This window comes from Sorex fumeus, unplaced genomic scaffold (genome assembly GCF_029834395.1).
Source record: "Sorex fumeus unplaced genomic scaffold, SorFum_2.1 ptg000122l, whole genome shotgun sequence".
NCBI lineage: Eukaryota > Metazoa > Chordata > Mammalia > Eulipotyphla > Soricidae > Sorex > Sorex fumeus.
In genome coordinates, this window is record NW_026606179.1 from 20075433 (window position 1) to 20147521 (window position 72089).

The 72089-nt window shown below is 43.3% G+C and overlaps 1 protein-coding gene across 1 annotated transcript; it reads left to right on the forward strand.

Annotated features, from left to right (window-relative positions):
• The first annotated feature begins 11924 nt into the window (after nucleotides 1-11924).
• WDR87 (WD repeat domain 87) lies at nucleotides 11925-34424 on the forward strand. Its single transcript, XM_056136083.1, has 8 exons — nucleotides 11925-11996; nucleotides 13444-13614; nucleotides 16213-19076; nucleotides 19742-20001; nucleotides 20719-22106; nucleotides 30309-32339; nucleotides 32454-32645; nucleotides 32685-34424. The coding sequence occupies exons 1-8, from the start codon at nucleotides 11925-11927 to the stop codon at nucleotides 34422-34424; spliced, it is 8718 nt and encodes a 2905-aa protein (XP_055992058.1).
• The last annotated feature ends 37665 nt before the right edge of the window (nucleotides 34425-72089 follow it).

Sequence of the window (72089 nt, forward strand, 5' to 3'; positions counted from 1 at the left end):
CTCGCGCACGCGCGCTCGCCGGCCAACTCCGGCCTAAATTGCCTCGGGCCCCCGCGGGGGAGGACCTTTTTTTTTTTTTTTTTCTTTCTCGTTTCGAACGCGCGCGCGCTCGCTCGGATTTCCTCCTCCCCACCCCCTCGCCCCCGCGCCGCCCCACTACGGCCGCGCGCCAGTGCGCACGCGCGCTCGCTTCGCCTCGCCGGAGTTCAGTCCGCGCTGCGCGGGCTTGGAGGACTGACTAACCGCCTTGTCGGTTGAATCCTCTCGCCGCATCCCCAAGGTCGACGTTGAGACGCCCCTTCTAGGTCGGATCCTAGAGTAGGAGCACCTGAGTGACACCGTACCCGCCCCCTTTCGGGATCCAGTCATTGCAGGTATATAGGCACGCCCCCTAATCCCCCCTCGCACCGCGCGCGCGCGCGCACACACACACACACACACTCTCGTATCCGTACCTCGTGTACACACACACACACACACACACACACACTACCTCAGAGGCGGTCACGCCCTCGTTCTTCCCACACGGAGACTGCACACACACACCCTCGTACCCATACACACACAAACACACACACCCTCGTACCCGTACCTCAGAGGCGGTCACGCCCTCGTTCTTCCCATACGGAGACTGCACACACCCACCCTCGTACCCATACCTAAGAGGCGGTCACTCCTTCATTCCCACGTGGAGAACACACACACACACACACACACCCTCTCCTAACCATACCTCGTACCCGTCCTAAGAGGCGGTCTCTCACACACACACACACACACACACACACACACACACTCGTACCCGTACCTAAGAGGAGGTCACGCCCTCATTCTACCCACACGAAGACCACACACACACACACACACACATACACCCTTACATTCTTACCCTCGTACCCGTACCTCGTACCTGTACTTAAGAGACTGTCAGGCCCTCATTCTTCCCAGAGGACACCAGGACACCCAGACTTGAGGGGCCTGGGGCTGATGGCCGATGGCCCCTTCCCAGCCTGACTAGGCAGCTCTAGATTTCTTCTCTAGGATTTTCCTGACCACCACCCAGGGCTGCCCAGGATGATCAGTTCTCTTCCATTCATTCGTTGATCACATTCCCAGAGTAGCAGTTGTCAAATGCCTACAGCCAGGAAACTTTGTCCAGGTTTTCTTCACCAGCTGACATTATCAGGGATCCAACCGCGGTGGTTTTTGTTTTTATCCTATCATGTTTAAAAAAAAACTACACTGCGCTCCCACACCATAGATTACCACAGTGTTCAGTCATACACCTGTGACCTCCCACTTGTCCTATATACCTGTCCAATGACAGGCAATACCAAAGCTGCCAAGGAAGGGGGTTTCAACCTTTACACCTGCTGAGCACCGGCATCAGTTTGTCGGCCTGAGATTGAGGATCACTGGATCATGGAATACCAATGTCCTCTGGTCTTTCTGGGGTAGCAGAAAGAGTACAGGCCTGCATATGGACAACCCAGGTTCAATTTCTGGTACCTAATCTGTTCACTCAAGACCTACCAGGAGTGATCCCTAAGCACAGAGACAATAGGCCCTGGGCACAGCCTGGTGTGACCCAACAACAACAAATTAAGGCCCCTCCTGTGTCCTTCCACGAAGATACACAGACTAGAAGCTAGGAAGCGAATTTCGTCTTATGGAGAAGGACAGAAGATTGTTCACTTGCTAATTCCTTCAACAAAAATGTATAAACTGGGCTGGAGCAGTATTACAGTAGATGGGGTGCTTGCCATTCACCAGGCTGACCCAGGTTCAATTTCCAGCAAATATATGGTCCCATATGGTCCCCTGAGCACTGCCAGAAGTAATTTCTGAGTGCAGAGCCAGGAGTGACCCCTAAGCACCTCTGAGTGTGACCCTGGCCCCCAGATATGTATAAAGCACCTACTTCATGCCTGGCCAAGAGACATCAAAATGGAGTTAAGACCAGGGTCTTCTTTATGTTGAATGAGTGGGAGGTCCCTTGAAGGACACCACCTGGTGCCCGCAGCACTCGTCAGAGTCAAGAGTAGCCCTGAGAACTGCTGGCTGTGGCCCAAAACAAATCAAAAACAAAACATAAGAAATGAAGAACAGCAAGAGTATCATCAGACTACTGGAATGTTACACTCTAAAGCATTACTATGGTAATGGGGTGTGGGGGCACCCTGAGAATATGCTGTGCACAGAAACACACCCAGCTTCCTGCATGCAATGTGCTCTAGCCCTCTGAGCAATCTCCCCAATCCCAAAGAGGTACTGACTGATAGAACTATGCTGCAAGCCACATAGAAATGCTCAAATTTTCATGAAAGTGAAAAAGAAAAGAATAGTTTTAATTAATCTGCTATACCCCAAATGAGTTTGATCGAATGAAAAAGATTGATCTTAAAGGTCAAGAACAAGACTCAGAGGTGTAGCATTTGCCTCGCATGTGCGAGCGAGTTCCTAGGTTCACTCCCCCACACTGCAAAAAAAGATTTTATATATATATATATATTTGCTTCCATTTGTGGAGAGGTTGGGAGTGCCATCCTGATTGATTGCCCTCTCTGATTCAGCGAATGGGACTTTTGTAGGATCTTGTTTGTTTGGGGGCCATATCCAGCTGTGCTCAGGGATTACTCCTGGTTCTGCACTCAGGTATTACTCCTAGTGTTCCGGGGAACATATGGGGTATAGGGGATTGAACCCAGGTGGTCCACATGCAAGGTAAATACCCTACCCATTGTATTTCCACTCCTGCCTATTTGTAGGATCTTCACCTCACACTCCACCCTTTTTTGCTTCAAGGTTGAGCCATTCCCTATAATGATGAAGGTCCATGTTGTGCCAGGAATTGAACCCAGGTCCTGGACTCTCCACTTGAGTCACATCCCTGGCCCATGTAGTGATAGTTTCTCACCACCACTTCTCCTGAAGTTCCTTGCTATGGTTATGCTTGGCCTTTATTCTCTCAGCAAGCCGGACAACAAGATAATGTGTTGGGGGTTCCTTCAGACACTGAGATAAGCACTTGCTTCAATCTCAAATGTGAAGCTAAATGGGTCTTGGAATGTGGCTTAGTGGCATTGCACATGTCTTGCACACAGAGGACTTGGGTTCAATTCCTGGGACCAAAAAAAAAAAAAATCCCAGCAAGCTACCGAGAGTATCTCACCTGCACGGCAAAGCTACTCGTGATGTATTCAATATGCCAAACACAGTAACAAGTCTCACAACGGAGACGTTACTGGGCCCGCTCGAGCAAATTGATGAACAACGGGAGGACAGTGCTACAGTGCTACTGAAATTAAAGCTGAAGCATTAACAAAGGTGTCCATTTGTAGTACACGTTGCAGCAAAAGTTTGGAAATTTCTCAATACTTATTAATATTTTCAGACAAATTAAGAAGCCAGAGATATAGCTCAGTGGCAAGGCACATGAAGTCCCATGTTGCAACAGTGTGTGCAATCTCTGGCACCCCTCAAACAAGTGGGTCTGCAAGTATCACAATTGTGTGGCCCTCAGCAAACACAACAAACAAGTGTACAAATGCTACATACAGCTGTGGTCAATCACCATCATCAATGATAACAAAAAGGGAAGGAAAGGTGATGATTTTTTTTTAATTAAAAATAGAACCCTGGTGGCTAGAGTACAGCAGGTAGGGTGTTCGCCTTGCACGCGACCGACCTGGGTTCCATCCCTGGCATCCCATATAGTCCGCCAGCACTGCCAGGGGTAATTCCTGACTGAAGAGACAGGAGTAACCCCTGAGCATTGCTGGGTGTGACCCAAAAAAAAAAAAAGGACCCTGGGGTCGGAGCAATAGTACCGCAGGGATGGCGTTTGCCTTGCACATGGCGAACATGGATTCGATCCCTGGAATCCCATATGGTCCCCCGAGCATCACCACAAGTAATTCCTGAGTGCAGAGTCAGAAGTAAACGCTGAACATTGCCGGGTGTGACCCAAAAAGTCAAAAAAAACTTTTAAAAATATGACCAAAGTGGGGGGAGGGAAAGGATCAAAGAGAATACAGAGGTTAAGGTGCTTGCCTTGCATGTGGTCAGGCCTGGTTTGATCCTGGCATCATATATGATCCCCTGAGCACCACCAGGGGACTTCGAACATGGCCAGGTATGGCTGAAAAATAAGAGATGGGGCAGGAGCAATAGTACATCAGGGAGGGTATTTGCTTTTATGGGGCTGACCCAGGTTTGATCCCTGGCACCTTAAATGGGAGAGGGAGAGGAAGAGGAAGAGAAGGAGAAGGAGGGACAAGGAGAGAGAGAGAGAGAGAGAGAAGAGAAGAGCAAATGACAGTTCAACTGCATAGTGGAACATGAGCTGTCAATTGGTGACAAATGAAGCAAGGACTAAGATGATGGCTAAAAGGGTTGTAGTTATTTGCTTTGCAATGCAGAAGGTCAAGTATATTCCTAGTACTACCTGGTTCCCCTAAGCACTGCCAGTCAAAAAATAATAGTTGTTTTTCAAATGAGAGAGGTATCACTGTATCACTGTCATCCTGTTTGTCGATTTCCTCAAGCAGGCACTAGTAACGTCTCCTTTGTCCTAGCCCTGGAATTTTAGAAAGTGCCACATTCGAGGCTCTTTCAGGGTCAGGGGAATGAGACCCATCATTGTTACTGGGTTTTGGCATATCGAATATGCCACGGGGATTTTGCCAGACTCTGCCGTGCGAGCAGGATACTCTCGGTAGCCTGCCGGGTTCTCCAAGAGTAAGAACTAGATAAGATGTCACGCTGCCACATTCACTGCTTCGGGGAGCTGGGTTTTATAGTTTCTGGGTCTTGGTCATTGATGGAATAACACGGCGTCAGGGGCAGTTGGTGGGTGTAATGCCTACATACTAGAAGAAGGGGGATCTGAGTGGAGGAGGCCCAGTCCCGATCCGAGCAGGCTTGGAGATCTCAGCCCCGGGTCCTGCATGCCTGGGTTCCTCTGCCGGTTCCTTCATGTGCGAGGCTCGTCCGAACATGTGGAGAGTGGTCTTAAGCATGGCTGTGGCTGATTCCGGAGGTCTTCAGCTGCCGGGGCTCTCTCTGCTTGGAGCGGGGAGGGCAACTCAACCTACCCCCCTCCAAGGAGCCCCGGTGAGGACAGCTAGGTATATGTATTAGTGAGCTAATCTCTAAGATACATTAAGTGAAAAGTACAGAGTAATGAATAGCAAACTACCATTTTATACGAGGAAAAGAACTGCTGGTGAGATAGTACAGTGGGTGGAACAATTGTCTTGCATGTGATCAAGCCAGGTTCAGATCCCTGATGTCTGATATGGTTCCCTGAACTCTGCCAGAAGTGATTCCTGAGTGCAGAGCCATAAGTAAGCCCTAAGCACTACAGGGAATGGCCAAAAACAAGGAAAAAAAAATTACAAATATACAGAACAACTGTAAAAAAGACACAACCAGGTTTGCCCCATGGAGGGGAACCAAAAGTCAGGTATAAAAATTTAATTATATGCTCACTGTGTTTTGAACACACACACACATATTGAATATATATATACATGTATTCACTGAACTAAATACTCAGTCCTATTTTAAATATTACTGTGTCCATTAAAAATTTATTTTGGGGGGGCTGGAGTGATAGCCCAACAGGTAGGGCATTTGCCTTGCACGTGGCCGACCTGGGTTCGATTCCCAGCATCCCATACGGTCCCCTGAGCACCGCCAGAAGTAATTCCTGAGTGCATGAGTCAGGAGTAACCTCTGTGTAGAACCAGGTATGACCTCAAAAGAAAAAAAATTATTTTTTGTTTTTGGGGATTTTGTTTGTTTGTTTGGGGGCCACACCTGGCAGTGCTCAGGGGTTACTCCTGGTTCTGCCCCCAGGAATTATTCCTGGCAGGCTTGAAGGACCATATGGGGTGCCGGGGATCTAACCTGAGCCGATGGCGTGCAAGACAAGTGCCTTACTTGTGGTACTATCCTCTGACCTCAAGGATATTGCTTTTAAAGGGCTGGAGTGCGTGTCTTGCGTGCATAAGGCCCCAAGTCCCATCCTTGGGCCACATGTTAGAGAACTGCTGGGTGTGGCCCTGGAGGCCCCTAGCAGGAAGGCCAAGCAGCACTGTTTCAGTAGAGCAAATCATTACAAGCTGGCACGGCCAATCTAAGTATTGCCAGGAGGGACCCATAGGCCCCCAACACTGCTTAAGAGCACCCACCTCCCCCTAAAAAGCTAGAAGACTCAAAGTGACTTAGTACATTTGACTGGAGAGTCAACTAATTCTGCGTTCTGATGCTTCCTGCACCTGTCCTCTGAGGGGAGATCTATCCAAAAGGCTATATGCAGGGACCCCAACATCAGTTCTCTTTCTTTATTCCAAAAGTAAGGTTCCTGGACTGCTGGCTGTACATCCCTCAACACTGACATGGGAAGTGCACTGCAGCGAGAAAAAGGACAAGAGGCCAGGGTCAAGGCCCAATTACAGGCTGGTTGATTTCCAGAGCCTCAGATAGATTATTTTTGGGTTATCAAGACAGTAACAATAAGTCTCACAATGGAGATGTTACTGATGCCCGCTCGAGCAAATCAAAGAACAAGGGAGGACAGTGCTACAGTGCTATCAAGATATCAAGTCAAGGGGGCTGGAGTGACAGTACAGTGGGTAAGGAGTTTGCCTTGCATGTGGCCAACCCGGGTTCGATTCCCAGCATCCCAAATGATCCCCTGAGCACTGCCAGGAGTAATTTCCTGAGTGCAGAGCCAGGAGTAACCCTTGAGCATCTCTGGGTGTGACCCAGAAACCAAAAAAAAAATTTTTTTTTAATTAAAAAATAAAAAGACCTTGAGTATTAAGGAACTCACTCTGAAAAGCTAGGTAGGTAATGGTTTTAGAGAACCACAGGGAAGCTTTCAGGAGAGAAACTTCCTCCAGGGATAGCCCGAGGAAGCTTGTGTAAAGGGATGGAAGAGAGCTGCAAACAAATAAGCAAGAGATTTCTATCTTGTATACCCCTTAGGTGTACTGTATCCCCTTAGGGATGTGCCCAGAATGGTCCTATCCATTCTCTTTTGTAGGCTAGTCAAGAGAGGCCTGACCCAGGGGAGAGATTAGGAACAATGGGAACTGATGACAGTGAAGGTAAATTTGCTACAAATGACTGTTTCTCTGTAGCTCTGGGACCTTAGAAGGAAGCCAGCTGGGGTACACTGGAGATCTGGAGCTGAGGGGCATCCATTGATGTGCTGGGTCTGAAGCTAATTCTACTGACTCTTGAAAGAGGGTCCGAAAGCATCAAGTACAGTGTGGCAGAATAGAAAGAAATAAGTGAGGAGGGCAGCATGCAGCCTTGGAGAGAGACAAGAACCGCTAATTTCTGACAACCAATCCCAGTCTTCTTTAGCGCAGGGTTTCTTAATCTTTTTTCACTTTTTGCCTGAGAAATTTTTCTGGTTTTGGTTTTAGTTTTGTTTGGAACCCACATCTATATGTATTGCCAAGGATCAAACCAGGGTTGGCTACAGTCAAGGCAAACATTTTAACCCCTCTACTTTCTGCCCACCCCTGTCTCAGAAATTTTTCTATGACCATGTGTAAGTAGCATTGTAGCACCGTTCTCCCGTTGTTCATCGAGTTGCTTGAGCGGGCCCAGTAACGTTTCCATTGTGAGACTTGTTATTGTGTTTGACCATGTGTAAGTAGGCATACAAAATAGTCAAACATTTGTGTGTAAAATAGACAAACATTTGCTGTGTTAGTCAATAAATCATAGATTTATTCTAAAAGAAAATTTCTATAATATCTATATTGTTTCATAACTCATATGGGGCCATGACCCACAATTTAAGCAGCATTACAGGGGCTGGAGAGATGGTACAGTGGTTAAGGCACTTGCCTTTTATGCTCCTGGCCCAAGTTCAAGCATATATGGTCCCCCAAGCACTGCCCAGAGTAATTCCTGAATGCAAAATGAGGACTAACCACTGAGGTCATTGGGTGTGATCAAAAGCCAAATGCCAAAAACCAAAAAAATATTGCATTGATGTGTCTGAGACCTGCTGTTGCTGGCAGAACCTCCTCCTCTGGCTCTTAAACTGTGGGTTGAAATTTGGACTTGAATTCGATGTAGAATCTTTGAACGTATCAACTTTTCTCTCTAAATTCATGTTCATATATATGAAATGGAAATTCTCTTTCTCTCACACACACACATTCTCTCTCTCTCTCTCTCTCTCTCTCTCTCTCTCTCTCTCTCTCTCTCTCTCTCTCTGCTTTTCGGCCACATCCAGTGGTTACTCCTAGCTTTGTTCTGAGGAATCATTCCTGGTGGTGCTCGGGATGATACATGGTGCCAGAGATTGAACCTGGGTCAGCCATATGTATGCACGGCAAGCACCTTACCTGCTATATTACCCTTCTGGCCCCGCTCTCATTTTCTGTTTTGTTTTATTGTACATCTGGTGATGCTCTGGGCTTACTCCTGGGTCTGTACTCAGGGATTACTCCTGGTTGAGCTCAGGGTACCATATGGAGTGCCAGGGAACAAACCCCAGGTTGACCTCATGCAAGGGAAGCACCCTACCACCATACTATCACTTTGGCCCCAACCCCTCTCTCTTTTTTGACCACAGCTGGTAGTGCTTGGAGACTCCTTCTGGCTTGGTACTTTGGGGTCACTTCCAGAAGGACTCAGGAAACCATGAAGTGCCCTGAATCTAGGGTTTCATACATCAAGGCAATGCACTACTACTGAGCCACACCCCTGGCCCCTACATCTTAATTCCTTTGAGAACTAATGATATGATTGGTGTGAAAACCTTGGTTTTTTTTTTGTTGGGTCTACCCATTTTACATACATAAGATGATACATTTTGCCTGCTGCTTCGGATCATCACATTTCTGTGGCAATATAGGCCGTAGGCTTAGCCATGTCAGAAGTAGTTCTGCTAATTTTTTCTTAGGATTCCCTGACAAACTGATCAGGGACCCCCATTGTTCTCTGAAGCAGTGGTTCTTAAACTTTATTGTTCATAAGATTAGTTGGAGAAATTGTTAAAATTCCGATTTGGAAGGCTTCAGTGGTATACCACATACTTTACATGTATAAAGCCTTGGCACCAAAAAATAAATTTTTTAAAAAACTGAGATTTATAGAGAGTGGTGCTGGATTGTATTATGCATAAAACCCTATCAACAGTATTGTAATCCACAGTGCCTAAAATTTTAAAAATTAAAAAAAACCCTCAGGTTTTTGGGATCTTGCCTCAGAATTTCCAATTACAAAGTCTGGGGGGGTGGGGTCAGTGATTTACATTTCTAACAAGTTCTCAGATTAAGCTGATGCTGCTGGCCTGAAGATGGCATTTTGGGGAACTACTCATTTAATGGAAAATTCTAGCAGGCAGAAAGACGGCCTTTATTGCCCTCTGCTGGCAGAACTGTAAGTTTAACTCACATTTCCAGAGTAATTGATACTAAGTATGGGTTGGAAAGAAATGAATGGCCACTTGTTTGAGAACCAGGCCAGGCTAAAAAAGAATCATCATTGTTACTTCAAGTCTTACCTTAAGGGTAATTCATATGACTCAAATTCAGTTTTCTTTTCTTTTTGGGTTTTGGACCATACCTCACAGTGCTCAGGGCTTACTCCCGGCTCTATGCTCAAGGATCACTCCTGGCTGGCTCTGGGAACCATATGGAGTGCCAGGGATCAAACCCAGGTCTGAGAGGTACAAGACAAGCACCCTACATGCTGTTCTATATCTCTGGTCTCTTTTACCTAGTCTTTACATTAAAAAGTTTCATGTTCAATAAACAAGAGTTTATGGATCTCACCTTCTAAATCCTAGCTCCTCAACAAATTGCAGTGGCTCAACAGAACTCTGTTAAATTCCCACAGGTTATTATTTATTTATTGTTTAGATAATATGGTTATAATATTGTTAAATTATATGGGTTCGGTCTCAGAGAGTTAGTACAGGGATTAAGGTGCTTGATTTGCCTGCAGTCAACTTCAGTTTCATCCCCAGTATCATAAATGGTCCCCTAAGAAACACCAGGACTGATCCCTGTACATGACCAAAAAGTAGCATCTGTGCACCACTGGGTGTGGCACCAAACCTCCCCCCCTCCACGTTCAACAAAACCTATAATTTGGGGGGGTTTGTTGTTGTTCATTTGGGTTTTTTTCCCCTGGGAGTTAGGAGGCACACCAGGTTGTGCTCTCAAGGTTTACTCCTGCTCTGTGCTCAGGAATCACTCCTACTGGGGCTTGTAGGATTGAACCTGCACTCAAGGCAAGCACCCTATCCACTATACTATCACTCTGGCCCTCCAAACTTGTATGACTTTAATGTACATAGTTACTGCACCTCCACCACCACCAAGTGCTCAAGACTCTCCAACACTGACTGTCCTCATGTAACTTCTAGTTTTTTGTTTGTTTTGTTTTGTTTTGTTTGCTTTTAGGGTCAAACCCAGCAATACTTGGGAGTTACTTCTGGTTCTACACTCAGGAATTACTTCTGGCAATGCTTGGGGCACTATTCAGGATGCCAGGGATTGAACCCAGTTTGGACTCATGCAAAGCAAATGCCCTACCCGATGAGCTATTGCTCCTCCCTCCCCCATTTCACTTCTAATCCATCTCTTTTTTTCCCCATCACCCTCCAATGTTAGCATGAAAGTGGATTTTTTCCTGGTATCGTGGATTCTTGAGCTTTATGAAAATATTGCATACAAAATTCAGAAGTTTAAGAAATTAAAGTTTATTGCACAGTTTAAGTAAACGAGTCTGGGGTCGGAGTGATAGTACAGCAAGTAGGGTGGTTGCCTTGTATTGGACTGACCTGAATTTGATCCCCAGCATCCCATACGATCTGCTGAGCCTTGCCAGGAGTAATTTCTGAGTGCAGAGCCAGAAGCATCCTCTGAACATGGTTGGGTATGGCCCCCAAAATAAAACGAACCAAAAAATGTACAATAAGTAGAAAGGTCTGGGTCCCTTTCCTAAGTACTGTCCCTCGCTCTCTGCTCATCTCCAGTGTTTGATGGTCTGGTCTTGTCCTGATGCCATCCTCTATTGAGTGTATTCTCTCCTAGTCTGAAATCCTGTCCCTGGGTCTCTCTAGGACTGTATCCCAATGGTTCCCTTTAGTACCAACTTTCCTTAGTCTTTAGCCATGGCCATGTGTGTTGGTGAGATGCTGGCTGTCTTGCCAGCTTTCTGGTATAAGAGGGAGGGAGAGAAAGGGGGAAGGAGAGAGAGTGGAGGGGGAGAGGTGGTGGGGAGGTATAGAAAGAGAGTGGGGGAGGGGAGGGATGTGGAGGGAGCAGGAGAGGAGAGGGGGAGATAGAGAAAGAGTAGAGAGAGAGGGAGTGAGAGAGAGTGGAGAGAGAGATTGTCTGCCTGGGGCCTTCCTCTATTTGCCATGGTCCTTGATCTCCAGTCATTCCATTATCTATTTTAATAGGAGATCTTTTATTGCTTTTATTGATTTAAAATAATCAATTAGATTAACTATTTCAGCTTATTTAGAGCCAAGTGTGGCTCCAAAGCCAAAACAACAATAGCAACAAAAATAACCAGTCCACCTGATGCTCTAACCTTTCATTCCTGCTGTATCACCGTGACATGATAATGTCAGTTCAACAATTGAAGTCCAAGGGTTGCCAATATTCAATATGATCAATCCCATCGTGTTTTTCTTTTTGCAGGGCTGGTGGTGGGGCAGGTGGAGGGCTCTGCAGGGAGGTTAAGCAGGTAGGGAGCTATTCCTAGCTCTGTGCTCAAGAATTATCCCTGGTGGTGTTTGGGGGACCAAATACTGGTGATCAAACTAGGACGACTGTGCAAGGCAAGCCCCTTACCTTCTGTACTATCTCTCTGGCCCCTATCTCACAGGTTCTTAAGCAGTAGTCCTGAGAAGGACCACAGGACAATCAGTGATGACTGCCTCCAGACTCATTCCCCTGTGGAAGGATTTTAAATATCAAATAAGTGACATAATAGAAAATCAGGTAATTTTTATATAGATATAAGTCACTGCTCTCCATCTATGGTTATGAGCACTTCAGAGGAGCCAGAGATTTTTTTTCATGAAAGCAGTTAAGTAGGAAAGGTAAATCCCAGAAACAGCTGTCACCTTAGTAGGAAGTGAGTTGTCAAATTTCAAATGAGTCCAGGACTGTCTTGTAAGGATACTGGAAAGTAAACATGGTGGAACATAGTCCTCTAGGAAAAGCGATTATTTTATGAAATAGAACGGAGGCAGGAGAGAAAATACTTGCTATGGTTGTGTCTGTAGAAAAGGATCCCAAGTGCAGTTTCCAAGCACGTGTTTTAACTATGGGATAATATCCACACAATATCTGTCTATCTAATCATTCTTTGACAAATTTAAAGGTCAGGTAGAGGAGTGATCTAAAAGTCTTTAGTGCAGCTTCATGTTATTTATTGGTTTTAGGCCACACTGGGAGGTGTGCAGGACTTATTCCTAGCTCTGTGCTTAAGGATCACTTTGATGAATCATATGCAGTGTCATGTTGGCCAAATGCAAGGCAAGTGCCTTAGCTGCTGTACTATCTCTTCAGCCTATTTAGTGCAGTTTTAAGCTAAAGAAACTTAAAACTGCATCGACTCTTAGAATACTACATAAGATATGTGTGAAGCAGTACACTTGCCTTGGATTAAATGTGTTTTTCATTAGATATCCATTTTCAGCTTGCTGGGCTTTCCAAAAGGGGTGGAAGAATCGAACCTGGCTCAGCCGGGCTGGCTGTGTGCAAGGCAAATGCCCTACCGCTGTGCTATCACTCCAGCTCCTGAGAGTATCTTGCCGCACAGCAAAGCCTGGCACGCTACCCATGATGTATTCAATATGCCAAACACAGTAACAACAAGTCTCAAAATGGAGACATTACTGGGCCCGCTTGAGCAAATCGATGAACAACGGGAGGACTGTGCTACAGTGCTATCCATTTTTATTTTCTTTCTTTCTTTATTTTGGCTACACCTGGCTGTGATCAGGGATTACTCCTGACTCTACATTCAGGTATTCCTGGTGGTGCTCAGGGATCTATATGGGTTGCCAGGGTCAAATCCTGCAAGGCAAATGCCCTACCTGCTGCACTATCATTTAGGCCCCTTCATACCCACTTTTAGATATAAAGGAGAATATTGGAAGACAGGTGTAGCCAACTTTATATTGTGTTGGACATTGGTTTTTTCCTGTACTCATACTGTCACATTTGTCCATTGAGGCCCTAGAGAGGTTAGATTTCCTGTTGTGTTGAGGATATTCTTATATACTTTTGAAATATAGGCATCCCACCAATATAAATTGTACACTTGTGGGTATGATAGAAATGTTTTTTGGGGTTGAGGCATAACTTTGGGAAATATTTTCATTGTGGCATGACTTAGAATGTGACCTGGCCTCTTATTTTATGCCATACTTCTTCCCAGGAACTCAGCGAAGAACAAAGGAGTGAGTTAATTGTCCTCAGTGACCGTACAGAAATACTGTACAAAGATTCTCGCCATCCTCAAAACATGCCACTTGTATGTCATTATGTCAGTGATGCTGACTATTTTGCTTCCCTCTCTTGGACTACAACAGGCATGAAAGAAATACAGGTGAATTTATTTGGAATTTAAAAAAAATACCAGTAAAACTGGTCTCTTTTTTGGGGGGGAGAAAGGGTAAGGGGAGGCACACTTGGTGATGTTCAAGGGTTACTCCTGGCTCTGGACTCAGAAATCACCCCTGGTGGGACTTGAGGGATCATATATGGTGCTGGGGTTCAACTTGGGTCAGCCACATTGCAAGACAAGCGCCCTACCCACTGTACTATCTCTCCGACCCAGACAAACTTTATAGTCTCTCTTTTCCTTGATCTTAGCCCATTCTACAGGGGCTTCGCCAATATAAGCCCTCACCCCAAATTGGCAAAAAAAAAAAATACAACATCACGGTCCTCTCGTTATTCATAGATTTGCTCGAGCGGGTCCAGTAACATCTCCATCGTGAGACTTGTTGTTACTGTGTTTGGCATATTGAATATATATGTTACTGTGTTTGGCATATTGAATACGTCATGGGGAGCTTGCCAGGCTTTGCCGAGTGAGTGAGATACTCTCAGTAGCTTGCCGGGTTCTCCAAGAGGGGCAGAGGAATCGAACTCGGGTTGGCCATATTGGCCGATTGCAAGGCAAACGCCTTACCCACTGTGCTATCGCTTCAGCCCTAAAATATGTGAGGGCAATCTGGCTGTGACATCTGTCACCCCATTGATCGCCAGGGTTGATTCGGCTGATCTGGCTGGCTAGGCAGGTGTCCCCTTCCTCCCTCACCGCTCCATGTGCGGCCCTCCCAAAGCTGTGTGCTCCGTCGAAGAGGAAGGCCTTCTCCGAATAGAGATGGACCAGTCTTCAGTGGAGGGTATACGAGTAGATGCACTCCCCTGCTAGAACCTCCAAACAAAAAAAATACATCTTTGAAAAAAAATCTGGGTCCAGTATTCCCTCCATTGGCTATTCTCCAATGACAGACTCCCTGATCAATAGATTTTATGACTCCTGATGAAAGATACAGTTAAGGAGGGGTCCTAGGCTTTCTCCTCCTACAGTACTTCCAACCACCATAGCCAGGGAGCAAAATCACTCTAGTACTCCAATTTTTCCTTAGCACAAGAACAGGGGAAAAGGCTGTATAGCCTGCCTATTCCCCTACTATCTTTTTTTTCTTTTTTTTTTTAATGTAGGAGTATTACTATGTATTCAGCTATTGATTAGGCTGATTGAATTGGGCATGAACTCCATCTTAGTTTTTTTTTTTTCCTATTTTACAATTCTATTTATTGAATCACTGTGAGAGCAGTTACAAAGCTTTCGGGTTTAAGTCTTGGTCATACAATGGAACACCCGGCCCTTCACCAGTGCCCATTTTCCGCCACCAAAAACCCCAGTATACCCCCCCATCCACACCCTCCCCCTACCTATGGGGCAGATGATTTCCACATTACTCTCTCTCTACTTTGATTACATTAAATATTTTGACACCAGGTTCACCATTACTATTTGGGATTTTACCCCAACAGTCAGATCTGCCAAAAAGGCAAAGGTAGACAATTTGTTTTCTACTGCTGGTTATGAATAACATATGATGTTGTGCAGCCACAGTAGTGGCCTCGCAATTTTGGAATTCCAAAATTTTAACAATTAAATCTGGAGGGATTTCTGCCAAAACCTGCTGGGTTCCAAGATTTGTTCCTGAGTCTCTTGGATTATGGCCGTTAAGCAGCTTGATCAGGAGCCAGAGAGGCCATTCATTCGTTGTGACTGGGATCTCATTGGGGCAGGGAGGAAAGGGCCGGCTCCACCCCCATCCCACGAGGTACCATGTGTCTCATCACTGCGGGCCCAATCCTGACTATCCAATGGCCTGTGGAGGATGGGGGCCACCAAGCCATCTACGGGGAGCAGGCGGAGGGACAACATCCTTTACCCCCTGGGGTGGCCCAGTACCGGTATCCTACTGTGGGGACTGGATATATTTCTGCCAAAAGCTGTTGGGTTCCAAGATTTGTTTCTTAGTCTATGGGATCATGGCCATTAAGCAGCTTGATCAGGAGCCAGAGAGGCCGTTCGTGGGCGGCGACTCGGGGTCTCACTGGGGCGGGGAGGAAAGGGCCGGCTCCACCCCCATCCCATAGGCCCCAAGTATCTCATCACTGTGGGCCCAAACCTAACTGTCCAATGGCTTCTGGAAGATGGCGGTCACTGAACCACCAAGGGGGGGCAGGCAGACAAACAACACCCTTTCCCCCCTGGGGTGGTCCGGCACCTGTAACCCATTGTGGGGACCGGATGCATCTCTGCCAAAAGTCACTGGGTTCCACAATTTGTCTCTGAGTCTCTGAGATAATGGCCATTAAGCAGTTCAATCAGGAGCCAGAGAGGCCTTGCCTCCAATTATATAGCTGAGCTGGAGGTGGCTTGTGGGTGTGTCTCCCATATATCTAACTTTTGGCCACTTACTTTCTTGGTAAACTTTGCCCCAAGTTTTTGGGGTCTGGCCAAAGGCACAGCAGCAATTTTGGGGTATCTGGAAGTCTGAAGGTGCCATCAGGCTGCTGATGCACTTGCCTCACAGGTACAGAATGACCTGCTGGTGGCACCATACCCCTCCCCCCCTCATCTTTTCTAGGCAGTTTTCCTTTTATTTTCTTTTAGGCTGTGTTATGGACAAAGAGCAAAGATGAAGACATGGTTGATAAAAGAACATTCGCTATGACGGAACGATTGCCTCCAATTCAATCCATGGTTCATACTGGTTCCTTTCATATAATTGTGGCCTACTGCGGTGACCTGAATCTACGGCTCTTTGGGGACCATTTTCGTTCATTCAAATCCCTGAGTATGGTTCCCTGCCGCTTCAACATCAGCTGTCTCTGCTATGACCCAGAAACAAAGATGCTTATGTCAGGTGTCACAGGGGCAGTCATCACTTGGACCATAGAGCAGAGTGGCAAGGGCCTCCAAATGGTCTCCACGATCTCCATGCCTGGTGATGAACTTGTCCAAGACATCATGTTGAATGGCCCAAGTGGCACCCTCCTAGCCCTCTGTGAATCAGTGGTGAGGGTTCTTGAGCGCCAGGCCCATGGAAGGCTGGCAGAAGTGAAGAGGTACACATCCATCATCAGTGGCTCTTCTATCACTTGCTGCTATATCTGTTTTGGTCAGGGCTTCCTCTATGCTGGAAATAAGACTGGGGCAGTCCAAGTATGGAACCTTCAACGAGGTCATTCTCTTCACAGTTTCACAGCCCATTCCATGTCTGTGATATATATCCGTAGTCAGCCAGAATCCCACACCTTGCTAACAGCTGGCATGGAAGGTATAATCAAGGAGTGGAATCTGACTTCAGGGAACCTGCTACGGCGGCTAGATCTTGGTGAGGAATTGTGTGCACTCCAGTTTATTGATACAAATACTTTCTTCTGTCAGACTACCCATACTTTCTCGTTGCGCAGTATGCCCTGCTTCTATAGTCTCTTCAATGTCTGTGGCTCTCCTCCACAGCAGCTGCGTCGTGTCCACTGTGGTGGTAATTGTTTCCGGATCCTATGCCTTACTGAGGATGGCTTGATGCACTTTATATCTCCGCTCACAGGCGAACTTCTGGTTATCACCTGGCCCTTCTCATTATTGGACAAGGCTGTGGATTGGGCCTATAACCCAGAAAACCAGGAGCTCTTTGTGGCAACAGGTATCTCTGATATACTGGTATTTGACACAACTCGCTGCCCTTGCCCAGTTAAGTATATCATATGCACCTCACCAGACTCTCAAGACAAAGTAGAAAGCCTAGCTTATGGGACTTTCTACTTAGGTTATGGTATAGGACTGATATTCGTTGGGCACCGGAGTGGTATGATAAAAGTGCTTTCCCATCAGAACTTTGCTCGAACAGAGAAATTCATGCATGCTGGGGCTGTATTGGCACTCTGTACACTTCCTGGGGGACTTCAGAGTGCCAGAAATTACACTCTGCTCTGTTCCTATGGAATGGATGACTATATACATCTATCAGAAGTTAGTTTTCAGGCTTCCAAAGTAAGTATTTATCTCCTCACAAGCATTCTCAGCAGCTGTCATCTGAGACACCTGATGCTCTTGCCCAACTCTGTTGGTGCCATCACACAGTCTAACTGCCTACGTATCTGGAAGTTCAGTGATTTTCTATCTTCTCAAATACAGAGAGATGCAACAGTCATGGAGACATTGCCTCTGCACCAGTGTCCAATCACATCTTTTGATGTCTGCCTGTCTTTGAAACTTCTTGTCACTCGTAGCATTGATGGCAGTGTCCGGGTATGGAACTTGCATGGTAAACTCCTAGCCTTGCTGGACTCGTCACTGCACTTTGGCCCAGTTTGTTTTGCAAATGATCGAGGAGATCTGCTTGTGACTTTCAACCAGAGTCTTTATCTAGTGTCTTGTTTAAAACTTCTTCCTCCCACTCTGTTGACTAATCTTTCCTTAATGAACATTAGAGATGAGGTGTTAGAATATGCAAAACCTTTTATGCCAAGCTTCTTCTTATCTTTTGAGAATATACTTGCACCCAAATATAATTACCGGGGATGCGGGAAACAGGATTTAGTGGGGCTACATAGCCTTGTCAATAAACGGGCCATTGCTTTTGATCAAACTGTGCCTCATGTCATAGAAGAAGGTGAGAAAGGAAACACCGTGTTTGTGCATAGAACCAGCTCTGAATTCCCAAGCCAGGAGAAAACTGATCAGACGGACAGTGAACCTCTTTATTATGAGGATACTCCTCAACTAAAGCTGATGACCTGGGATGGACTTAACCTTTATCAGATACTGAGGTCCTACTTTGGTCATGGACAGAAATGGCCCATTGCTCCTGATTGTTACATCCCCAACTCAGTGATTCGTGCCCGACTTTGGCCAGAGGGAAGCCCTGTATTTTTAAAGTGTACTCTGCACTCACCCACACGGAATTTATCAAATTGGGACAAATCTGAACAATTCTTTTTCTGGAATAAAGAGTCAGCTCCGTGGGAACATTATCCAAAACAAAAGGAGGAAAGAGACCTAATAGAAAAAAGAATATCCACAGATCCAACCTTCTCAATCCTTACATATGCAGGAAATCGCAATTGGTTGGGAAGAAGAATGAGTGAAATGGCTATAAATAACCTGATTGAGACAATCCTCAACATTAAAGCTCATGCAACTCCATTAAAGTACCAAAACTGTATTGGTGTACTAGGGCAAATCTTTGCCTCTTACCAGGTATCTCCAGCCCTGCGCTCTGAAGTAGCTCATCGTCTACTGGATGATACCACCAATTCCAATCCATACATCCGAGAGTTGTCCTGGGAAGGATTTAAACGTTTAGGAATGATTACTCATCTCTTTGCTTTGCCTCTGGCCAGAGGATTAATGGACAAGGATAAAAAAGTGAGGGATAAGGCCCTAAACCTCATTCCTGAAACTGGTATCCATTCTAAGACTTCACTTTTAAACTTAATCCAGCACCGAGATACATTCCGAGAAATGCAGTAAGTTTTTTTGGCTTAATTCTTTACCACCTTCTTTCATTATATATTTTGTGGTTGTGTATGGGGGGGCATTTTGGGCCACATCTGGCAGTGATGCTCAGGTTATTCCTGGCTCTACACTCAGCAATCAGTCTTGGTGGGCTTTGGGGGACCATATGGGATGCCAGGGATCAAACCCATGTTGGCTGTGTGTAAAGCAAGAGCTCTACGTGCAGTATTATCTCTTGGACTTTAATTCTTTACCAGTTTCTAATTTTCTTAGACCCTTTCCCAGACCCTTCCCTTGCTTTGTTCATGAGTTTTTCCTGGTCCTTTATCTCATTCTTAGTCTTTTTTTCATTCCTAGACTATCCTGACAATTCACTGACAGTAGTTAGCATCTTTATTCATTACAATAAATAATACACCTTATTCAATATCTTTCCTATTCCTGTCAGTTCCTATCTTTTCAAGTTCCCCCTTTCATCCTTCTCTCCTATTTTCACAGTCTCCATATAATCACTCCAGTCTGTTTGCTGGTTTGTTTCCTTTTTCCTTGTTCATCCTTTATGCTGTCTCTGCTGGCTACTTTACTAAGCACCCTGCTGGTTCCACAGAACTTCTTTCCTTATTCTCCTTCTCTTCCCTGATTCAGCATTATTTTTCCTATTCTTTGACTTTCACAGGCAGGAAATAGTTGGGGAGGAAAGTTTGGATCAGCTGCTGGGAATGCGACTCCCAGATCTTCAAATCCTTCACACTCAAGTAAAGCAGCGACTAAATGAAGACCTGACCTTGAAAGAGGATATGGTTTCTTTTTCTTTTGAAGTTTCAAAGCCTTTTGAATTTGAATCACAGAAATCTGAGATGGTTGACGATATGGAAATGGCCATTAAAATTAGCAAAAGCCATAGACGGCACCGAGCAGGGATGAAAAGACAACCATGTATGTATAGGGTGATCTGTTTTAGTCTTGGGATTCCTAAAGTAGGTGCTATAGAGTTGAAGGGGGTCAAAAGATAGGCAAGAATAGAAATAAAGTAGAAAGAACTTTTCAAGAAAAAAAATTTAGGAAGATCTACCCAAACTCACTGTCACTGTCCTCCCGTTGTTCACTGATTTGCTTGAGTGGGCCCAGTAACATTGTGAGACTTGTTACTGTGTTTGGCATATCGAATATGTCACGGGTAGCTTACCAGGCTTTGCCGTGCGGGCGAGATACTATTGGTAGCTTGACATGATTCTTCATGAGGGGTGTGTGTGTGTGTGTGTGTGTGTGTGTGTTTGTGTGTGTGTAGGAGTGTAGAACTGGGAATAAAACAAGGAGAATGTCTTTGGGGTAGGGTTGAGTCCCTCCCAGCTGTGCTTAGGATTGCTCCTGACTTTTTGCTCAGGAATCACCCAGGTGATGCTCTGGGAACCATATATGTGGTGACTGGGATTAAACTGTAGTTGGCTACATGCAAGGAAAATATCCTAAACCGTGTACCAGTTCTCTAGCCAAGAATGTATTTTTTATTTTGAAAATATTTCACCCACTCCTTAAAGGCCCCTGTATAGCTATTACTTTTATGAAAGTTTCTTTTAGCACGAGATATTGGAGAGGGTTTCATTTAAGCCACCCATGCTTTCCTTAGCTCTATCTTCTGATTTTTCACAACAGCTCGAAAGTTGTTGCGGGGAAGCAAGAAGACAAAGGAGACTGAACCAGAGGATGGAGTTGATCAGCATGAACCAGGTCCATTAGACAGTGGAGTTGATCAGAGTGAAGCTATTGAGGAAGAAGATATAGTCATCCCTTCAAAAATATCCTCAACTCAGAGTCCAAAAGATGAACAAGATCTTTCAGAAAAAGAACTCTCAAGGGATCATATTGCAGTGGCCTTGAAGATGTTGCGGAAAATACGTGAAAAAAAAAGCAAGAAAAAAAAGAGTTTTTTTAAACCCATAAAAAGACAAAAGAAGAAGACAGAAGAATCTCATGCTCCAATCCCAGAACTACAGAAAGAAAAAGATATTAAGAGTGACAGTAGGCGAGGGATCTCTGGAAGGCCTGGCCATAAAGGTGAGGGCTTAACATGGCGGGATGATCTGTGTCGTCTTATGACCTTCAGGTTATCTGGTTCTCAAACAGAAATTTCAGAAGCTTTAAGTGCTGAAGTGGTGAGCAGAGCTCGGGCAGTACTAGCTGATCAGCGTCCCAGCTGGGAACTCTTTCAGAAGATCTGTCCTTTGTTGCAGGAAGAAACAGAAACAGACAAAACTGACTGGGATATAGATTTGCCAGAGTTGAAATCATCTTTTATTTATGAAGGAGCAATTAGTAAGGACAGGGTGATTGAACACAGGGAAAAGATATTAGTGGAAGAACAAAAGAAAGCAAGAGACATGAAAGACTTGAAGGAAACTCAGGAAATTCCCAAAGAAACGAAGAAAAAGAGCATTATTCTTTTAAAAGCAGACCCAACTCAGCTAGGGGAGAAATTGAAAAAAGATAAGATGTCTAAGAGGGGTTCTAGGAAAATTATGAAAAAAGCCCCAAAGGATGTAAAATCGGATATTAAGGAGGTCAAAGGAAAAGAGAAGGATGAAAGAGAAATAGAAATGGCCGCACTAAAGGAGAAAGTGGTTGAGATAGAAAAAAGACCAGTTAAAGATGAGAGAAGAAAGACTTGGAAGGAGCGGGATAAGTGGCAAAAGCTTGAAAAAGATAAAAGCATACTATATCTTAAGGATAAGCAGAAACCAAGTGAGGACAAAGAACAGCTCGAAAGAGAGAAAAGCATACCACTGGTTGAGAGTCATCTTGAAGAAGAGCAGAAACCTCATGAGGTCAAAGAGAAGTTATTTCCATATCAGAAAAGGATGGATGAGGATGAAAGTAAAGGGATATGGGATGAATGGGAACAGCTCTGGGAAGAGGGAGTGTCAGAAGGCTCCAGGGAGAAACTGCCCAAAGATGAGGAAAAAGTGACTCTTGAAGAAAAAGAGGAGGAGAGAGAGGAGGAGGAGGAGGAAGAGGAGGAGGAGGAGGAGGAGGAGGAGGAGGAAGTAACAACAATATTCCTAGAAAAAGAAGCAGAAGTAGAAGCAGAAGAAAAAGAGGAAGAACAAGAAGAAAAAAAAGAGGAAAAGGATAAAGAAGAAGAGAAAGAGGAGGAAGAAAAGAAAATAGAAATAGTAGAAAAACAAAAAGAACGGAAACAACAAAAAAAACAAAAACAAGAAGGGAAACGACTTAAACCAAATCTAGAGCTACTAAAACAACTGCAAAAACGACGAGAAGAACGGAAACAAAGACAATCAGAACAACTTAAACAAAAACAACCAGAGGAACAAGTAATACAAAAACAAGAGCAACTAGAACAGGAACAACTAAAACAAAAGCAACTGGCACAACAGCAACTAGAATACCTAGAAGATAAACAAGTAGCACAGCAACTAGAACAGCTAGAACAACAAAAACAACTAGAAAAGCAAAAGCACTTAGAACAAAAACGAGAACAGCAACTAGAACAACAGAAACTAGAACAGCTAGAACAACAAAAACAATTAGAACAGCAACTAGAACAGCTAAAGCAAGTAAGGCAAAAACAAACAGCACAACTAGAACAGCAGCAACAAGAGCAACTGATACAGCTAGAACAAAATCAACTAGAACAGCAACTAGAACAACAAAGGCAACTAGAACAAAAACAATTAGAACAGAAACTAGAACAGCTAGAACAACAAAACCAACTAGAACAACTAGAAAAACAAAAGCAGCTAGAACAACAAAAACAACTAGCACAATTACTAGAACAACAGCAAAAAGAGCAACTACAACAGCTAGACCAACAAATACAACTAGCACAGCAGCAACTAGAACAGCTAGAAAAACAAAAACAACTGACACAACAACTAGAACAGGAACAAGAACAACCAAAACAGCTAGAACAACAAAAACAACTAGCACAGAAACTAGAACAGCAACCAGAACAACAAAAGCAACTGAGACGAAAACAATTAGCTCAGCCACTAGAACAACAGCAACTAGAACAGCTAGAACAACAAAGACAAGTAGAACAGCAACTAGAACAACAAAAGCAACTAGAACAAAAACAACTAGAACAGCTAGAACAACAAAGACAACTAGAACAGCAACTAGAACAACAAAAGCAACTAGAACAAAAACAACTAGAACAGCTAGAACAACAAAAACAACTAGAACAGCAACTAGAACAACAAAAGCAACTAGAACAAAAACAAATAGAACAGCTAGAACAACAAGAACAGCAACTAGAACAACAAAAGGAGCTAGAACAAAAACAACTAGAACAGCTAGAACAGCAAAAACAACTAGAACAGCTAGAACAACAAAAACAACTAGAACAGCTAGAACAACAAAAACAACTAGAACAGCTAGAACAACAAAAACAACTAGCACAGCTACTAGAACAACAGCAACTAGAACAACTAGAAAAACAAAAACAATTAGAACGACAATTAGAACACCAAAAACAACTAGAACAGCTACTAGAACAGCTACAAGAGCAATTAAAATGGATAGAACAAAAAAAACAACTAGCACAGGAACCACTAATACAGCGTCTAGAACAACAGCAACTAGAACTGCTAGAACGACAAAAACAACTAGCACAGGAATTAGAACAACAAAAGCAACTAGAACAGCTGGAAAAACAAAAACAGCTAGCACAACAACTAGAACAGCAACAAGAACAATTAAAACAGCTAGAACAACAAAAACAGCTAGAACAGCAACTGGAACAACAAAAACAACTAGAACAGCTAGAAAAACAGAAACAGCTAGCAGAACTACTAGAACAACAGCAACTCAAACAGCTAGAAGAGCAAAAACAACTAGCACAACTAGAACAACAACAAGAGCAATTAAAACAGCTAGAACAGCAAAAAATATTAGAACTGCAACAAGGAGAACAAAAACAACTAGCACAGCAACTAGAACAGCAGCAACTAGAAGCACAAAAACAATTAGCACAGCAATTAGAACAACAGCGACTACAAGAACAAAAACAACCAGCACAGCAATTGGAACAACAAAAGCAACTAGATCAGCTAGAACAACAAAAACAACTAGCACAAGTAGACAAACAGCAAGAGCCATTGAAACAGCTAGAACAACAAAAACAGCTAGAACAGCAACTAGAACAACAACAACTAGAACAGCTAGAACAAAAACAACTAGCACAGCAATTAGAGCAACAAAAGCAACTAGAACAGCTAGAAAAACAAAAACAACTAGCACAAGTAGATGAACAGCAAGAAGAGAAACTAAAACAGCTAGAACAACAAAAGCAACTAGAACAGCTAGAACAACAAAAACAACTAGCACAGCAATTAGAACAACAAAAGCAACTAGAACAGCTAGAACAACAAAAACAACTAGAACAGCAATTAGAACAAGAAAAATTAGAACAACTAACACAACAACTGCACAAACAACAAGAGCAACTAAAACAACAGCAACTAGAACAACAAAAGCAACTAGAACAACAAAAAGAACTAGAAAAACAAGAACAACTAAAACAGCTAGAACAGCAAAAACAACTAGAACAGGAACTAGAACAACAAAAGCAACTAGAACAAAAACAGCTAGAACAGGAAAAACAACTAGAGCAGCAACTAGAACAACAAAGGAAACTAGAACAATGGCAACTAGAAAAGTTAGAACAAAAAAATCTAGAACAGCAACTGGAACAACAAAAGCAACTAGAACAGCTAGAACAACAGAAACAACGAACACAACAACTAGAAGAACAGAAGCAATTGAAACAAGAGCAACTAAAACAGCTAGATCAACAAAAACAACTAGCACAACAGAAACTAGAACAACTACAACAAAAACAACTAGAACAGCAACTAAAACAAAAACAACTAGAACAGCAAAAACAACAGCAACTAGAACAGCTAGAACAACAAAAACAATTGAAGCAAAAACATCTGGAAAAGAAGCAACTAGAACAACGAAGACAGAAAAAAACAGAACAAGAACAATTAAAACAGAAACAACTGGAACAACAAAAACAACTAGATCAAGAACAACTAGAACAAAAACTATCAGAACAAGAACAAGTAGAACAACAAAAACAGCTAGAACATGATCAGTTGGAACAAGAGCAAGCCCAACAAGAAGAAAAACTAGAAAAACAAAAACTAGAACAAAAACATCTGGCAGAAAGAAAACAACTAGAACATAAGCAACTACAGGAACAAAAAGAACTGGAACAAAAACATGTAGAACAACAAAAACAACTCGAACAGCAAAAACAACTAGAACAAAATCAACTAGAACAAGAAGGAAAACAAATAGATCTAGAGCAAAAGCAACTAGAACAAGAACAACTAGAAAAACAAAAACAGCTAGAGAAAAAGCAACTAGAACAACAAAAACGACTAGAATACAATCAGTTAGAACAGCAAAAACAACTAGAACAAAAACCACTAGACCCAGAACAAAAGCAACTAGAACAAAAGCAACTAGAACAAAAGCATCTGGAAGAACAAAAACAACTAGAACAAAAACAATTACACCAACAAAAACATCTACAACAAAAGCAATGGGAACAACAAAGACAACTAGAGCAAAAGCAGCTAGAACAAAAAACACAACTACAACAAAAGGCTTTAGAATTTGAAAAAAAACAACTGGAGCAACAAACACAATTAGATCAAAAACAAATAGAAGAACAGAAACAACTAGGGCAAGAGCAACTGGAAGAACGAAAGCAACTAGGACAAAAGCAACTAGAAGAACAAAAGGGACTAGAGCAAAAACTACTAGAACAAAATCATCTGAAAGAAAGAAAACAACTAAAACAAAAGCAATTACAGGAACAAAAAGAACTAGAACAAAAACATCTAGAAAAACAAAATCAACTTAGACAACAAAAACAGCTAGAACAAAGGCAACTAGACCAAGAACAGAAACAGATAGATCAAGAGCAAAAGCAACTAGAACAAGAACAACTAGAACAACTAAAACAACTAGAAAAAAAACAACTAGAACAACATAAACAACTAGAATACAATCAGTTAGAAGAGCGAAAACAATTGGAACAAAAACCACTTGAACCAGAACAAAAGCAACTAGAGAAAAAGCAACTAGAACAAAAGCAACTGGAAGAACAAAAACAACTAGAACAAAAACAATTACACCAACAAGAACATCTACAGAGAAAACAATGGGAACAACAAAGACAACTAGAGCAAAAGCAACAAGAACAAAAAACTCAACTAGAACAAAAATCACTAGAACAAGAGAAAAAACAACTAGAACAACAAATACAACTAGACCAGAAACAACTAGAAGATCAGAAACAACTAGAGCACAAGCACCTGAAAGAAGAAGAACAACTAGAACAAAAGCAACTAGAAGAACAAGAAGGATTAGAGCAAAAATTACTGGGACAAAAGCATCTGGAAGAACAAAATCAACTGAAAGAAAAGCAACTACAAGAACAAAAAGAACTGGAACAAAAACATCTAGAACAGCAAAATAAACTCAGACAGCAAAAACAACTAGAACAAAGGCAACTAGACCAAGAACGAAAACAAATAGATCAAGAGCAAAAGCAATCAGAACAAGAACAACTAGAACAACTAAAACAACTAGAGAAAAAACAACTAGAACAACGAAAACAACTAGAATACAATCAGTTAGAAGAGCGAAAACAACTGGAACAAAAACCACTAGACCCAGAACAAAAGCAACTAGAACAAAAGCAACTAGAACAAAAGCAACAAGAAGAACAAAAGCAACTAGAACAAAAACAATTACACCAACAAGAACATCTACAGAGAAAACAATGGGAACAACAAAAACAACTGGAGCAAAAGCAACTAGAACATAGAACACTACTAGAACAAAAATCCCTAGAACTTGAAAAAAACAAACTAGAAAAACAAAATCAACTAGACCAAAACCAACTAGAAGAACAGAAACAACTATGGCAAGAGCAACTAGAAGAACAAAAACACCTAGAACAAAAGCAACTAGAAGAACAAGAAGGATTAGAGCAAAAAGTACTAGAACAAAAGCATGTGGAAGAACGAAAACAACTAAATAAAAAGCAACTACAAGAACAAAAAGAACTGGAACAAAAACACCTAGAACAGAAAAATGAGTTCAGACAGCAAAAACAACTAGAACAAAGGGAACTAGACCAAGAACGAAAACAAACAGATCAGGAGCAAAAGCAATTAGAACAAGAACAACTAGAACAACTAAAACAACTAGAGAAAAAACAACTAGAACAACGAAAACAACTAGAATACAATCAGTTAGAAGAGCGAAAACAACTGGAACAAAAACCACTAGACCCAGAACAAAAGCAACTAGAACAAAAGCAACTAGAACAAAAGCAACAAGAAGAACAAAAGCAACTAGAACAAAAACAATTACACCAACAAGAACATCTACAGAGAAAACAATGGGAACAACAAAAACAACTGGAGCAAAAGCAACTAGAACATAGAACACTACTAGAACAAAAATCCCTAGAACTTAAAAAAAACCAACTAGAAAAACAAAAACAGCTAGACCAAAAACAACTAGAAGAACAGAAACAACTATGGCAAGAGCAACTAGAAGAACAAAAACAACTAGAACAAAAGCAAATGAAAGAACAAAAACAACTGGAACAAAAACAACTAGAAAAACATAAAGAACTAGAGCAAAAACTACTGTATCTGGAAGAAGGAAAACAACTAAAACAAAAGCAACTACAAGAACAAAAAGAACTGGAACAAAAACATCTAGATCAACAAAATCAACTTAGACAGCAAAAACAACTAGAACAAAAGCAACTAGAACAAGAACAAAAACAAATAGATCTAGAGCAAAAGCAACTAGAACAAGAACAACTAGAAAAACAAAAACAGCTAGAGAAAGAGCAACTAGAACAACAAAAACGACTAGAATACAATCAGTTAGAACAGCAAAAACAACTGGAAAAAAAGCCACTAGAACCAGAACAAAAGCAATTAGAATTAAAGCAATTAGAACTAAAGCAACTGGAAGAACAAAAACAACTAGAACAAAAACAATTACACCAACAAGAACATCTACAGCAAAAACAATGGGAACAACAAAGACAACTGGAGGAAAAGCAACTAGAACAAAAAAAACAACTACAAGAAAAATCAGTAGAACAAGAACAAAGACAACTAGAGCAACAAACACAACTAGACCAAACGCAACTAGAAGAGCAAACACAACTAAAGCACAAGCACCTAGAAGAACAAAAACAACTAGAACAAAGGCCACTGGAAGAACAAAAAGGACTTGAGCAAAATGTACTAGAACAAAAGCATCTGAAAGAAGGAAAAGAACTAAAACAAAAGCAACTACAGGAACAAAAAAAACTAGAACAAAAACATTTAGAGCAACAAAATCAGTTCCAGGAGCAAAAAAACCTACAACTAAAGCAACTAGAACAAGAACGAAAACAAATAGATCAAGAGCAAAAGCAATTAGAACAAGAACAACTAGAAAAAAAGAGACAACTAGAGAAAGAACAACTAGAACAACAGAAACAACTAGAATACAACCAGCTAGAAGAGCAAAAACAACTAGAACAAAAACCACTAGACCCAGAACAAAAGCAACTAGAACAAAAGCAACTAGAACAAAAACAACTAGAAGAACAAAAACAACTAGAACAAAAACAATTACACCAGCAAGAACAACTACAACAAAAACAACGGGAACAACAAAGACAATTGGAGCAAAAGCAGCTAGAACATAAAACACAACTAGAACAAAAATCCCTAGAATTTGGAAAAAAACAACTGGAACAACAAACACAACTAGAGCAAGAGCAACTGGAAGAACAAAAACAATTAGAAAAAAAGCAAATGGGAGAACAAAAAGAACTAGAACAAATGCAATTAGAAGAAGAAAAAGGATTAGAGCAAAAACTACTAGGACAAAGACATCTGGAAGAAGGAAAACAACTAAAACAAAGGCAACTACAGGAACAAAAAGAACTGGAACAAAAACATCTAGAACAACAAAATCAACTTAGACAGCAAAAACAACTAGAACAAAGGCAACTAGAACAAGAACGAAAACAAATAGACCAAAAGCAAAATCAACTAGAACAAGAACAACTAGAACAACTAAAACAACTAGAGAAAAAACAACTAGAACAACAAAAACAACTAGAATACAATCAGTTAAAAGAGCGAAAACAACTGGAACAAAAACCACTAGAACCAGAACAAAAGCAATTAGAACTAAAACAATTAGAACAAAAGCAACTGGAAGAACAAAGACAACTAAAACAAAAACAATTATACCAGCAAGAACAACTACAACAAAAACAACGGGAAGAACAGAGACAACTAGAGCAAAAACAAGGAGAACAAAAAGCACAGCTAGAACAAAAATCGCTAGAACAAGAACAAAAACAACTAGAACAACAAACACAACTAGACCATAAACAACTAGAAGAACAAAAACAACTAGAGCACAAGCACCTGGAAGAACAAAAACAACTAGAACAAAGGCAACTGGAAGAACAAAATCGACTAGGGCAAAAACTACTACAATTAAAGGAACTGGAACAACAAAAACAGTTAGAACAGAACCAACTAGAAGAACAGAAAGAACTAGAACAGTATAAAGAACTGGAACAGAAACAAGAACAAAAAGAACTTGAACAACAAAAAGAATTAAAACAAAAACAGTTAGAGCAACAAAAAGAACTAGAAGAAAAACAAATAGAACAACAAAACCAACTAGAAAGAAAACAAGTAGAGGAACTAAAACAACTAGAACAACAAAAACAATTGGAACAAACACTAGAAGAACACATGCAACCAGAAGAACAAAAACAACAGAAATTACAAGAACCAAAACAACTGAAAGAACAAAAACAACTAGAAAAAGAAGACCGAGGGGGAAAAATAGAGCAACAAAAACAACTAGAAGAACAAAAGGAACTAGAACGAACTCAATTAGAACAAAAACGAGAACAAAAGCAACTAAAAGGACAAAAACCTCTAGAGAGAAAACGAAAAAAATTTAAAAAGCTAGAAGAAAAACAGAAACAACTAGAACAACAAAAACAACAGGAAGAAATACAAAAGGAAGATATACAAGAGCATAAAATAAAAGAAACACAAGAAGACCTAGAAAAAGATAAAAAACTAGAAAGGAAAAAAGGAAGAGAAGAACAACAATTTCAAAAACCAGAAGAACCAGAACAAGAAGAGGTGGTGGGAAAAGAGAGATGGATCAAGAAAGATTATAAACAGATTCAGGAGGAGAGGATAATGAACAAATCTCTAAAGAAACAAGCCCAAGAAAAAAGGAAACTTGCACAACAGGAGGAGAAACTAGCAAGAGAAGAAAGAAAACTTGCTGAAGAAGAGAGAAAATTGGCTGAAGAAGAGTGGAAATTGGCTCAAAGAGATAAGACAATTACTCAGTCAAAGACCATTCTTTTTCAGGAAGGGGGAAAGCTTGCCCATGAAGAGGAAAACTTAAGTCAGGAAGCAGAGAATTTGGCTCAGAAAAGGAAGGAATTGGCTACAAATTTGGAGGCACTAACTGAAGAAAAAGTAAACATAGTAAATAAGGAAGCAAAATTGGCTAAAGTAGAACTTTTACTATTTGATAAAGTGGAAAAACTTGACCAGTGGGAGCAACAACTGAATGATAAAGAAAAGGAACTAACAGAGGAGTTGGAAGAACTAGTGTGGGAGGATGAGGAACTTGTTTGTAAAGAAGAGGAACTGAACCAGAAAATGTATAAACTAGATGTTGAAGAACAGGAATTGGCTCAAGAAGAGAAGACATTGATCCTACAAGAGAAGAAGTTGACTGAGGAAGAAAAAAAGCTGAACTTGGAGGAAGAGCTGCTGATCCAGGAAGAGCTTGCCAACAGAAAGGAAAAACTACCTGAGAAAGAGAAAATACTGGTGCAGAAAAGGGAGAAACTGATATATGAAAAGCAAAAACTGGACAAGGAAATGGAAAAACTGAACCAAAACAAGGATATAATCACACAGAAAAAGAATATACTATCTCAGAAAATTAACACTATAGTTCTTGAAAAAGAGAAACTCGTTCAGGAGAAGGAGGTACTGACTAAGAGGGAAGAGAACTTGTTTCATTACAAACTAAACTACAGCAACCAAAGAAATATACTGGACCAAGTAAGAGAGAAAACTGATACCTGGAAGGATAAAATAGATGAACTGCAAGTGAAGCTGATGAAGGAAGAGGGGACAGTTTTACAGAAGGTAGTGGAACTGGCTGTTGCTGAGAAAAAATTGTGTCAAGATGAGCAGAACCTAGCTGAGAACCAGCGGAAATTAGCCCTGGATAAAATTAAACTAGCTATAGAGAAAAGAGTAAGGTTTCAAGGGTGGAAATTGCTCAAAGGAAAGTGGGATATAGCCAAAGAAGAAAATACACTGGCTACAGAGATTAAGAGATTGTCCCTGGAGAAGGTGAGAATGGCTTACAAGAAACAAGTGCTATCCCAGGGAGAGATAGAAACAACCTCAATGCATAGAAAATCAATTGAGAATGAATTAGAACTAGTTAAGAGGAAATTGTCACTAGAGGAAAAGATACTGTTATTTGAAGATAGGATGCTGGCCACAGAGAAAAAGGACCTTCTCAAAGAAGAAATGGAATGTACTAGGGAAAATAGAATTCATGTCCAGGAAGAAAGGAAGCTAGCCAAACTAACGACAATGCTTACCAAAGGCAAAAGCATTTACGAGGACCCAGAGATAAGCAACAAAATCTTAAAAGCACTTCAAAATCTTGTCAAACAAGAAACAAAAATAACCAAGGAAAAAAGACAGTTAACAAAGAGAGTGAGATCACTCTTATTAAAGGAAAGCAAACTGGATGAAAACCAGAATATTCTTGATAGTAAAGAGTGGGATACTTCAGAGGAACAATTAGAAATAATAGAAGGTGAGAAGAAACTGGCTAAAAATCAGAGAAAATTGGCTGATGAAGTGGAAAAAATAATACAAACAGAGGAAAGACTATGTGAGGAAGAAAGTGAAATAGCCAAAAGGAGGAGATCCATCCTTGAAGAGGAGGAACTGGAAGAAGAAGAGGAGGAAGAAGAGGAGGATAAAGAAGATATTCAATTCCTTAAACAGATGTTGAAAAAAAGCAAAAAGCTAAAGAGAGTTGATATGTCACAGGAAGAGATTCCCAGTCAAGTGGGCGAACTGGAGAAAGAAGAGATATTTTCTAAGGAATTGGAAAGTCTGTTAGATAGAATGGAACAAGTAACTGTGATGGAGAAAGAAGTGGGGAAGGAGATAGAAAGGGGAGAAAAGAAGATAAAGGAGGAAGAAGAGGATAGGAGAATGGATAAGGAAGAAGGAAAGGATATGAGAGAGAAGAGAAAGGTAGAGGAGGAGGAAACAGAGGGAGAGACAAGGAAGAGAAAGGAGGGGGAAGAGAAAAAAGAGAGAAAAGAAAAGAGAGAGAAAAAGGGGAGAGAGAAGGAAGAGGATATAGAAAAGAGAAAAAAAGACTTGGAGGAAGACGAGAAGAAAGAAGGGAAGGTAAAGAGAAAGAAGGAAAAAAAGGTTGAGGGGGAAGAGACAAAAGAGGTAAAGGAAGGAAAGAAGGTCGAGGTGGAGGAAGAAAAGAGGGAGGAGAAGGAAGAAAAAGAGGGAGAGAGGGAGGAGAAAGGAGAAGAGGAGGAGGAAGAGGAAAGAAGGAGTGAGAAAGAGAGGACTTCACTGGAAGAAGTGATGGTAGACAAGGAGGAAAAAATAAAAGAAAAACTATTTAAGTTACCAAAAAGAAAGGATCTAAGAAGAAGAGAAAGAGTCCCTTCAATGGGACAAATAATCCCTGAGGTCAAAGATGTAAAAACAGGTATTCTGAAAAGCCCTATCAAGACACCATCCTCAGAATCTTTGGGGAGATCAGAGATGTTAGAGCTAGAGTCACTGAAACATATATCCCAGAAAGATAAGGTACATGAAATACTCAGGATACTCCCATGGAAAAGACCAATGGATAAACAAGAACTGTTAGAGGTCTATACACCCATACCTTTATCAGGTTTAGATACAATTTTGGAATCCCAAGAACTAGATAAAAAGACCCCATTTGTAACCCATATATTAAGGAAGACCATGAAAGCCCAGACACTTCAAGGCAAATCGCTAGGGACCAAATGGCAGTGGATTTTGCAGCATCGTCCATCTCTGAGAGAAAAATTACCTAAGGCTAAGGGAAAATTACCTGTGCCCCAAATTCTGCCGGAGAAAATAGTTACAGAGGAACTAAGCCTGTCAGATAAAGAGTGGATACACCATATTCTGGAACAGATGAAAGCAGGAGAGCAACTTTCCAGGGATAATTTCCACAGACTGTGTCAGCTTCTCAAAAATTTCACAACAAAGGAAAGTTTAGAGGGGATGAATCTGTCTCTACTTGAAGCTATTGTGCACCGTCACAAGCAGGTCCTGGAACCACAGAGCACAAGCATTTCAAAACCCAGTAAGGAGATCATGGGTCTCAAATACCTGAGAGTGATCCCTCCTATAAAAAGAAAAGAAAAGGAAAGCTGGCCCAAACCTTCAGCTGATTCTACATTAACGTCCCAATTAGTTCCCAAGAGGATTCTGCACACAAGGGCTGAAAATTGGCACATTTTAGAAGAGCCCTCCAGGAGTGCACGGAAAAAACAGATATTCAACACTCTCAGGGAGATGAAGATGCAACATTTTTTTCCTTCTCCAAGCAATATTACTGCAGATGTCCGTGACTCCGTGGCCCAGCAAACTCTGGCACTAATATTTCAAAAGGACTTCTGGACTTCTGAGGACAGACGAGGATATACCAAATTACCTAAATTGGAGAAGAAAGCACAGCGCATCTCTGAAAGAAAAGAAGAGGTGCCACAATGGGAGACATTTGTGGCACTGTACTATGTTTTGCGGAAGTTGCAGATGCGAAATGCAAAAGATAGAGCTGCTTGGATGGAACAGTTCTACCATATCATGGAACTGTACCAACTTAAGTCCCCACAAATCCAGGGGCTTCTACAGGATTTGTTGCTGAGGGAGGAACCCCAATCTCAAGAGATTATAGACGAAGAGTTCCTAAAGGCCATGGAGTTAGCTCCTGGGGAGCGTTTGCTTTATCACTTGTCTTTTGGTACCTATCAAGCCTGTCAGGGTCATCTGAAGTTCCAGGAGGTGGTATCACTCCCAGATCAGAATAATGTGCATCCCATCCTTCCTATGGGCATTGCCCGGTATGGGATCTTAGAACTTGCCTGGAAAAGCCTGCCCCAAGCTGACACTCACTTCACCAAGAAAATGTCCCACGTTACTGTTCATATTCTCTAACTGGAACTGACAGGAGGTCAGGATTTTTTCTTTTCTTTTTTTAAAATTAATATATTTTAATTAAGAATTTACAGATTATAATTGGTTTACAACACTTTATAAATTTTTGGAGCACAGCTTCATACTTCTATATGTGTCTCTCCTCACATCATTATCTTTCCGATTACATTTACTTTTAAATGACTGATACACTTTTAGTAAACTTTTCTCTTAGCACACATCATTTTCACCGATAGAAGGCTAGCATTGTTATAAGTAGCATGCAAATCATTTTTATAAAAATGAATCTAGAACTATAGGATATGGGTTCAGGAATTAAAAGAACTTAGCAGAGTTAATGGAGTAAAAGACATTTATTAAGAGATATTTATGCCTCTGAGGATTTTTTATTTTCACTAGAGAAATGCCTGCTCACCAGATTCTAGACCTTTATCCTTATGGTCAACAGTGAAGTGGGACCAGGTCAAAGTAATTTTTCTGTCTACTCCAGAAACGAGTTTCTATCTGTGGAATAAAGAGGAGATTCTCCCAAGCATTATGATGTGTTCCTTTTCCTCAAGTATTGATTCTTCAGGAAAGGTAGAGAGAGATACCAGACACTAACATATGCCTAAAAGTAGAAAAACATCCCAACAACCACTGGTGTTCACTCTCTGGAGGCCATGAGACAGAATAGTCTGTCTTTATCCACTTCCTTCCCTAAAGGCTATCTGAAGGAAATTACCTGAATACAAAAATAATTTCTTTGATATTAACTTTTGCGTTTTTTGGGAGAGTGTGGGGAGTTACACTTGGTGGTTGCTCAGGGCTTATTCCTGGCTCTGCAGTCAGAGATCACAACTGGCAGGGCTGGTGGACCATATGAGGAGCTAGGGATCAAACCTGAGTCCACCACATGCAAGGCAAGTGCCCCACCCCCCACTCTGGTCCCTGATAGGACATTAATAAAAAGACACTGACACTAAGGAAAGAAAATGGATTAAAGCATCAGAAAAACAAGCATTTTGCCCTTCAGTTTTGGGGGACACAGAGTGAGATTTTTCTGATAATAGCTCTGCATATTGATATTTGAGTCCCAAACAGCAAGGCTGATGATGGGTGTGGAGTAGACCCAGAATAAAGGAAAAAAAAGATTCAACACATTCTAGCTAATACCACCCACCAACTTCATTATGGGTAGCACTAAGAAATGAGGACTTTTGAGGTTCAAGAAGAAAGGAAGGAAATTTGTCTTTCATGTCCTTCAATACCTAGAATTTACGGAGATGACAGAATAAGAATTTGGAAGACCTGGGGACTGAGGGACAATTCAAAGAACTGAGTGTGTGCTTTGCTTGCCGGAGGCCTGGGTTTGGTCCCTGGCCCTGCCCCTAGTACCTCTGAGAGCTACCCCAAACATAGACTAGGAGTAGCCTGAGCACTGCCAGCAGCACCCCCAAACCAAAATAATAAAACTTTAGAAGATTAAGTTCAAGTCTGTCTCCCAGCTGTACAAGGATTGATGGTTAGTCTAGCATTACAGAGATACAATTTTCTCTTTGACTTTTTGGATCATTCCCGACAGTGCTCAGGTGCTCCCCCATCCTTCCCCCACCAAAAACTACCTTTCTCCATAATTTCCCTGGTTACTCCTAGTTCTGCATTCAGGAATCATTCATGCTCAGGGTACCATGAGACTAAGCCAACTAACTAGTCCAACATCTCTTATTCTGCATCACTGATATACCAGGAGTAGCACACCACATCGGAGAGGATGTAAAGTAAAAGGCAACCAATACCGAGAGTATCTCGCCCGCACGGCAGAGCCTGGCAAGCTCCCTGTGACGTATTCAATATGCCAAACACAGTAACAACAAAGTTTCCAATGGAGACGTTACTGGGCCCGCTCGAGCAAATCGACGATCAACGGGAGGGCTTTTACCTTACCTTACCTTAACACACAAGGCTTGTCCTGTAACCACCCTGAACGCGCCCAATCTCGTCCTGTAACAATAGGTTAGTAATCTCTTATATAAGAGCCTTATGTCTCTAGGGTGGTGAGATACAACAATTTTCACACACTTACTTCTAAGGAAATCTTTTTTTGATCATTTTTAGCCAATTAATCATAACAAGCACTGTAGCATTGTCCTTCAGTTGTTCATCGATTTGCTCGAGAGGGCACCAGTAACATCTCCATAGTGAGACTTGTTTTTACTGTTTTTGGCATATCTAATACACCACAGGGAGCTTGGCAGACTCTGCCCTGCGGGCGGGATACTCTTGGTAGCTTGCCGGGCTCTCTGAGAGGGGCTGAGGGATCGAACACGGGTTGACCACATGCAAGCAAATACCCTACCCGCTGTGCTATCGCTCCAGTCCAGAGCAACAGTACAGCAGGTAGGGCGTTTGCCTTGCATGTGGCTGACCCAGGTTCGATTCCCAGCATCCCATATGGTCCCCCAAGCACAACCAGGAGTAATACCTGAGTGCAAAACCAGAAGTAACCCCTGTGTACCACTGGGTATGACCCCCCCCCCCAAAAAAAGAGATACAGATACTGTCTAAATCATAACAAACAATACAAATATATCATTTCGGGCCTGCTATTGGGGCAGGCTTGGGTGGTGGTTGGGAAAACAGGAAATGGTGGTGGTGGAAAGGTATAATGGTGGTGGGATTGGGTTTCCAGTTCGCAGAGAGACAATTCCACACGTGAGAACGCAATAGAAAAGGAACCTTTATTTCTAGCTTGTTAGGATCCAAGTCTCATCCAAGCACTGGAGTCTTGACAAGGACCCTGACTCTAGTTTCAGAGGACATTATATAACACATGGTTACATAAGAAAAGTTGGCACAGTTATTGGTTACAGTTTGCAGTTTTTCCAAGAATTACAACAAAGCAGAGTCTTGAAAACTGATTGGTCAAGTCCACCTGCTGTGCCCAGAGATATCCTGCCTATCATATGATCGGTTAGTGGCATCTAGGGGATTTCCAGCTTCAGGCAAGGAGAGTCTCAGGAGCTCAAAAACTATACTTTAAAAACAGAAACTTAGGCCTGGATAACTAAGCTGGAGCCTGTCATGGTGCATATGAGTTTCTTTCTTTGCCTCACAGTTGGGATACTGAATGTAATACATTACTGAACAATTTAAGAAAATTAAAATTTAAAAGTGAAGAGCCAGATAGATAATAAAGGAGTTAAGTCACTTGTTTCGCATGCTCTTCAGTTCCCGCTACCACATACGGTCTGCTGAGGAGTGATTCTTTTTTTTTTTTTTTGCTTTTTGGGTCACACCCAGCGATGCTCAGGGGTTACTCCCGGCTCATGCACTCAGGAATTGCTCCTGGCGGTGCTCGGGGGACCATATGAGATGCTGGGAATCGAACCTGTGTCGGCCATGTTGGCTGCGTGCAAGGCAAATGCCTTACCCGCTGTGCTATCGCTCCAGCCCTGAGCAGTGATTCTTGAGCAAAGATCCATCCAGGAGTAAAGCTCTGAGTACCACTGTACAGTGTGCCTGTGACAGCACCCCCAAAAGACATTAGAAGTAGAATTCCCATATGGTCCAGCAGCTCCACTTCTGGGTATGTACCCAAACAATTAAAAGTAGAATCCTGAAGAGATATTTACAAATTCACCTTTATACTAACATTATTCACAACACCAAAAATGTAGAAATATGAATACGTAACGATTGATAAATGGAGTAAAGATTTCAAAAAGTAATACTGATCATTTGAAAGGAAGGAAATTCTGCAATATGTTACAAAGTGAAACTTGAGGGCTTTATGCTAAGTAGTTATAGTGAAAACACACACCTGAGTTGTTTACTTTTGAAGTGGTGGGATTGGTGGGTGGAGTTCAGAACTTCATAAAACAAAGGGTATGAAAATCCGCACTCAATAATGTAGTCAGTTCATTTGTAGGAGAGTGAAAAAGTAGTGTATATGGGCATGTGACTGCAGAGATTCTCTTCTGTAGTTTCAATTTCCTTATTGAAGCAAGAGGCAGGATTATTATTTGAAAGAAAGGCAATGGAAACACTATGGCAGGATAAAACCTACATGCTAGTGAATAGAACTAAAAATAAAACCAAAAACAGTATGCTTGGCAGGAAGCATGCCGTAATTGACGTTTGTGGTTAAAAACTGGAATTGGGGGGCTGGAGAGAGAGTACAGCAGACAGGGCGCTGCACAAGGTTGATCCAGGTTTGACACTCGGCATCCCATCCCCGAACACCACCAGGAATAATTCTGAGCATTGCTAGGTGTGCTTCCCCAACCCTTCCCACACAAGCCCCTTCCCAACCAAATTTACAATTGTTCCCAAAGTGGGCGTTGCCCTTTCTTTTTAAAGGCTAGGCTATTTAAGAGATAAATGACTGTGGCTGCTGGTGAAAAAACACCCTTTCTCTACGATTTCCTGTGGCCTCCATAATAATCAATAATAATAATAATCAATAAAAATATAATATATAATAATAAAGGTAAAGGCCCTCCCGTTGATCATCGATTTGCTCGAACGGGCCCAGTAACGTCTCATTGGAGACTTTGTTGTTACTGTGTTTGGCATATCGAATATGTCACAGGTAGCTTGCCAGGCTCTGCCCTGCGGGCGAGATACTCTTGGTAGCTTGCTGGGTTCTCCGAGAGGGGCGGAGGAATCGAACTCGGGTCGGCCATGTTGGCTGCATGCAAGGCAAATGCCCTACCGCTGTGCTATCGCTCCAGCCCATATAATAATAATCAATAAAAATAATCCCTTAGGATTATTGTGGAAGTGTGAGAGAAGAAACCTAAGGAGCTATGACCAAAGCATTCACTCAAGCAAGGAACTGAAATCTCCCAAGACCACGTTTGTTAGACTCTATTGTCCCAGCATTCCCTAAATACCGCCTGCCTACCTCTCATGGCCAGTGACACCGGGATGGGCCTGAGAGGGAGTTAGATACGGGATACCGAAATCTGAAGTCAGCCAGGAGCTGCCAACTCCCATCATCGATGGCCAGGGGTCACTGGGGCCCATGCCAGACTGAAGGAAAAGGTTAAACTCACAGAACCCGGGAAGGTCAGAAACTGCAGTCAATCCAGTCTCTTGAGAAGCTTAGGAAGGCCACAACTGGGGTTGCTCCTGCTGTGTGGTGAGTGGACATCTGTGTCCACTGGCCTGGTGACCAGAATCTTGCATCCCAAAAGAGCCCTGGCACTAGTCCTGCCTGGCCATTTTTTCCCGCAATTCTCCTTGTCCCTTCCGGTTTCTGACTCCAGACTAGAGCGGAAAAATCTGAAGACCCTGAGGGATAGAATGTCCCTGAGCACCTGAAGACCAAGGAAAAGGGGCAACCTACAGCAGAAGGTGGCAGCGGTTGGCAGGGCGGGAATGGTGTGGTCCACAGGACCTGGGGTTAAGCAAGGGTGACATCCACATCCTCTCGCATCTCCCTTGTGCATGTGTAATCTTCCCGTGTGCCCCGTAAATTTGCCTGATCTGTACCGCTAGCTTCCTGTCAAAACACGGTGGCATTTTCGGGGGTCCAGTAAGGCTGCAGTGTGGTGAGGCTCTCGCAGAGAGTTGGGTGAGCAGAGATGAGCATGACTGCTTCAGTTCAGATGATTCTTGGTTCTAACCAACCCAGTACAGAAGTTGCCTCTAGAGAGCCAGAGGAAGTGATGTAGGGGCAGGCAGGCAGATAGGGAAGGACCCCTCCCCAGGCAATGGCAGTAAATTTCCTAGGAAGTAATTAGCTCTGAAGTTGTGAAAGCCAACCTTGCAGAAAAACAGGAACTAAAGCCCTCACCTGGCACCTACAACAGATGCGGAGAAGCTCCTGCAGAAACAAATGGCCAGGACAGGAATTTCAAAGAAGACCATCACCACTCCCAATCCCCTGGTAACCTCCTTAGCAATGGATTTTGACCTAGGTAGAAGCCCCACGTGGGGGAAGCGTGGAGAAACCTAGAAAGGCCACCTTGGACAAAGGAAGGACAGGAATATGCTGCCTGAGCCCGTGTGCTGCTTGCACCCACGTGGCCAAGCACATGTGGTGCTTGAGCAAGTGTCACCTGCATCTCCCCTCTTGAGATGCTTTCGTGTCTAATGCTGGGATGTGTCTAGGGGCTCTCTCTTTCTGCCCTTGGAAAAGCCCATGTTCTCTCTTGAGCGCATTACATTCTCTCTCACTCTCACCCCCTCCACTCCTTCAAAAACCCTCCAAATAGGGGCTGGAGCGATAGCCCTCCAAATAAAATCTATTTACTTCACTGCTTGTCTACTCCGGAAATTCCTTTCTGTGAGACAAGAACCCAGTAACCCTGAGTCCCAGGTGACAGAGGTGGATGGGGAGAAAGTGATCGTCTTTCTCCTCCCCACTTCACATAAGTCACCCGTGGGTGACATCAGAAGGTATCATTGTGGCGCTGCCTTCCAGTGGCCCCCAGCTCTGCCTCTTGGCCTTGGGAAAGCAGGGTGGTGCAGAACGCAGTCATATTTGGAGACTGTCATATTGTTCCTTTGATATGAGATTCAAATTTGTGACTTCGGGTGTTGTCATTGTCCTACGGTGACCACTGGGGTCCCCTGGTACATTCAGGGCTCATGACCATTCGCCTCCCCAAGCCCCTGCCAATGGTTGAAGGAATGAGGTCACAGGATGGTAACTAGTGGCTGGTAATCAATGGTGGTTTATTCAAATTAATCAGGATTATTATTATTTTTTGGGGGTCACACCTGGCAATGCACAGGGGTTACTCCTGGCTCTCCACTCAGGAATTACCCCTGGCGGTGCTCAGGGGACCATATGGGATGCTAGGAATCAAACCCGGGTTGGCCACGTGCAAGGCAAATGCCCTACCCACTGTGCTATTGCTCCAGCCCCTAATCAGGATTATTATAGAGAAATCATGAAGGGTTGGGGGATTGGCAATGACACATAGGTGTGGTCAGTCTAGATTGATCATAGGTATGGTAGGACTCTAGATTCTTTCTAAGAGATCCACCTAAGGACAGAATTCCATCTAAGGGCATATTGCTTTCTCCTTTCCCTTTCTGATAATACATTTAAACAATCATATTAAATTTACTCCTTAGTATTTCTAGTCATTTTGTATAAACACTGTAAGAGATACAGGCTTTTAGCTAAAAACAAGATTATGCTTAAAGGGTGGCTTTTTCTGGGAACATCTTACTTTATTTTCCAGACTACAGTCTTCAGTCCAGGTTAGCATTTCCTAACCCCAACAGGGTTAGTTACTTCTTTTTGGGTCATATCAGAGTTCGTTCCATGACCGTATGTACTCTTAACTTATATTTCTTATCGCGCTTAGGCTGTCCCATGTAGAAGCCAGGGTAGCTATGGCTTACCCTGGGCCCATCCAAGTCCCTTGGCATGACCAACCTTTTGAGGTGTAAGGAACTAAGGTCAACCAAAGGGCAAATGAGGCTTAAGTCAAGTAAATATATAGTTGTGCAGGATATATATATATTACATATATACACACATATATATTTATATATTAGTCGATTAATTCCCATTAATAAGAGCAAAGCATTGACTTGTCTTCCTTTGTCTATTCAAAAAAGACATTGCTCTAAAATAAAAGGACATAAATAAAGAGAAAATCAATATTTCACTTACATATACAAAATCATGAACCATCAGAAAGTTTGGCTTTACAAGTTACCATGTCTGATTTGGAGATATTTGTTACGAACAAATAGGGGGTAGGGGTAGAAGATAGGGGAAGAAGAGCACAAAGGAGAGGTTAAAGATAACATTAAGGATTAAGGATTAAGAGCCCCAAGATGGAACTGGGTGTGCCTTGAGAGCATGTGGTGGGTGTAATTCAATTAATTTAAGCTCCCTGCAGGAGGAGAAAGGACAATCCAATGTTAAACCTAAAATTTGAACTTCATTTCAGGATACAAGAAGGATCTTTATAACCATCAAGCCCCTGTGCAAGGGGCCACTGGTGCAGTGCCGTGGCCCTAAAGACCAGTGTAGCATACACAACTTCCCACAAGTTTGGTGACAATTCTAAGACTAGAATTGGACCTGGTGCTGCCACGTTCAGAGAACAAAAATTTATGACACTAGTGCTGGAGAAATAGCATAGTGAATAGGGCGTTTGCCTTGCATGCGGCCGACCCAGGTTCGATTCCTTTGCCCCTCTCGGAGAGCCCGGCAAGGTACCGAGAGTATCCCACCTGCATGGAAAAGCCTGGCAAGCTCCCCATGGCGTATTCAATATGCCAAAAACAGTAACAACAAGTCTCACAATGAAGATGTTACTGGTACCCGCTCGAGCGAATCAATGAACAACAGGATAACAGTGCAGAGCAGTGATGTTTGCATTTCAGTGAAAAAGCAGATAAATCTTTAGCCTCCATATGTCCCACATGTAACTAATCTGGCAACTGATTGGAAGTATTACTGGAGACAGTGTATGAACAGTTCTTGAAACAGTAAATAGCAGAAAGTTCATTTTTATTAAAAAAAATGAATAAACCCCTCCTAGTGCACTCACCTTCCGTCAGTCCCCAGTGTCTCCAGTACCCTGTCTGTGTAGTCTCAGATGTTTTGCTTTGGATCACACCTATTGATGCTAAGGGGTTAGTCCTGGTTCTGTACTCAGGAATTACTCCTGGCAATGCTCTGGGGATATCATGGAATGCCAGGAATGGAACCAGGTTGGCCACATGCAAGGCAAATGCCCCAAGACATGTGCTGAAAGTAGACTAAAAACCAAACACGATGGCCTCTCAGTATTTGTATTGCAAACCATAATGCCCAAAGATAGAGGGAGAGTAAGAAGGAAGGTGCCTGCCACAGAGGCAGAGGGTGGTATGGGGTGGGGGTGGCAGGAAGGTAACTGGGAACATTGGTGGTGGAAAATGTGCACTGGTGGAGGGATGGGTGTTCCATCACTGTATGACTGAAAATCATGAAAGCTTTGTAACTTATCTCATGGTGATAGTTACAAATTAAAAAAAATTTTTTTAAAGGCAAGTATCCTATCTGCTGTACACTCCAGCCCCATGTGCAGTTTCAGATGGCTAGTCCTCAGAAAGCCACACCCACTCCATTAACACAAAAGGCCAGATTCCTGCTACCTCCAAGCACTTGGCATATACTCATTTGGAATTTTCAGATTCTTAATGTATTACTGGAATGCAATATAATACCATAATACTGAACAATGTGCATGGGGAGAGCTTATAGCAGTCTGAACCATTATGATGCTGAAGTCAGTGACATTCCATGTGAAACTGCACTAGCTATCTCTTCTAGAATGTTATTTTCTCTTCTGTGGAGGATAATACTGAGTGCACCAAGGAGGTTTAGGAAGTGGAATAGGAAATCCCGTCACAGTTATGCAAAGGACAAGTTTTACTACCCTGGAGAATGTACATTGAGTGAATGGTCACTTAATCACTTAATCACTTACCTTCCCGTTAGTCGTCGATTTGCTCGAGTGGGCACCAGTAACGTCTCCATTTGTCCTGTCGCGTGCTAGTGTAGCCCAATGGCATCTGTTCGCTCTGGGAACATGAAGAGCCTCAAACCGATCGTTCATGATCTTGACGAAGAAGTCTGACTATCTGGTAGGTGGGCGGCCACGTGGTCTTTTGACATCCCGTGGAATCCAGTCGGTAACAGCTCTAGTCCAACAGTCGTCTTTAAATCTCATTACGTGACCAGCCCATCTGATTTTTGACACCTTGGCAAATGAGACAGCGTTCCTGATTCTTGATCGTCGACGGATGTCGGAACTCCGGATTCTTTCTCTCATTTGAGTGAAACGTGATATTCCAAGCATAGCTCTTTCTATTCTTCTTTGGGAGACCTGAATAGCGTTCTCATCTAGTTTGCATAGGGCCCAGGTCTCTGAGGCATATGTTAATGCAGGAAGAACAGTGGAATCAAAGAGATGTGCCTGGAGCCGGAGGTTCTTCGTCCTCTTAGCTATTTCTTTTACGTTCTTGAAGGCGTTCCAAGCCGCTCTCTTCCTCCTGCGCAGCTCGGGTGCCAGGTCATTTGTCATGTTGACTTCTTGACCTAGGTACACATAGCTGTTGCATTCGGAGATGGTTGTTCCGTTGAGAGCGAATGGGGCATCAGGAACGAGGCTGTTTCTCATAAACATTGTCTTCGTAAGATTCAGCTGTAGTCCTACCTTTCCACACTCACGGCCAAAGTTGGCCAGCATTTGTGCCGCTTGGCTGATGTTTGGTGTTATTAAAACAATGTCATCAACAAAGCGGAGGTGGTGTAGTTGCCGACCATCTATCTTCACTCCCATTCCTTCCCATTCCAGTCGTCGCATGATGTTCTCGAGGGTGGCACTGAAGAGTTTCGGTGAAATGGTATCACCCTGCCGCACCCCTCTCTTGACATCAACGATCACTTCTTTGTAGAATGGTGAGATCCAGGTAGTGAATCCGCAATACAGCTCATGGAGGATCTTGATGTATTGGGCTTGAATGCCCTGATTGGCTAGGGCTTCAATGACCGCTTCTGTCTCAACAGAATCAAAGGCCTGAGTGAATGGTCATGTTGAGTTTATTAGGATATCTGCTAAATGTAAGATAAGCCTGTTCAGTCTGAGAAGTCTAAAGGAAGAGAGAAAACATTGCAGTGCAGGACCTTGAGTATTAATGTAAGTCTATTTTAACTTTCTTTTTTTTTTCCTTTTTGGGTCACACCCGGCGATGCACAGGGGTTACTCCTGGCTCATGCACTCAGGAATTACTCCTCGCAGTGCTCAGGGGACCATATGGGATGCTGGGAATCGAATCCAGGTTGGCCAAATGCAAGGCAAACACCCTGCCCGATGTGCTATCACGCCAGCCCCATTAATTCTTTAATTCCTTAATCTGTCCTATTCTCCTGCAATTTCAGCAGATCCTTCACTTCTCTGGCAATAACAGCACCCTGAACTTATATTGTTCTTTTCACTGTAACATCTTTAGAATTTCATGACCTTAGCATATTTTTTTAAAGAACAAGTAGGGGAAAAGGGTATTCCTTCCCAAAGCCAAGAGGAATGAAATGCCAACATCTCCCTGCAAACCTGGTGAATGACTTAGCCTTGGATTCTGAACAAAGAATTAGGCATTTTCTCATTTTTCTAATCAGAGCACTTAGTAATAAGTCACACAGGCAACTTTAGGGAAGCTTGGAGATTGTGATTGCAACACTCGTTTCTCTTCACATCAGCTTGGTGATGCAGCCTATTCTATTGCACTTCCACTCTTTCCTTAATGATTTCTTCCTTACAATTTTTAAGCATATTTAATGAACTCATTTTTAAAAACCCTACTCTCCAGGGATCAATCGTTTGAGTTTTCCATGCCTACCCCTGAGGGTCACAAGCAAGATTTGGGAAAGTTTAAATTTTATTCATAGTAGAAATTGAGGAGAGGTATTAACTTGATAGAAGCAATAAATAAATAAGTAAATAAAAAATTGGAATTGTTGGTGAGGGATAAGAAGTCCAGAGGGTCTCCATAGCACTTTGGGGTAAGTCCATTTTACTTTTTGTAAAATCCCACCCAAATACAGAGATTCTGAGTAAGCATTTGCAATCAATGGAGTCTATTATGTCTGCTGAATTTAATAATGAAAAATATGGGGTTAAATATTTTTTCTTAAGTCTTGTAAATATATCTTTTGCCCTCTTGTAAATATATCTTTTGCCTATCTTGCCCTCTCCCTTAACTTCCTCACCCCATCTCCCCTTCATTTTCAAATTTTTGAAATGCTGTGCTTATATGGTCATGAATTTCTCACCTTTCATTTCCTCCTGAGCTCCCAGCTCAAGGGATCTTGAAGGCAGACCAAGGCTTCAAGAATCTACTTTTAGAGTCTGAAGCCAGTGGGTAGGGCATTTGCCTTGCACACAGCCGAGGTAGGTTCAATCCCTGGCATCCCATATGGTCCCCAAGCACTGCCAGGAGTAATTCCTGAGTGCAGAGCCAGAAGTAACCCCTGAGCATCGCCGGGTGTGACCCCCCCCACCGCCCCCCAAAAAAGAAAGAAAAAGAATCTTCTAAGAGCAAGAAATGTTTATAAAGGGCTGCAGTGCATGCTTTGTATGCAGGAGCCCAGGTTTCAAGAGCACAGTATGGCAGGGGGGGGGGGGGGATATGGTGCCACCAACTGATCAATCTGTACCTGTGAGGCGAGTGCATCAGCAGCCTGACGGCACCTTCAGACTTCTAGATACCCCAAAATTGCTGCTGTGCCTTTGGCCAGAACCCAAAAACTTGGGGAAAAGTTTACCAAGAAAGTAAACAGTCAAAAGTTAGGTATGTGGGAGACACACCCACAAACCACCTCTGGCTCAGCTATATAATTGGAGGCATGGCCTCTCTGGTTCCTGATCAAACTGCTTAACGGCCATGATCCCAGAGACTCAGAAAGAAATCTCGAAACCCAACGGCTTTTGGCAGAAATGCGTCCAGTCCCTGCGTAGATTATAGGCGCTAGGCCACTCCAGGTGGGAATAGGTTTTGTGCCTTGAAGTGTTCTCCCTGGCGGCCCAGTGGCCGCCATCCTCCAGAGGCCACTGGACAGTCAGGTTTGGGCCCTCAGTGATGAGACACGTGGGACCTCACAGGATGGGGGTAGACCTGGCCCTTTCCTCCCCGCTCCAACGAGATCCTGAGTTGCCACCCACGAATGGCCTTTCTGGCTCCTGATCAAGCTGCTTAATGGTCATGATCCCAGAGATTCAGAAACAAATCTCGGAACCCAGCAGGTTTTGGCAGAAATCCCTCCAGATTTAATTGTTAAAATTTTGGAATTTCAAAATTGCACGGCCACTACTGCAGCCACGCAACATCATATGTTATCCATAACCAGCAATAAAAAACAAATTGTCTAGTGTTGCCTTTTCAGCAGATCTGAGTGTTGGGGTAAAATCCCAAATAATAATGGTGGGTATGGTGTCAAAATATTGAATGTAATCATAATAGACACAGAGTAATGTGGAAATCGTCTGCCTCTTAGGTAGGGAGAGGGTGTGGGATGGGGATATACTGGTGTTTTGGGGGGTGGAAAATGGGCACTGGTGAAGGTACGGGTGTTTCATTGTATGATCGTGACTTAAACCCGAAAGCTTTGTAACTGCTCTCACAGTGATTCAATAAATAAAATTATAAAAAATGAAAAAATAAAGTAAGGTGGAGTTCATGTTCAATTCAATCAGCTAATCAGTGGCTGAATGAATAGCAGTACTCCTACTTATAAAAAAAAAAGAACACAGTATGGTCTCTGAGGCACCACCCAGAATGACCCCTGAGTCTGGCTGGGAGTAGCCCTTGAGCACTCTCAGGTTGTGGTCCCCAAACAAAACAAACAACCCAAGAATCACTACCCAAACAGGGCTTCTTAACCATTTCCCACAGTACATGATCCCAGGCATACATGTATATAAAACAACACACATCATAAGACACTTAATATCCATCTTACCACACCATATTTGATGGGATTCAAAGTATGGGAACACCTATAAGGGCGATTAGAGGCCGCCCTAAAAGCCTCCATCCCTCTTGGAGAGCCCAGCAAGCTACCAAGAATATCCCGCCCGCATGGCAGAGCCTGGCAAGCTACCCATGGCATATTCGATATGCCAGAACAGTAAAATCAATGGGCCTCATTCCCCTGACCCTGAAAGAGCCCCCAATATGGCAGCATTAAGAAGGATGAGCAAGGAGAGGCTGATAAAAATCTCAGGGCCGAACTAGGCTGCCCAAACAAAGAAGGACTAAAATGACTGTCTGTACTTTCAACACACATATGCTGGCATTGGAAGCATCCACTGTCGACCTACCGGTGCAAGTGCAGAAGATCAAGTACGACATTATTGTTCTGACTGAGACGAGAAGGCATCAACCACATCACGCCACTTTTGACACTGGAGAAGAACTGTTCCTCGGAACATGTGACAAAAGAGGCATTGGCAGTGTTGGTGTCCTCGTCAACACAAACTTGGCCATGAGCATTGATTCATTCAAATGCCTAACATCCCGAAATGAATGCTTATGCTTGAATAGATGTGGCTTACTGCTGGCAGTTTCTATCTTCTTTGTCTACGCACGAACATCTAACTACGATGAAGAAGAAATTGAGAAATTCTACATGGAGCTGGAGAAGTTCTATAAAGAAGACCATACTTTCTTTTTTTTTTTTTATAGTTTATTTCTTTATTGAATCACTGTGGGAAAAGTTACAGAGCTTTCGGGTTTAGGTCTCAGTCATGTAAGTATCAAACACATTTCCCTTTACCAATACTTATTTTTAACTGTGAACCCCAATAGAACCCCACCTCCCACCCCTCGCAATTCCTGTGAGGCAGATGAGTTCTAGTTAATACCCTATCTATTTTGACTAGATACATTGTTTTGATAGAAGATACACAATTATTGTTTAGAGTTTACGACCCCCCCCCAATCAGATATGCTGAAACAGTGTTGTGAAATGATTTGCTTTCCACAGCTGGGTTTAAGAATAAAATGACGGTTTTGGATTTCTGCTGTTTCACTTATTAACCCTGGAAGTATTTCTATTAAAAGTTAGATAGTTAAGAGATTGGTTTCTGTGCTCTGGAGTCGGTCGGGCGTGAAGGACGGCCCAGAACGGCCCCCTTCCCATGAGGCCCCTGCTGCCCCCCGGCCCCGGCTCAGACCTGCTGTCCACAAGGCACCCTTGCGGCCGCCATCTTTCTTTCCAGAGAGGAGCAGGCGAGCGGGACAACACCCTTTCCCCTCCGGGCAGGCTTGGTGGCGCGGTTTAACACATAGTCCATTTGCTTTTCTGCTCCAAGCGGCTGGTTCTCTGTGCTAAGTCCTTGTGCCTCCGGGGCCATGGCCGTGCCGGAGAGCCGCTCGTGGGGGGCAGCTGGTGACCTCGGTCGGGCGTGAAGGACGGCCCAGAACGCCCCCCTTCCCATGAGGCCCCTGCTGCCCCCCGGCCCCGGCTGAAGACCATACTTTCTACAAGATCAATGTCTGTGATTTTAATGCCAAGATAGGACCGAGATAATCGCCCAAAGAACTCCACATTGGGACTCATGGCCTAGAATGGAATGAACAGGGTGAGAGACTGGCTGAGTTCATCATGTCGACCAAAACCATCCATGGTAACTCAGAGTTCCAGAAGGCTGAATCTAAACGTTGGACATGGGAGTCTCCCAGTGCACAGTTCCACAACAAAACTGACCACATCATATTCAATCGACAGTTTTGCCTGACTGATGTCACTGTTGTCCCTGACTGATGTCGCTGTTGTCCCAAAATTCCAAACAGGATCTGACCACTGGTCTCCTTCATGCAAAATTCTACTTCACAGAGCGGGAAGAAAAGGCTGCAAAGTTTAAGAAGAGAACTCCCAGAATGACCACCAACTGGGAGTCTTTGGCACTACTGCAGCAACATGGGAAGATGTCGTCCTTGACAACATCAACGAGGAATATGATCGACTGGTTCAGCACCACCATGATTGTGTGAGGAATGCTGAGAGAGAACGCCACAAAAAGACCCCTGTCTTTGGAAACTCTCGATCTCATTCGCCAACGTGGCTTGGCACGAACCTTGGGTAATCACAAGCTAATGTCCAAGCTCGCAAAGCAGTGCAGAAAAGCGATAAAGGAAGACCTCAAAGAGAGAAGAGCAGCAGTGCTGGCCGATGCAGCAGAAGCCAGGAAAAGTATTCGCAATGCCCACCTGTCCTTTGCAACTACAAGAACAAGATGACTGCCCTCCTATGTCCTGATGGATCTATCACATCTTCCAGAAGGGGAATGGAGAAGATTATCCATGACTTCCACACGGATCTCTTCGATAGCCATGTCCAACTGCCCATGTACCAAATTCCGCAGGATAGATGTCTTTCCCAATGTTCTATCTTCTGAAATTCGACATGCCATTTTATTGGTAAAGAAGTGAACAGCACCCGGCCCAGACAAGGTCAGGCTCAAACACCTGAAAAGTCTGCCGTCAGTACTCATCAATATGCTGGCTCGGTTCTTCACATGCTACCTGTCTGAATGCAAGGTTCCGTCGCAATGGAAAACCAGCAGGACCGTTCTACTGTACAAGAAGGGAGACATCCACAACATTGGCAACTATCGCTTGAACTGCCTGTTGTCTGTCGTCTACAAAAAGACATGGACTCCTATATTCACTGAACACTGTTCACAATAGCCAAAAATCTAGAAACCACCCAAGTATCTCAGGAACCATGCATGGTACATATATACAATAAACTATTACTCCAAATTATCAAGGAATTTGCAGATACCTGGGTGGATCATGCTAAGTGAAGTCAGTCAGAGGGAAAGGGACAGACAAAAAGATCTTTCTCATATGTGGGATATAAAGAAACATAGGAGGGGAATAACAAATACCCCAAGACAGCAGAAACTGGGCTCTGGTCTTCAATAGGAAGCCACCACATGAGAGGGGAGAGGGGGCACTATAAATGTGTGTGTGTGTGTGTGTGTGTGTTTGTGTGTATGTGTGTGAGAAAACTAAGACAATGGTGAAGGGAAGTGGAAACTCTGGAAAAGGGTGTGGTGAGAGACTGAGTTATTCAGGAAACCTTACCATTATAGTATTGCAAAGTACAGTGCCTGGGGGGATGGGGAAGAATCTTCTTCCTAGCTCATTTGGGTTATTGGTAAAATTCAGTTCAGGTCTCCATTTCCTCACTGGCTTTCAGCTGGGGGTTATCTGTAGTTCTTTGAGGCACATCTCCAGTCCTCATACCCCTCCATCTCAAAGCCAGTAATGGGACATCAAATCCTTCTGACTGCTGGAGATGTTGTGGTATAACTTTCTGCCATCTTTCCCTTCTGTTCCCTCTATTGCCACATCACAGGGTAGTGCTACAGCCTGACTGGTTTTCTTGTCTTCTTTCACCTACATTGCTTTTATAGGCAAATGGTTCTGTTTCCTCAGCTTCTGCTTCCAGAGTTATAAGAAGGCAATATAAATTTTTAGCCACAGGTATGCCCTTCACGCTTAAACAATTTTAATGTTTCTGGCACTTTCTCTAGATCAATCTCTGTCCCCTTTTCTACTCAATATGTCTCCATACTTCTTTATGCCTCTGATTCCTTTGTGAAAGTTGTCCCTTGTTTTGGCTTCTTTTTCTCATCCTCACGTGTAATTTGCTGTCTAAAGATTATTCTCATTTCTTGATTTTGTTGAATGTTGAGCTTGCAGAGATCTTTTTATTATCCTTATTGTTTTGGGACAATTTTCATGAATAGAAGGCTAAGATAAAAATTATACTTGTGGAATAGGAGCGATAGCACAGCGGGTAGGGCATTTGTCTTGCATGAGACCAACCTGGGTTCGATTCCCAGCATCCCATATGGTTCCCCAAGAACCGCCTGGAGTAATTCCTGAGTGCAGAGCCAGGAGTAGCCCCTGTACATCGCCAGGTGTGACGCAAAAGCAAAAAAAAAAAATTATACTTGAGGCTGGGAATGTGACTCAGCAGTAAAGCCATGCCCCACAAGTGAAAGATCCTGGGGTCAGTTAAAAAAGCACACACAAAAAATTTTTTAATGTTGACATTCTAACTTTGTCCTTATTAACAGGATACAAATCTACTTCATACAGTTAATATAATTAGGAACCAGGGAGATAGTTCAAGTGACAGAGTACATGCCTAGCATGTATGAGGCTCTGACCTGAATTCAGCCCCCTGCATTACCTGGGCCAACTCTCCAGCACATCAGATTGTAGCCTTGAGGCCTTAGAACCATGGAGCCCAAGTATTGGACTACCTGGTCTGGCTGAGCATTGCTGGGGGTGGTTCTTCCTCCCTGTTAGCACTTCTGAGTATGGCCTCTATTTTTAAAAATCTAATTTGAAAATAAAATTTGTTTTTTTGGTTTTGGGATGTGCTCAGGGATCACTCCTGGCAGTGCTCAAGGGCCCATATTCAGTGTGAAGGACAGAGGATTCTATAAGATCGAAAGTCAGTTAAGCAAGAACGTTAACTCCTGTACTGTCTCTCTGATTCCTGTTTCAATTAGTTTTGTTTAATTTATTTTTTATTGGGATAACTTCCAGTAGATCTCAGCATAGTGCAAGTTTGGTGGTACTTGTATTGGTGAGGCTTGGGGGACACCATCATCTGGCCTAGACATGTTTAGGGGTCACCAGAGTAACTCAGTGGTGCTTGGTGTGTGTGGGTGGAATGTGCGCAGGGACTGTCTCTGAGTCTTACATGTTAGAAATGTGCTTTATTGCTTAAGCTATCTTCTCCAGCGGTTAATGAGTTTTCTTTTCTTTTTTCTGCTTTTTGGGTCATACCCAGCGATGCACAGGGGTTACTCCTGGCTCATGCACTCAGGAATAACTCCTGGCAGTGCTTGGGGGACCATATGGGATGCTGGGAATCGAACCCAGGTTGGTCATGTGAAAGGCAAACGCCATACCGACTGTGCTACCATTCCAGCCCCTCCTTATATTTCTTAAACTTAAAATGTAAAAACAATATTGGTAGCTGCTAGAAAATAGAAAAAAAAGTAATATACGAAGGAGCTTCTACCAGGTTTTCATCAGATTTTTCAACAGAAATTCTTTAGTCTAGAGGAAAGTTGAATGGCAATCACATTCCTAAAAGACAAAAACTGCTAGTCAATTCATTACTCCTAAAAATTACCATTAAAAATGATGAGGGGCCAGGGAGATAGTAAAGGGCTTAAAGCACTCACCTTGCATGCAGCCAATCCTAATTTGATCATCTCTGCTGAGGATATTTAGTGAACACAAAGAAAAAATGCTACAAATACAAAAAAATATAAGGTCAGAAATGAGAAAGTTTTAAATTATATGAGATGTAATAGAACTAAAGAATCTGGTAGTTAAAATAAAAATCTCAATGAAAGTCCTTCAAAGCAAAGAGCAGCTGAGGATAAAATCAGTTAGCCCCAAGACAGAATGCAGAAAACCACTAAAAAAAGAAACAAGATGAAAAAAGTCTCAAATGAACAGCACACAAAAAAACTGTAAGACAAGTTCAAGAGGGACAAATAAAAATCACTGGATTCTTCAACACCTCTTCCTCTGTTGAAGAGGAAGGTGATTTCGATAAAAGAAAAATTATCAACGAGGGTTCAGTTCTGCCAGCAGGTCAACCTGTACCTATGGGGCATGTGCATCAGCCTGATGGTGCCTTCATTCTTCCTGATACCCCAAATTTGCTGCTGTGCCTCTGGGAAGACCACAATTTGGGACCAAGTTTCCCAAGAAATTAAATAGCCAAAAATTAGGTATGTGAGAGCAATACCAACAAAACACTTCTGAGTCAGCTATACAAGCTCATTTATCGGCCTTGCTTCAGAGACCCATAAATAAATCTTGAAGAGACAAAAGCCTCAGTCCATCTCAGATGTCCATCTTCAGCACAAGGCTGAAGAGACCAGGATAAACCAGAGGGGGGGGGGCAGGTCAGCCTGGTGCTCACTTAAGCAGAGCCCCCAGCCGTCATTTGCTTCCACAATCCAAAATTGCTGCCATCCCCAGCTATTCCACTGTCTGATCAGAATCCACCATGAGTCTCAGTATGAACCCCACTGAGATATAAACTACTGAAAATTTGTTAGTTCTTATGTTTAGTTTTGTGTTTACAAAACCAAAACTTCTCAATAAAATACAGCAAATCGAATGCAATACGCATACTAACAAAAAAAATGTACTGAAAATTTGAATATGAGGGTCTTGTGACTGAAATCCCCAGGGTCGGGGTGAGCTACCTCCCCCCATCTCCCCGTACTTCCTGAAGCCTTGGCAGTCACGTCCACACCCTAAAACTGTCACACTGTTAAAAAAGCTACTCCAGTCTTATCTTCCCAATAAAAATACTGACACTCTGAACAAAAAATAAATAAAAAGTAAAAAAGAGTCATTAAAATCATAGTTGAGAATATCCTAGCCAAAGAAAACACAGTTGAGAAATTCTGAATTGAGGACTGCATGCAAGAAGCTTAAGGATCCCAGCCAAAAGAGTCCCAAATAAAAACACTGCAAGACACACCATAATCAGGATAGTGAAAGTCAAAAAAAAGGAAACAAACTGGTTTTCTTACCACTTGCAAAAAATTTAATCATAGTAGAGTGGATAAGGCAGTTGCCTCACACACCACTGTGTTCAATCCCCAGTATCCCTCCATCATACCCTGAATACTGTTAGGCGTAATTCCTAAGTGCAGATCCAGGAATAAGTCCTGAACATCCCTGGGTGCATAATGCTCAAAAAAACAAAACAAAACAAAACAAAAACCCACATAAATAAATTAACACAGCGTAAGCAGCTAGTAAAAAGCCAATATGGGGCTGAAGAGATAATTAATACAGTGGGTAAGGGAATTGTCTTGCAGAAATCCAACCTGGGTTCAATCCCCAGCACCACATTTTACCCCAAGTCCATCCAGGAGTGAACTCAGAGCACTGCCACGTGTGGCCCCTAAACAAGCAAACAAAAATGGAACTCTCATAAGAATCACAGTAGACCTATGAAATGCGACTCTATGGGTCAGAAGAGAATGGTGGGATACTGGGGGTGGGGGGGTGAGGGGAAGCGGGACTCAGTGAAATGAACACTTCATCAAGAATACTCATCCAGTTACATTTTCTTTCAAATTTGAAGGAAAAAATGCAAAGTTTCATGGACAAGCAATAGCTTAAGCAGTTCACATTAAAAGACTGTTTTTAAAAGACAAGGCAAAATTCTCAATACTTCACAATTCCCTATAATATTATGATCGTTTTCTACTAGATTAAAAAGTCGTTTTATTTCTACTTTGCTAAGGGTTTATACTCTTCAACAAAAATTTTCTTTCTATTTAGGTGACTTCTTTTATATCAATAGCACTGTAGCACTGTAGCACTGTCCTCCAATTGTTCATGGATTTGCTCAAGTGGGCATCAGTAACGTCTTCATTGTGAGACTTGTTACTGTTTTCAGCATATTGAATATGCCACGGGGAGCTTGCCAGGCTCTGCCGCCTGGGTGGGATAGTCTCAGAAGCTTGCTGGGCTTTCTGAGAGGGGCGGAGAAATCGAACCCGGGTCAGCTGTATGCAAAGCAAACACCCTACCCACTGTGCTATCACTCCAGCCCTTTTACATCAATAGTTTTAAAAAAATAATTAGTGCAAATACTGAAGTTTTTTCTCTTAGTATATTTTCTAACATAAAGTTAACATCATTTTAGTATAAAACACTTTAATATGCTTATTCATATTTTCCCTTACTTTTTTTCAAATTTAGGTACTGTAACTGACAATACTGCTAATGGTAGTTTCATGCATAGAACATTCTAGAATCAAACCAGAGCATCCACTTCTTTCCATCATTCTTCCAGTGCCCCCCACATTTTATCCTCCCTACCCCTCGCCAAGGTTAACCTTCCTACTGAACACCAGTTCTCAGTTTCTGTTGCCTTTAGACGTTTATTATTTTCCTACTATATTTTTGTATTCCACATATGAGAGACATCATTCTGTATCCTCTCTCCTTCTGACCAACTTCGCTAAGCATACTACTCTCAGGACCCCTACATGTAGCAACAAATTGCATAATTTTGTCTTTTCTTATAGCCAAACAGTATTCCATTGTCTATGTATGATATAGTTTCTTGAACCAATTATATGTTCTTGGACACTTGGTTTGTTTCCAGATTTTGGCAACTGTGACTAGTGCAGCAATGAACATAGCAGTGCAAATGTCTTTTTCACATTGTGGTTTTGGGTTCTTGAGGTAGACGCCAAGTGAAATTGCTATTCTTATGGAAGCTCAATTCCTAATATCCATACTGTTTTCAAAAACATGGTTGGACAAGTCAACATTCTGACGAGTGGTGAACGAGAGTCCCTTTTCCTCACATTTTTGCCAACAGTGGCTGGTTTTGTTCTTTGTGATTCATTTTTCATTTCATTTCATCATCCTGTTATTCGTCGATTGACTCGAGCAGGCCCCAGTAACGTCTCTTTCATCCTAACTCTGAGATTATATTCAAGGCTCTTTAAGAGAATGAGACCCATCATTGTTACTGGTATTTGGCATATTGGGTACGCCACGGGGAGTTTTCCAGACTCTGCCCTGTGGGCAGGCTACATTCTATAGCCTGCAAGTTTGTCCAAAGTAGGAATGAGATAAGAAGATGTCATAAAAAGATGTCCTGATAAGAAGTCACGCGGCCACGAATGCGGCCGCACGGTTCCGGGAGCTGGATTTTATAGTCTCTGAGTCTTGGCCATTGATGGGATTACAGTGGGCCAGGTAGTGGGTGTGACCCTGCCTACTGGAATTTGGAGGATCTGGGTGGAGGATGCTCGACTCCAATCCGAGTAGGCTGGGAGGTCTCGGCCCTGGAACCCGCGTGAATTTGTCCCTCTGCCAGTACCTTCATGTGTGCGGAGAGTGGTCTCAGCATGGTGGTGGCTGGTCCTGGAGGTCTTCGGCTGCCGGAGCCCTGGTCGGGGCGGGGAGGAAAGCTCAACGCGCTCCCCTCCAACGGGCCCCGGCGAGGAACAGCCAGGCGCGGGGGCAGAAGACTACACTGTTCTCGTCCGGGAGCTGGATTTTATAGTCTCTGAGTCTTGGCCGTTGATGGGATTACACGGCGCCAGGGGGCCAGGTGGTGGGTGTGACCCCCGCCTACTGGAATTTGGAGGATCTGGGTGGAGGATGCTCGACTCCAATCCGAGTAGACTGGGAGGTCTCGGCCCCGGAACCCACGTGGATTTGTCCCTCTGCCAGTACCTTCATGTGTGCAGAGAGTGGTCTCAGCATGGTGGTGGCTGGTCCTGGAGGTCTTCGGCTGCCGGAGCCCTGGTCGGGGCGGGGAGGAAAGCTCAACCCGCTCCCCTCCAATGGATCCCGGCGAGGAACAGCCAGGCGCGGGGGCAGAAGACTGCACTGTTCTTGTCCAGGAGCTGGATTTTATAGTCTCTGAGTCTTGGCTGTTGATGGGATTACACGGCGCCAGGGGGCCAGGTGGTGGGTGTGACCCCCGCCTACTGGAATTTGGAGGATCTGGGTGGAGGATGCTCGACTCCAATCCGAGTAGGCTGGGAGGTCTCGGCCCCGGAACCCGCGTGGATTTGTCCCTCTGCCAGTACCTTCATGTGTGCAGAGTGGTCTCAGCATGGTGGTGGCTGGTCCTGGAGGTCTTCGGCTGCCGGAACCCTGGTCGGGGCGGGGAGGAAAGCTCAACCCGCTCCCCTCCAATGGGCCCCGGCGAGGAACAGCCAGGCGTGGGGGCAGAAGACTTTGTGATAAGTACCAATATTATTGGTGGGAGATGATATCTCATTGGTAATATTGTTTGTTTGATTTTGAGACACACACAGTGGTGCTCAGGGCGTACTCCTGGTTTTATGCCCAGTGATCAAAAGATCACTCTACTCCTGGCTGTGCCTTGTTTCCAGGCATCAAATCTGGGTCAGAGACATGCAAGCTCTGAGTACTGTTAGATGTGATCGCCTCACCAAAAACAATCTGGTATATAACGAATACACAACAGAATATTATGCAGCTGTAAGAAAAGATGAAATTATGCAGTTTGCTGCAATGTGTATGAAACTGAAATTATCTTGTTAAGTGAAATAAGTCAGCCAGTAAAGAACAAATACTGGATCATCTTACTCCTTTGTGAAACAGAGAGACAAAAACAAGAAAATAGAGTGTCAAACATGACAAAGTCTTGGTCCTGGATTATAAAACACTACCAGGTATAAGAGTAAGGGAGAGGAGGAATGAAGACCAGATTAGAGGTGACATAAGGATAGTGGTGGGAGTTCTGTACATTTTGATGGCAGGGGGTACAGTAACTTTGTACATCAATAATAAGTACTTTTATAGTATTGTAACCTTAACAGAATATAAAATATTTAATTAAAATAATGTAATGATGCATCTGACTTTCCCACTACCTTTGCATATTGCTTTGACTTAAATAACAAGAAAGTCTTACTTATTATGTAAGTAAAGAGGATTATGTAAAACTGACTCATTAATGAGGGTCACCAAGCTGTTTCCACAATTACCAGTATCTAAAGGTCTTCTTGGCTGACCACAACATATATTGCTTCCTCATGTTTTTTGCCTTTAAAAAAATTGTTTTTGAGTAAACATGGCTGTGCTCACGGTTTATTCCTTACTCTTTGCTCAGGGGATCAATCCTGTTGGGTTCAGGGAACCAGACGAGGTGTCAGGGATAGAACCTGGAGGTGGCCAATCCACTGTATTATCTCTCCAATCCTCTCTATGTTTGTTGTTGTTTCCTAGGTCTGCCCCCCCCCCCCAGGTTTTTCATTATCATTTCCATTTTCGTGATCAGAACTCTGCTATACGTTTAAAAGGACGGCTCCCATATTGGGCCCATTACTATAACCAGTGTTTTGTAAGAAAGTTGTTTTTGACTTAGTCTGCTCCATTGCCTGGAGTCCAGGAGTCTACTCCTAGCTCTGTGCTCAGGGATCACTCCTAGCTGTGCTTGGGGGACCCCCTAGGGGGATTAAAAGCAGGATCAGCTGCATGCAAAGGATTACTAGCCTACAGTTCCAGTTTTTATTTTTTTAAAATTTTTTGCGATTTTTATACATTTTATTTTCATAAAGTAGTTCACAATAGTTCACTTAATCACTTAACTTCCCGTTAGTCGTCGATTTGCTCGAGCGGGCGCCAGTAACATCTCCATTTGTCCCTGTCGCGTGCTAGTGTAGCCCAATGGCATCTGTTCGCTCCGGGAACATGAAGGGCCTCAAACCGATCGTTCATGATCTTGACGAAGAAGTCTGACCCTCTGGTAGGTGGGCGGCCACGCGGTCTTTTGACATCCCGTGGAATCCAATCAGTAACAGCTCTAGTCCAACGGTCGTCTTTAAATCTCATTACGTGACCAGCCCATCTGATTTTCGACACCTTGGCAAATGAGACAGCGTCCCTGATCCTTGATCGTCGACGGATGTCAGAACTCCGGATTCGTTCTCTCATTTGAGTGAAACGTGATATTCCAAGCATAGCTCTTTCTATTCTTCTTTGGGAGACCTGAATAGCATTCTCATCTTGTTTGCGTAGGGCCCAGGTCTCTGAGGCATATGTTAATGCAGGAAGAACAGTGGAATCAAAGAGATGTGCCCGGAGCCGGAGGTTCTTCGTCCTCTTAGCTATTTCTTCGACGTTCTTGAAGGCGTTCCAAGCCGCTCTCTTCCTCCTGCGCAGCTCGGGTGCCAGGTCATTTGTCATGTTGACCTCTCGACCTAGGTAGACATAGCTGTTGCATTCGGAGATGGTCGTTCCATTGAGAGCGAATGGGGCATCAGGAACAAGGCTGTTTCTCATAAACATTGTCTTCGTAAGATTCAGCTGTAGTCCTACCTTTCCACACTCACGGTCAAAGTCGGCCAGCATTTGTGCCGCTTGGCTGATGTTTGGTGTTATTAAAACAATGTCATCAGCAAAGCGGAGGTGGTGTAATTGCTGACCATCTATCTTCACTCCCATTCCTTCCCATTCCAGTCGTCGCATGATGTTCTCGAGGGTGGCACTGAAGAGTTTCGGTGAAATGGTATCACCCTGCCGCACCCCTCTCTTGACATCAACGATCACTTCTTTGTAGAATGGTGAGATCCTGGTAGTGAATCCGCAATACAGCTCACGGAGGATCCTGATGTATTGGGCTTGAATGCCCTGACTGGCTAGGGCTTCAATGACCGCTTCCGTCTCAACAGAATCAAAGGCCTTCTTTAAATCAATGAACGTTAAGCAGAGCAGCATCTTGAACTCCCGAGAAACCTCAATGAGCTTGGTTATCGTGTGGATATGGTCGATGGTGCTGAATCCTTTGCGGAACCCTGCTTGCTCGCATGGTTGTCCTTCATCTAATGTTCTGCCAATCCTATTCAGGATGACTCGAGTGAACAACTTGTAGATGACAGACAATAGGCAGATCGGGCGATAGTTGCCAATGTCATGGATGTCTCCCTTCTTGAACAGTAGTACGGTCCTGCTGGTTTTCCATTGGGACGGAACCTTGCATTCAGACAGGTAGCGAGTGAAGAGCCGAGTCAGTGTATTGATGAGTACTGACGGCAGGTTCTTCAGGTGTTCAGGTCTGACCTTGTCTGGGCCGGGTGCTGTTTGTTTCTTTACCAATGAAATGGCGTGTCGGATTTCGGAGGGGAGAACGTTGGGAACAACATACCCATCCTGTGGAATTTGGTATGTTGGCAAGTGGACATGGCTATCGAAGAGATTTGAGTAGAAGTCATGGATAATCTTCTCCATTGCCGTTCTGGAGGATGTGATGGATCCATCAGGACGTCGGAGGGCAGTCATCTTGCTCTTATAGTTGGCGAAGGACAGGCGGGCCTTACGAATACTTTTCCCGGCTTCTGCCGCATCTACCAGTACTTCTGCTCTTCTCTCTTTGAGGTCTTCCTTGATCGCATCTCTGCACTGCTTTGCAAGCTCGGACGTTAGCTTGCGGTTGCCTGAGGCATGCGCCAAACCACGCTGGCGAATTAGCTCAAGAGTTTTCGAAGATAGGCGACTTTTTGTGGCTATCTCTCTCTTGGCGTTCCTCGCACATTCATGGAGGTGCTGAACCAGTCGATCATATTCCTCGTCAATGTTGTCAACAATGGCATCTTCCCATGTTGCCGCAATAGTACCAAAGAGTTCCCAGTTGGTGGTCATTCTGGGAGTTCTCTTTTTGAACTTTGCAGCCCTTTCTCCCCGCTCTGTGAAGTAGAATTTTGCACGAAGGAGATGGTGGTCCGATCCCGTTCGAAATTTTGGGACAACAGCGACATCAGTCAGGCAAAACCGTCGATTGAATATGATGTGGTCTATTTCGTTGTGGAATCGTCCACCGGGAGACTCCCATGTCCATCGTTTAGATTCTGCCTTCTGGAACTGTGAGTTACCATGGATGGTCTTGGTCGACATGATGAACTCTGACAGTCTCTCACCCTGTTCGTTCCATTCTAGGCCATGGGTCCCGATGTGAAGTTCTTCAGCTGATCTTCTCGGTCCTATCTTGGCATTAAAATCACCCACAATGATCTTGTAGAAGGTGTGGTCTTCTTTATAGAACTTCTCTAGCTCCATGTAGAACTTCTCGATTTCTCTTTCATCATAATGAGATGTTGGTGCATAGACAACGAAGATAGAAACTGCAGGCAGTGAGCCACATCTATTCAAATGTAAACGCCCGATTCGGGTTGTTAGGCATTCGAATGAATCAATGCTCTTGGCCAAGTTTGTGTTGACAAGGACACCGACGCCTCCAACACCTCTTTTATCGCATGTTCAGAGGAACAATTCTTCTCCAGTGTCGAAAACGGCATGGTGAGATTCGTGCCTTCTTGTCTCGGTCAGACCAATGATGTCGTACTTGATCATTCGCGCTTGTACCATCAGGTCCTCGATGGATGCATCTGATGCTAGCGTACGTGCATTGAAAGTACAGACGATCATTTTTGTCTTCCTTCGTTGTGGCAGCCTAGGTCGGCCTTGAGATTTTGTCGGCCTCTCCTTTCTCATCCTTCTCAATGCTGCCATGTCGGTGAAGCCTTCAGGGTCAGGTGAATGAGACCAGTTGTAGTTACTGGTTTTGGCATATCGAATACACAGCGGATAGCTTGCCAGGCTCTTCCGTGCGGGCGGAATACTCTCGGTAGCTTGCCAGTCTTTCCGAGAGGGATAGAGGCTTTTGGGGTGACCTCTAATCACCCTCTCACAATAGTTCATTACAGATAATATTCAAGCACCCACCCCACCAACAAGCAGCTTCCCACCACAATAAGAGGGAAGTATGTGAAGGTTGTTGTATTCCATTCATTCTGGATCCATTTAAGCCCATATATAAGAGAATACAAGCAAGTATGTTAAAACCAAACATGTGCTACTTTGGGTACATCAGTGGGCTAGAGTATAAGAGATCGCACAGCCACAAATGCTGCTGCACATTCCAGGAAATACTGTATCACTCTCTTCTGGGAACTTTATTTTATAGTCTCTGTATCTTGGCCGTTGATGAGATTACATGGTGCCAGGGGCAGTTGGTGGGTATGACTGCTAAGCTACTGGAAAACTGGGGAGCTGGGTAGAGAGGACCCAGTCGTGATCTGAGCAGGCTTGGAGATCTCAGCCTTGGGTCCCGCATACCTGGATTCCTCTGCTGGTTCCTTCATGGGTGAGGCTCGTCTGAGTGTGTGGAGAGTGGCCTTGCACATGGCTGTTGCTGGGTTCTGGAAGTTTTCATCATCTGGGGTTCTGCTTGGGGTGAGGAGAGAAACTCAAGCTGCCCCCCTCCAGAGGTGCCCCAGTGAAGATTCTTGGTGGGGGAGATTCTTCATTGCTCTCTTCTGGGAGCTTTATTTTATAGTCTCTGTATCTTGGCTGTTGATGAGATTATATGGCCCCGAGGACAGTTTGTGGGTGTGAGTGCCAACAGTTCGAGTTTTTAAAAATATATCAGATTATGATATTCTGTTACATGAGCCCAAACAGATTAACACAATTAGGAACATTTATTTTCTTAATTCTTTTGTTAAATGAATCACTGTGAGATAACAGTTACAAAGTTGTTTATGATTGGGTTTCTCTCAGAACATGTCCAACACTCAGCCCTTCACCAGGATGCATTTCCTGCCACCAATAAGGAACATTTCATTTCTTTTGTAAATCACTCCTGAAGGGCTTGGGGAACCATATGGGAGGCTGTATATGGAACCTGGGATGACCATGTGCAGGCAAGAGTGCACTGTTTGTTATTTTCAAATGTTTTAATAAACAGTTTATTTTTTGTTCTCCCCATCCCCTTTGGATTCTAATACCGGAACTCAGTTTATTCTTTCTTCTCATTTACACTGAGTACTGTCTACAGAAAGAAAAATTTGGGAACAGTTCTTAAGAAAACTCTTGTGAACTGATTGATGTCTTTCACCTTTTTCAGGCCTTTTTGACTAAAGAATCTATTTTTTCAAAATAATTTATTTTACTTCTAAACCTATCAGTTTTGTTTTTGTTGTGTCATTTGGGAACTGCTAAATAATAATAATTATTACTATTGCTGTTGGGCTGAAGCGATAGCATAGCGGGTAGGGTCTTTGCTTTGCATACAGCCGACCAGGTTCGATTCCTCTACCTTTCTTGGAGAGCCCAGCAAGCTACCGAGAGCATCCCGCCTGCACGGCAGAGCCTGGCAAGCTCCCTGTGGTGTATTCAATGCCAAAAACTGCAACAAGTATCACAATGGAGATGTTACTGGTGCCCACTTGAGCAAATCGGCGAACAATGGGAGGACCACGCTACAGTGCTACTATTACTGTTATTATTTTGGTGTCTGGGTCACATATGGAGATGTTCAGAGGTTACTTCTTTGCTCTGCACCCAGGAATCACTTTTGGGGGTGTGTAGGTGCCTCAGTGGTTAAATCTTATAAACAGAAAATTTGTCATATGTATAATATTCTATCTCATAACTATTTTTCTTAGCCAGTTCCATTATCCTGATCATCATGTGGGAAACTAGCCAAAGGCAAACAATGTTTGATTACAGAACAAAAGCCTAGGTTTAAATCTGTTGCATTATGTATATTTGAAAAAATACTGTAGCGCAGTCCTCCTGTTGTTCATAGATTTGCTACAACGGGCACCAGTAACATCTGCTGTGAGACTTGCTTTTATTGTTTTTGTTGTATCAAACACGTCACAGGTTGCTTGCCAGGCTTTGCTGTGCAGGCGGTATACTCTAAGTAGCTTGCTGGGTTCTCCGAGAGGGGCATAGGAATTGAACCCGGGCTGGCTGCGTGCAAGCCACAAATGCCCTACCCGCTACGCTATCACTCTGGCCCTGAAAAAATACTTTTACAAAATATATGCTTCACGAACCCCTGGCAAGACCACAAATACATGAACCATCTGTTACACAAGCATCACCACACTTGCCTTGCAGCCTCATGACAGCTCTCCTAGGGCCGTATCTAATGCAAGTCCCCTTTCTCCTCACACAAGCACCTCGGCTCTAAGGTGCAGCCCACTCGCACTATCTTCTGAGTGCTTCCAGGAACCCTTGTCACCACCACCTCACTCAGCCTTCCCTCAAAATCCTGTCTCTCCCTGTGGGATTCATGTCAGTTCTTCCCAGATAGTCACCCCACACAGCATCACACACACAAAATGACCAAAGTGACCAAGACAAAGGATGGAGTGGAGGCTATATAAAACTCTGCATATAAAAGCATTCTCACCCACTTCTAACTGCCAGGAGAAAAGGGAAAAGGTGTGCGCAAGAGTAGATATATCACTAGGACCCTGAGATTTCAATGATACTAACCCCTGGCAAGGCAAAAGAGAAATCTCATGACTGGACCAGAGATTCTCAGGAACCTTTCCCAGGACCTTGGCCCTATAGGGGATGTGATCTCCAAGATAAAGGTATCCTTGTCTGGATATTATGACCTGTGTGTATTTCTTCAATGTGAACCTATAATCTGATCATAGTATCTGAGTGTGTGCTTAATAACCCCTTTCCAAATGTTTATTACACCTGAAATGTGACTGGTGCATCCTACAGAGATCGAAGAGGCGATCTTGAAAGTTACAGTTTAAGGAAAAGTCATGTTTCTGTTAGCATGAAAGCAGATTTTTTCTGTGCCGGTGGATTGTTGAGAATTATATGAAAGATTTACATACAAACCTTGTAAGATGGAAAGTTAATTTATTGTACAGAGAAGATTGATAGGTCCAGGTGCCTCCCAGATATCCAGGCCTCTCTGCTTTACCCATGAACAATGTCGCCAGTCCTGTTCCACGCCGTCTACTTGCCTCCCATAAACGATGTTCAGGTCCTGTGCCTGCACTGCTCTCTGTCCCAGACTCGCTCTCTGTCCCTTGTATGCTTTCCTCAGTCTCCAGCCATGGCCACATGCGCATGGGTGAGACTCCTGTGCTCAGGACCTTGTCACTACCTGGGTGTTCCAACCCTGCCTGAATCATCTGGCTGAAAGTGACCTGCCTATACGGGGCCCTGTCTGGGCAAGCTGCCCTACCTGATGCTGGAGGTCCAGGGAGAGAGAAGTCTAGAGTGGAGGGAGGAAAGGAAGTGGGTGGAACTTGGGGCTTTCTTTCATCTGCTGTCTAATCCCACTCCCAGCTATCCCATCACCTGTTCTGACTGGCTACCTTTTCCATGGGCAGAGATTTAAAGTGACCTGGCACTCCATGCTTCTGCTTCTGCTATATCATTTACAGGTGGAACAAGATGGATAAAGGGTGACTATGGTGGGGTTATTTTTTTTTTTGGTATAAAATGAATCATAAATCAAACACAAATCATCCTGTTATTCGTCAATTGCCTCGAGCAGGCCCCAGTAATGTCTCCTTCATCCTAGCCCTGAGATTATATTCAAGGCTCTTTAGGAGAATGAGACCCATCATTGTTACTGGTATTTGGCATATTGGGTACGCCACAGGGAGTTTGCCAGACTCTGCCCTGTGGGCAGGCTACATTCGGTAGCCTGTCAGTTTGTCAAAGTAGGAATGAGATAGTAAGATGTCATAATAAGATGTCGCGCAGCCGCGAATGCGAATGCGGCCGCGCGGTTCCAGGAGCTGGTTTTTATAGTCTCTGAGACTTGGCCGCTGATGGGATTACATGGCGCCAGGGGGCCAGGTAGTGGGTGTGACCCCCACCTACTGGAATTTGGAGGATCTGGGTAGAGGATGCTTGGCCTAAATACGAATGGGCTTGGAGATCTTGGCCCCGGAACCCGCGAGACTTTGTCCCTCTGCCAGTACCTTCATGTGTGCGGAGAGTGGTCTCAGCATGGTGGTGGCTGGTCCTGGAGGTTCTTTGGCTGCCGGAGCCCTGGTCGGGTCGGGGTGGGGAGGAAAGCTCAACCCGCTCCCCTCCAAGGGGCCCCGGCGGCAAGGACAGTCAGGCGCGGGGGCAGGAGACTGCACTGTTCTTCCGGGAGCTGGTTTTTATAGTCTCTGAGTCTTGGCCACTGATGGGATTACACGGCGCCAGGGGGCCAGTTGGTGGGTGTGACCCCCACCTACTGGAATTTGGAGGATCTGGGTGGAGGATGCTTGGCCCAAATCTGAGTAGGCTTGGAGATCTCGGCCCCGGAACCCGCGTGACTTTTTTCCTCTGCCAGTACCTTCATGTGTGTGGAGAGTGGTCTCAGCATGGTGGTGGCTGGTCCTGGAGGTTCTTTGGCTGCCAGAACCCTGGTCGGGGCGGGGAGGAAAGCTCAACCCGCTCCCCTCCAAGGGGCCCCGGCGGCGAGGACAGTCAGGCGCAGGGGCAGGAGACTGGTATTCATAAAATGAATACCAATATAAAAATAGCTATTCTGGGTCAGAACAGAACAATAGAAAAGTGGGGCATATGCCTTGAGTGCAGAGGTAGAAGTAAACCCGACAAACAACAACAAAAAAAGGGGGGATATTTAGATTATTCTTATAATCCCTTGTAATTCATGGGCCAAAGCAATAGTAGTGTATAGGGTGCTTGGCTCAAGTGTGGCTGACCATTATTGTACCATACAAGGTTGCCTGGGAGTGATCCCTGAGTGCAGAGCCAGGTGTAAACCCGGAACACAACCCAATGTTGTCCAAAAGCAAAAACAAGTAATTCCTTGAAATTTAGAAATGAGGGCCAGAAAGAAAGTTAACTAGCTGGAGCACAGGCTTTGGATGCAGGTGGTTAGGGTTAGATCCTTGCAAATGACTGTCCCTGGCCGCAAACCCAGACACGTTTTTCTTTATTTTGCTTTTTTGGGTTACGCCTGGCGATGCTCAGGGGTTACTCCTGGCTCTGCATTCAGGAATTACTCCTGGCGATGCTCAGAGGACCGTATGGGATGCCGGAAATTGAACCCAGGTCAGCCGCGTGCAAGGCAAACCCGCTGTGCTATTGCTCTAGCCCCAAGACAAGTTTTTCACATTTCACAATGTTAGGGACCTCTGAAAGTGACAGTGCTTCCCCCGCCCCCATTCTTCTCTACCTCCTTATGCATGAAATTCCATTAAAAACCAAAATTTGCCTCTCAGGTATGTGGACAGAAAGTTAAACTGATTTTGATCTGTAAAGTTCAAAAAATGTAAGAAGGTAGAGCTGGAGCAATAGTGCATCGGGTAGGGTGTTTGCCTTGTATGCGGCTGACCGGGGTTCAATCCCCAGCATCCCATATGGTCCCCTGAGCACTGCCAGGAATAATTCCTGAGTGCAAAGCCAGGAGCAACCCCTGTGCATCTCCGGGTATGACCCCAAAAGCCAAAAAAAAAAAAAAAGTAAGAAGGTGGAGTGGAGTGGGAGGGAACCGGTGAAAGGAAGATGACACCGGTGGCAGGAATGCTGCTGGAACACTGTGCCAAAAACTCAATTATGAGTATCTTTGCAAATCCTGGTGTTCTACTTAAAAAAATATTTTTAATCTAGAAAAATACAAGAATCAAAGCAGTGTTTATAGGCGCTTACACCACTATTACATTCTTTAAATATGTAAAGCATATTAATTAAAAAACTTTTGAAATAGGGTCCAGATTGGTAGTACAGCAGGTAGGGCATTTGCCTTGCACATGGCTGACTCAGGTCCATCCCCAGCAACCCATCTAGTCCCTCAAGCACTGCCAGAAGTAACTGCTGAGTGCAGGGCCAGGAGCAACCCGAGTACTGCGGGGTGTGGCCCAAAACCAAAAACCAAAACAAACTTTTGAAATAAAAGATGTTAGCTTTACATACTCCCAGTCATGCAGCTCTCCTGGAGTCAACATTTTTGTATCTCCCAGAAAATTTATATATAAATATGTAATTAATTTTGATATAGAAATGGGTTACAGGCAGATATACATTCAAATATCATATGCACATTTAAATATACATTTCCTTAACACCAATGTGTTTCAATATCAGTATAAAGAATGTTTTCTTTTTTTTTTTTTTTACGTTTTTGGGCCACACCTGGTAGTTCTCAGGGCTTACTCCTGGCTCTGCACTCAGGGAACACTCCTGGAGGGGCTTGAGAGACAATATGGGGTACCAAGGATTGAACCTGGGCTGGCAGCATGCAAGATAAACACCGGACCCATTGTCCTATTCCAATGTCCCCCCCACTTACAACAGGTACTTAGGACAAGACAAGACTACATCTTTTTTTTTTTTTTTGGCTTTTGGGTCACACCCAGTGATGCACACCCAACTCTGCACTCAGGAGTCACTCCTGATGGTACTCTGGGGACCATATGGAATGCTGGGAATCAAACCCAGTATGCTATGGCTCCAGCCCTGAAGGCTACATCTTAAGTTTCAGAAATGTCTGCCCCAGCTACCTATAACCCACAGGGCATTTTCATGATTTTTTGGAGTTGTTCTTTATTTAAGACAGGTCTTAAGAAGAAACAAATTAATTAGCTTAAGGGAATTGTTCTGAAACAACAAAAATAAGCTGGAGAAACCTAGAGTCTTCTATCCCTTGGCTTTTTGTTGTGGTAATTAGAGAGGATTATGATGTGGCTGTAGTCTACTTAACTTTTAATTACCATAGACTGGCTTGAAAGAAGGCATTTATTAGTTCTGGAAATGTAGAATTCCATGATAAAGATAATCCATATTCACTGTCTTTTAAGAATCTAATTCTTGGTTTATAGGTGGTTATTCTTGCCATGCTCTCTTGGGTCTCTCTGATAAAAAAAAACTAATAAAAATCTCTGATTTAAAAACTAATAAAAAACTAATACATGAGAAATCCTTTTGACCTGATTGCCACCCACAGACCCTCACCCAAAATCACCACTATACAGAAGACAAAGTTTCACCACAGGAACTTTGAGTGAACACAAACTTACAGTATATATCGTAGGTGCTGAAGAAATTGGAACGAGGTAAAATTTAGTTCCCATTAGTGCTATAAAAGATATCAGGGAGAAAAAGTGTCCTGAATTATTGGATTTTAAGGCAACAAATGAAACAGAGAAAGGGCCACAGGCTAATAGACCTCTTCCCTTTTTTTGGGGGGGGGGGCACATCCATTAGTGCCCAGAGCTTTATTCCTGGCTCTGTGTTCAATGATCGCTCAAAAAAATTTTTTAAAAAACATGGTCAACAAATTTGTTCTTAATACATTTGTTTCAGTCATTCAGTGTTCTAGTACCAATCAGTGTAAACTTCCTTCTACCAAAGTTCCTAATTTCCTACCCACACCCACTGCCAGCCTAGCAGGCACAAAATACTTCATGTTGCTTGTTACAACAAAATGGCAAATAGAATTATCAAAAAATTATTCATTTAAAAATTGTGAAAAGTATTACATCTCACAATGGGGTTATTAAAGTCATTGTCTAAGGATTTACTGAGTTGTTGGTAGGCAAGCCTTCTGTGTTGTTTTCACTTACTGAGTTTAGTGGGTCTCCACGCAACTTTCCCATCTAATTTGCTGTGCTCTTACTGATCTGTCAGTATTGTGAAATTTGGAGGTGCTCTGTGCTCCAGGAAGTGTAGAAGTGGGATGATTCTTTGGCTTGGAATCTCCTGAGATTAGTTGTGAAACTGTTAACTGGGCTATTCATACGATGGAGGCTGTGGGGTGTGGATGGGGCTGCTGGGCCTTCCGGCAGAATAGGGGAAGATAAAGAAGGCTTCTTGCTCCCATTCTGAGAAAGAAGACCCCAGAGTTTTCAACCTGGAGACAAGTTCTACCTGGGAGTTTCATCTATTTGGCATTAATTTGAGCACTGTCATCTCACACTGTCACTCTTTAACAGGAGACCCTAAGTGTTGGCAGGCCTGCTACGTTCAAGGCAAGTGCCCACTCACTGTACTACTGCTCCATAAATCTGTCTTTTCATGATCATAAAAGGAGAACCATTTCCCCAGAAATTTCGCAAAATTCTGGTCGTTAGAAAAAAATGTCCATAAATAGGGTGTCAGCATGAGCTCTGGTGAAAGCCCTTACCGATTTACTGTTACATACTCATCAGGAGTAGAGCAAATTCTACGGATATACTTACATGAGCAATAATTCAACTAATACAGATTCTACTCCCTTGATATTCTCTACTCTTAATTATGTCCCAAACATAACCACTTCAATACAAGAATTGGAGCGAGGGATGGGGGTAGAGAAGAATCAAGTCCAAAAAAGAAAAAAACAAAAAACAACTCAGTCTTAACAAAATCAAATTTGGTTAAAACTAATCTTACTTGAAACACTAAGGCTTAAGTAAGACTAATTTATGGAGCTTGAGGTCAGTCTGAGCTGATCACCTACATGGAAAACTTTCTCTCAGGTTAGAGAGATAGTACAGTGAATAAGGCACTACTTGCCTTGCATGAGGTTGACCAAGATTCAATCCCCAGCATCCCGTATGGTCTCCCAAGGATTGCTAAGAGTAATTTCTGAGTAGAGCCAGGTACAACCTTTAAGTTGTTTCTGGGTATGGTCCCCAAACACACACACAAAAAACTCTCGCAGGATGGCTATTATGAAAAAGAATTTGATGACTATAGAAATTATATTCTTTTATCCTTTTCTCCTATTTCTTTATACAACTGTAAACTGTCCTCCCGTTGTTCATCAATTTGCTCAAGCGGGCCCAGTAACGTCTCCATTGGAGACTTTGCTGTTACTGTGTTTGGCATATCGAATACATCATGGGTAGCTTGCCAGGCTCTGCCGTGTGGGCGAGATACTCTCGGTCGCTTGCCGGCTTTCCGAGAGGGGCGGAGGAATCGAACTCGGGTCGGCCATGTTGGCTGCATGCAAGGCAAACGCCCTACCGCTGGGCTATCGCTCCAGCCCATTTCTTTATAATTAGGAATAATAAATAGTACTATGCATCCCGTATCATTGATGAAAATATTAAGCATACCCTCTGATAAATCTGATGAGAACATTTTGGTGAGCTAGTATGTGGTGCCTCCTCCACATTATTCATGCAACTTTTCCATCTACCAATTTCATTTGGTATCATTCACAAATGGACAAGAGTAGAGTAGCTCTTCTTTATCATCTGTATCAGAATTTCTCAACCAGGGGCTAAATGCCACCCAAGTGGACCACTAGGATATGCCTGGGGGGGGGGGGGCGGGCAAAAATAAAACTCATATAAAGGAAGCGTGAAATTAGAATTTACCAGTAGGGTAGGGGGCTGGGATACAAGAAACATGACCAAGGGGAAATCTATGACCTGCAAAAGGCTGAGAAAACGCTGATCTAAATGTCTTAAGTTCTTGTAACAAATGATCAAGAATGCATGGTCTAGGAGCCAGAGAGGAAGTACAGTAGGGAAGGTGGTGCTTGTCTTGTATGTGTCCAAACCCAGATGTGCTTTCCAGCTTCCCATATGGTCCCTGGCGGTGCTTGGGGGACCAGATAGGATGCCAGGGATTAAACCCGGTTGGAGAACTGCTAGTAGTGTCTCTGTAACCTGGGTATCATCAGGTTGGGCCCCAAAACGAAATAATTAAAATTTGAAAAAGAATGTATGGTTTGGACAACTGGCACATCCCTTACTAAGGATTAGTTTCATTTCTAAGTCACTAAAATATACTTTGAGATGTATTCCTTGTTTTTCAGAAAATAAAATGTTTGAAAGACTACTCTGGCTTTCAAACTTATTAACCATTAAGTTCTTTCATTTG

Coding starts and splice junctions, on each gene's coding strand:
- WDR87 (XM_056136083.1), top strand. CDS start 11,925: ATGACTGCCTCCAGACTCATTCCCCTGTGGAAGGATTTTAAATATCAA. Junction 20,002..20,718: donor AGGGATGAAAAGACAACCAT/GTATGTATAGGG, acceptor TTTTCACAACAG/CTCGAAAGTTGTTGCGGGGA. Junction 22,107..30,308: donor AGGAGGAGGAGGAGGAGGAA/GTAACAACAATA, acceptor GTGGGAAAAGAG/AGATGGATCAAGAAAGATTA.